The 72,089-nt window shown below is 45.4% G+C and overlaps 1 protein-coding gene across 2 annotated transcripts; it reads left to right on the top strand.

The window, feature by feature from the left end:
- Window positions 1-15,693: 15,693 nt before the first annotated feature.
- On the top strand, window positions 15,694-65,098 carry RASGEF1B (RasGEF domain family member 1B). 2 transcript variants are annotated; one of them, XM_044305016.1, is made up of 14 exons: window positions 15,696-15,894; window positions 29,115-29,297; window positions 30,320-30,442; window positions 41,756-41,893; window positions 45,704-45,916; window positions 45,998-46,072; window positions 46,249-46,344; window positions 46,428-46,530; window positions 48,447-48,526; window positions 58,319-58,414; window positions 60,172-60,267; window positions 60,486-60,609; window positions 61,516-61,588; window positions 62,038-65,098. In XM_044305016.1, the coding sequence occupies exons 2-14, from the start codon at window positions 29,121-29,123 to the stop codon at window positions 62,060-62,062; spliced, it is 1,419 nt and encodes a 472-aa protein (XP_044160951.1). In that variant the 5' UTR covers window positions 15,696-15,894; window positions 29,115-29,120; the 3' UTR covers window positions 62,063-65,098. The 2 variants fall into 2 exon arrangements, with proteins under 2 accessions (XP_044160941.1, XP_044160951.1); XM_044305006.1 differs by lacking the exon at window positions 62,038-65,098 and having other exon boundaries at window positions 15,694-15,894; window positions 61,516-61,941.
- The last annotated feature ends 6,991 nt before the right edge of the window (window positions 65,099-72,089 follow it).

Below are 72,089 nucleotides of genomic sequence, written 5' to 3'. Positions count from 1 at the left end.
TGTTTCTGTGAGAGAAGTGATCAGAGCTTGTTGTGGACAGCATAGGCAGCTTGACCGTTTGTGAAAAATAAAAAGGTGTACACTAAACGTCCCCCATCGTCATCTCATTTACCCTCATACATCCTCCATACTGAACTTTTCACTGATTGTCACTGATCTTGTCAACAGTGATAGTCACATTTCCCGTACTACTACTATCCTCCATCTGCGACCAGTCGTCATCACTGATTTTGTCAACAGTTACAGTCAAATTTGTTTTTGGAGCACATTTTACTATTTTCCTAATTTGAATTATAAAAAAAAAAAAAAAAAAAAAGTTAAGGATAACGCTCACTTAGCTTATTGGGAAGAAAGTTTGTTTGGGTCCTTAGCTTAGTGCTAGGGATTCATCAGGGTTAACATAATCTGGTTTAAGGGTAGGCTAGATAGACTAATGTTTATTATTTAAAAAAAATAGTTGTATAACTTGTTAAAGCTATAAAATATTAACGGCTGTACAGTGCCAAGGAGGCCTATGTCCTACTAGCCTCAGAGTCTGACTCTGTGGAGAAGAGGAAGCTTTTCTTATGTATACCTCTTCTTCCAAATTATGGAGCGTATGCTTGCTATACTACTAGATAAACACCTTAGGAGGTGTACTTTTTTAAATGGGGTGACTTCTGGGGGTGTTACATCATTATTTTGTCTTAAATACTCAACAGGTGTGGAATAAGGTCTATAATCAAGCTAAGATAGGATGGGACCAGCATGGCCACAACTATCTGTCATTGGTGGCATATGCCACCAATGTCTGAGGTGAGACAACCCCTTTAAAAACCCTTAAGGGGTTAAAATGTGATATTCAAAATCCAAGGCTAGAGCAGCAGTGTCCTATCCATCACTGTCAATATGGCAAGATTACTGTACATTGTTTTAATCATTTGATGTAGCAGCATCAATCAGGATATCAGGAATGAGAACGTGAAAGGAGTGGTTAAAGGGATTTCCCATTATGACAACTCCTGTGCATATGCCCTATTAGAACGGATGTCATTAGAATGGATGTCATAGAGCAGGGGGCACCGTTTGGGATCCAATGCTATGTGCCAGTAAAAACAAGGAAAACCAGTTTTGTGGCGGAATAATGCTGTGGGGTTAGTTCCAATAAAGAGAAGTCTTAATGCTTCCACATTTTGTACAACCATATACTTCCAACTTTGTGGGAACAGTTTGGGGAAGGTCATTTTCTGTTCAAGCATGACTGTCACGGACGTTCCTATGGCAGGTACCAGGAGATCAGAGAGACTGGCAACACGTGGGTTAAATTGAGAAGATCCTTGTGTATCTTATTGTGTCTGTGTTTTGGTGAATGCCACACCCCTTGCTTCAGGTGTTGCTTGTTGGTAATTTACCTTCCCCATAAGTAGCCGCTTCTCACTCTTGGAGGTGCAGTTTATAGATTATCTTCCTGTCTTCTTACTAGCTGGTCGGTTGTACTCTGTGGTGCTTCTGGAGTTGCCAGTTTTCTACTTTAGGCTAAGTCTTGTCTTTTCTTAATGTATTGTGTTTGTTATATTCCCTGTTTGTATCTGGGCCTGAGACAGATACTTCCATTCATCCATATGGGGAGGAATGGGTTGTCTCTGGTCCTAACCTTATTCCAGGGCCTTATAGGGAAATAAGGGCCTAGGTATTCTGCATATGAATATTCCTACCTTCAAGGTCTATTCATATTGATAGGCAGTTAGGGCCCGCATTAGGGTTGTTTAGGAGGTGACCTGTTCCTTCCCTAGTTTCCATGTCCAGTTACTGTTCCCCTACTGTGTTCAGTGTGGAGTTTTCCCCCACACTGACCGTGACAATGATGGTGCCCCAGTGCAGAAAGCAAGGTCCAAAAAGGCATAATTGGGTGTGTTTGATGTGGAACAGCTTGACTAGTTTGCAAAGAGCCTTGACCTCAATCCCATTGAACACCTTTGTGGTGAACTAGAATAGAGATTGTGAGCCAGACCCTCTCTTCCAACATCAGTGTATGATCTCATAAATGCTCTTCTGGTCAAAAAAAGTCACACGGACACATTCCAAAACTTGTGAAAAAGCCTTCAGAAGAGTGGAAGTTGCTTTATCTGCAGAGGGGGACCAACTCCATATTACCTATGTAATTAGAGTAGAATGTCATAAAAGCTCCTGCAGGTGTAATGTATAGAAGCCTTACTGGCAGACCTTATGGATAGCTAAAATAATGTGGCACCCAACCTCTATTAAAAGGATTTTCCAGGACTTTTTTTTATTCATAGCCAATTCTCAGGAAAGGACATCATAATCAGATTCCCAGCACCCCAGTCGATCAGCTGTTTTTATCACACATCTCCATTCACTGTGTAGTAATTCCTGCAGCATTGTTACCATTCACTAGTTCTGATTCTGGTGCTACAGCTAGTAAATGCAGCCGATCGGCAGGAGTGCCAGGAGTCAGACCCCCACTGAGCTGATATTGATGAGCTATCCTTAGGATAGGGCATTCATAATTAACTCCTGGAAAACCCCTTTAACGTACATATGGGGAATCCAGGGAACACACTGTAGCTGTCCACTGAATGAGCAGTTGACCAGAATCTCCTGTGTATGGCCAGTTCTGGACAAATGTTAGTCTTATGCAATGCAATTGATGTTTTCCATAGAAGCAGTTCTAGGACCATCTGGTCTGTTCTGCTGTAAATGGTGCAGTCTGGTAATTTAGAAGCCACGTGCAGAATTTCATATAAAATGCCTACACATAAAAATAGATAAAATATTAAATCCAACTGTCTGTTTTCTAAGTAAAATAAGGTATTGCTAGATAATACTATATTATAATAATCTGTGTATTTAAATTTCACCATATTGATGCTAATAATAATAATAATAAAGACACAACTGTGAAAGCAAACAAAAATATCAGTAATCCATGAGAAAGCCCGGCCCATAAAAGCTTACAGGAGAAGAATGTGGGGTACAGAGTAGAGCTAGGGGCATAGTAGTATGTATGTTGTATACAAGGCTAAAATAAGCTCCTATGTTATGCTGATTGACTAACACAGAGTTCATGTTAACCCTTTCATTACCAGGGATGTTTTGAGCCTGTACTCATTATTAGTGATGGCCAGTTCGCAGTGTTCGCCGACGAACACATGCGATCTGCCATCTTTATTCCCAAGCCCGGCGATGCAAAGGTAAGTCCTTACCTGTGCCTGTGCAGCGAGCCGATGAAGGCTGTTCTCGGAAACTGCCTGCTCCTGGTGACCGCATGTGTTTCAGAGCGGCTCGCGGCGCAGGCACAGATAAGGACTTACCTCTGCATCGCCTGGCTTGGGAATAAAGATGGCAGATCGCATGTGTTCGTCGGCGAACACTGCGAACTGGCCATCACTACTCATTATTTTCATATTCAAGAAAAAGGAAGCAGATTCAATCAATAATATGTATCCCAAAAATGAATTCCCTAAAGCTGCCGCACATAGGGTGCCATGATTGCCTGTCATAATCAAAAGCTCTCCACAGTGCTGTACCCCTTTTTTTGTTTCTGTTTACCACTGTACCCGTGTTCTACGTTCTGCCAATGATGCAAGATAATCTATAATGTCCCAAACCTGTCCTCAGGACTCTTCTCTGACTGCATCGGTTCTCTGGAATGCGCTTCCCAACCAGATTCAGGCTACTTTCACACTGGCGTTTTGAATTCCGTTTGTGAGATCCGTTCAGAAATCTCACAAACGGTTCAAAACTGATCAGTTCAGCCCCAATGCATTCTGAATGGATAAGGATCCGTTCAGAATGCATCAGTTTGGCTCCGTTCCGCCTCCATTCCGCTCTGGATGCGGACATCAAAACGCTGCTTGCAGCGTTTTAGTGTCCGCCTGGCGATGCAAAGCCAAACGGATCCGTCCTGACTTACAATGTAAGTCAACGGGGACGGATCCGTTTTCACTGACACAATATGGTGCAGTTGAAAATGGATCCGTCCCCCATTCATTGTCAATGTAAGTCAGGACAGATCCGTTTTTTTAAAGAATAATGCAAACGGATCTGTTCTGAATGGATACAAGAGTTTGCATTATAGGTGCGAATCCGTATGTGCAGATACCAGACGGATCTGCATCTAACGCAGGTGTGAAAGTAGCCTAATTCCCCAAATCATTTTGTTTGCACATGTACCATCTGAATTATAAAGTGCTGTGGCATGTGTTGTTGCTATAGAAATAGATTGTTATTTTTTTATTATTATTGAAAAAAATGGCACTGACCCCCAAAACACTATTAGGACAAAAATTGAAACTCTCCAGTACATTCCTAAAAAAAACATCAAGCCCCTATGATTTAGCCAGCAGCTAAAGAGCTGTGGAGAGCAGTATAAAAGGCTGCGTACATAGCTAATGAAGTATATAAGCCTGGAGCAAGCATCTAGTTGCCCAGACTGTATCAATATCCACACTTTCCTTTATCCCATTCGGCCACAATCAGTTAAAGGGATTGTCTCACCTCAGTTGTCAGTCACTGTTAGCTGTACACAGTAATGGATTGAAGGCTCCATTCAGACGTCCGCAAATGGGTCCGCATCCGTTCCGCAATATCGGGAACGGGTGCAGACCCATTCATTCTCAATGGGGCAAAACAGGATGCGGAGAGCACAAAAAAATAGAACATGTCCTATTCTTGTCCGCAATTGCGGACAAGAATAGGCAGTTCTATGGGGGGGTGCCGGCCGGGTGTATTGCGGATACACCACGGACGTGTGAATGGACCCTAAGTGTGTATACATAGATAGCTGTCAGTCTCTGATAGATGCACATGGGGAGCTGTTATCAGTGATTGATAGTATTCTATGTGTAAGTGTGTATACATAGATTACTGTCAGTCACTGATAGTTGTAAATGGGTAGATGTTATCAGTGATTGATAGTATTCCCTGTGTAAGTGTGTATACATAGCTGTCAGTCACTGATAGTTATATACGGGGAGCTGTTATCAGTGATTGGTAGTATTCTCTGTGTAAGTGTGTATACATAGATAGCTGTCAGTCTCTGCTAGATGTACATGGGGAGCTGTTATCAGTGATTGATAGTATTCTCTGTGTAAGTGTGTATGCAGAGATAGCTGTCAGTCATTGATAGTTGTACACAGGGGAGGTGTTATCAGTGATTGATAGCATTCCCTGTGTAAGTGTATACATAGATAATCTGTCAGTCACCGATAGCTGTACACAGGGAAGTATCAGTGATTGATAGCGATCTCTGTTTAAGTGTGTATACATAGATAGCTGTCAGTCACTGATAGTTGTACACAGGGGAGGTGTTATCAGTAATTCATAGCATTCTCCGTGTAAGTGTGTATACAGAGATAGCTGTCAGGCATTGATAGTTATACATGAGGAGGGGTTATCCGTGATTTTTAGCATTCTCTGTGTCAGTGTGTATAAATAGATAGCTGTCAGTCACTGATAACACCTCCCCCGTGCACAATGAAGTCAGAAATACCAGAGATATAAATTACAAGTTTTCTGACTCTTTTCCCACAAAATTAAATATCGATCTGCTCAGCTCCTCCTGCTCTATGACATGCTGCCTGCAGATTGCATTGGATTTCATGGTTGCAGGTATTCTTTAAAGGGGTTTTCCAGGAGTACAATATTGATGACCGATTCTCATGTTGGATCAGTATCTGATCTGTTTGTGTCATCACACATTATCAATATTTTACTTCTAGAAAACACCTTTAAGAATCCATGTGTCACGACCGTAGGCAGGGACACACACTTACACAGTGAGCCCTAACTTGAACCTAGCCCACTGACCCTGCCTACTTGCAGAACAAGTCCTAGGCGACGAGTCCACAACTAGACGACGTTCCCTATACTGGTAAGTGCAGAGATACAATCCAAGTGCCCGTGAAACCGTAGGCACCTGTTCACATACAGGACAGACAAATAAACGCCAAGGGAAGTCGTGCCAGAAACAGTCAAACCAGGAGATCAATACCAACAAGATCACAAAGCGGAAGGAGGAAGCAATAACAAGCCAAGGGTCAATAACGGATAGGAAGTAGGTAAAGAATCGCTAAGCAGAGAGAGAGGTCTAGGTATAGCTGAAGTAACGTCCAAAAGCAATAGTTCAAATAACACATAGGCAGAAGAGCACAGCAAGGAAAACATATAACTGGCAAAGGTGATTGCCAGTTGCAGCCTTAAATAGGGAGCTAATCACCTGACCGATGACATCACCGGGGGGCGTAGCTCAGGTGTGACCTAAGGGGGCGTGACCAAAGCGGGCGGACGAGAGGGAGCGTGACCTATATGGCACGAGAGGGGCCTGGCCTAAACGCAGAGTCACCAAGGGGCTTGGCATGACAGCCCGTCTGGCACCGCACTGCAGTGTCCGAGCCCCAGACTGCTGAGTAGTTGGAGCTCGGACAGGCAAGTTGGCGACACCATGATTCTACACTTTTTGTAATGATGTGGACATTTTGACAGGCAACGGATGTACATTGGAGTGATGCAGAGGGAATAGTGCCTTTTTGCAGAAATCAATAAATTTTTATGTTAATCAGCAAAATGATTTGTATTGGGATTACAGTGGGCCCAAACATTGTCTTCTTTATGAAAGACTGAAAATATTTAGTCAACATACTTACTGTAAGAAGTCTTTTCAGACCAAACAGAAATTACAGGAACGGCTGCAGGCCAAAGCAAACACAATTAGGTGGAAATCCTGGCCTAAGGGTATATTAGGTAAAAACAGTTTGTGTCTTCCAATCTGAAGCCTTTGTACAGATGACAATGAATATGGAGGGATTCTGCTTTATATACATTGTGCCCTACGGTCCGTTTACACTGATAGATTCAGCAGACGATTGTTGGGAAAGAAGCGTTCCCTGACACAGTGGCGGATCCAGAGCCTGTTCTCGGGAGGGGCATTTCCAGATTATTTTCTGTCCACCGCCACAAAACAATGGTGCTTATAGAACCGACTACACAGTGTAGAGGTATACTGTATATTGTGTGGCACAGTGTAGGCTATATGTGTATAACATAAACATATTTCACATGAAAACTTACAATTACTTGGCTTGACCTTTGGGGATCTCGGACACCACTTCAAGACTTTGCCGGGGGCTCGGTGGAGCTGATGTTGTGTTTTATCCTAATGAGAAAAAAAAATCATAATAAGTATTTGGAGAAGGGGCAGAGGGATAGCAGAGCAGGGAGAGGCTGGTGCTGCTACTAGGGGGTCATACCATGGGGGAGTAATAAAGCCCACCATAATGCCCCCCCCAGTAGTAATAATTCTCCTTATAATAGACAGTGCAAAAAATACCCCCTTGCAATGCCCCCAGTTGAGCTAATGTCCCCATAGTGCCCCCATAATGTGCCAGTATAAAATACCCCTATATAGTGCCCCCAGTAAATGCCTCCATAGTGCTCCTCTCCCCCTTCCTCCTAGTGCCCCCCATAATGTACCAGTATAAAATGCCCCCGGTAGATGCCCTCAGTGTCCCCCATAATTTGCAAGTATAAAATACCCCTTCTTAGTGCCCCAACGTAGATGGCCCCATAGTACTCCTCTCCCCCCTTCCCCATAGTACACACCATAATGTGTCCCAGTATAAAATTCTACTGTACAGAGAGCCCATATAAAATACCCCTTCTTTGTGGCCTCAGTAGATGCCCCTATAGTGCCCCCAATAATGTGCCAGTAATAAAAGCACCCCCATCATGTGCCAGTAATAACAGCCCCCATCATGTGCCAATAATAACAGCCCCCCATCATGTGCCAGTAATAACAGCCCCCCATCATGTGCCAGTAATAACAGCCCACATCATGTGCCAGTAATAACAGCCCCCATCATGTGCCAGTAATAACAGCCCCCATCATGTGACAGTAATAACAGCCCCCCCAATGTGTCAGTAATAACAGCCCCCCCAATGTGCCAGTAATAACAGTCCCCCATTATGTGCCAGTAATAACAGCCCCCCCAATGTGCCATTAATAACGGCCCTTCTATTGTGCCAGTAATACCAGCCCCCCCCCCCCACCCAATGTGCCAGTAAAAGTATTGCATATATAAAAAAAAACAAAAAAAAACACTTATACTTACCTCCTTGGCAGTGATGCGATGTAGGCCTCTTCCGGCCTGTGTCCTCCGCTGTACGGCTCAGGCGGTGCGATGACGTTCTTCGCGACGCCTGCGTCAGCCTCTGATAGGCTACCGGCCTAGTGCCTGCAGTCTATCAGAGGAAGGGAAAGCGACACGCCTCTCCCTCCCCTGCCTCAGCACAGGCATCTGCATCGTGTGTCCTGAGGACGGCGATATAGATGACTATGGAGATGAGCGCTTCCCTGTGCCCCGCCCCCCACTTCTGAGCAGCTCGGGGGGGGGGGGCAATTGCCTCGTTGCACCCCCCTCTGGATCCACCAGTGCCCTGACAGGAATTGCTTGCTCGTCAGTGAAGGACACCACTGCATTTGCGTGCAGCGATCTCCTCCTCAGCTAATGTCATCCCCATACAGAATCATTGTTTGTTGGCTGCAGAGTGCTGTTTAGGCCTCATGCACACAACCGTTGTTCGGGTCCGCAGCGGCTCTGGTGCGGACCCATTCACTTCAATGGGGCCGCAACTACGTGTGCTGTCCGCATCCGTTGCTCTGTTCCATGGCCCCGCAAAAAAAATATAACATGTCCTAGTCTTGTTGGTTTTGCGGACAAGAATAGGCATTTCTACAATGGGCCATCCGTCTTTTGCGGACCCGCGGTTTGCGGACCGCAAAAAACGGAACCGTCGTGTGCATGAGGCCTTAGACGGCACAATCTGCTGCCGGCAAACGGTGATTTAGGTGACTGCAGGAACGATCATATTACCCGATGAATGAGCGTTTTGCTTTTTCATCAGGTAATCGGCGGCGTCTTTACACCGGCAGATAATCGTATGAACACTTGTTAGCGATTATCTGGTCGATGCTTGGCCACTGTAAGGCAGCCTTTACATATTAATACTAGGTATCAGTGTAAATAGCTTAATTTCTATAATGCGGGGGCCACACAACGTTAATATAACTTCATTGAGGGGAAAAAAAATACATAAAATTTCATGTAACCCCCATAGGAGTATTTTAGAACTGTGATCTAATGCTAAGTCTGATGATCAGTTGCATTTATTCACCATGGATCCCTAGCGTTACAGTCATTCTTAGATGCAGCATCTTGTAATGTTAATACACATAGCTGTCATATATTTACATATTGTGTGTAATGTTGTCACTGTAAAATATGCTTGTTTCACGTACTGTAAATCATGACATAGTTATTTTTGTTCACTTTGTGCTCTTCATTATTCATCATCTTATCCCAAAGTAGTAAAATATGCTCCTGAATTCCTTTGTGTTTGCATCTACATCAAGGGCAAAAACATGACAGCTGAATTTAGATGTTAGCTGTAAGACTACTTTCACATTAGCGTTAGCAGGGTCCGGCAGGGGAACAGCCTGCCAGATGCATACTAACGCTAGCCCATGTGTGCCGCCAGAAGTCCGCTCCAGCCACATTCACTATAATGGGGACGGGCCAGAGGTCCGGCCACAGCAAGGCAAACATACCAAGAGGCGTTTTGCCCCATGTTTTCTATGACCACCTGAGATAATTTTGTATGTGTGTTTTTAAAATCATGTGATAATATTTATTCATTTGTATATCCCCGGCTGTTGCTATTTTTTGGTATTATATTTTGGGGCATGTACCGGAGCATGTTTTTTGGCCCTTATGTGCGATAGGTGTTAATATCTTGTATATGCCAGAGTAGGAGTGTAGTGTGCAGTTAGGCCCTACCTCCCCCCCACTAGGCAGCTCTGCAGGTGGTGCCAACCAGTCCTGCTCACATTCTAATCCGCTATTTTAAATCATTCCCAGAGAACCCCTTTAAGATTTTATTAAAAATGCTCGGTAAAACAACACCGGGTCCAATCTGGTCTACACCAGGTCCATCAACAGGGTGTGCACCTGGCTGATATGGTGCACTGGTCACTGTGCAGAGAAATGCAGCTGCCCAAGGACACTGATGTGTCAATTAAAGTTTAGAAGATGAAAGCGGAATTCTGGATGCTATGGTCATCAAGGTCACTTATGACACAAGGGGCCCTTTATCTGTTCATTTATCTCAGGAACATCTCCATACAGAACCCCTTTAATGGAAGGCTATCGTATTATCTGACTGTAGGAATGTCCAAAGGAAACTAAAAGATTTTCTTTTTCTTTTTTTATATCAGACATCTGAACAATTTCCTGATTAAATTTAGATCTGAGTTCTTTAGCTGACAAGACGATTAGCAGAACTAATTGTAAGTAAATTGTCCTGCTTCCTAGATGATTATCATAGTATTGTTAAAGGCCAACTGTGCAGGCAATTATCGGGAACTCCTGATCGTGTGTGAAGGGGAAAGCTGCACTTACCTGCTGATCATTACTGTCATTGTCCTTATGTAGATTCATTGGCACCAGATCCGCGTTAACTCAGCACGATCTTCTGTGCAGAAACAATGATTTTTGGTGTCCACATCATCAATGTTGCTTGGTCACCGGCTGATCGGTGGCATCTTTAGACAATGCAGTTTTTGGAAACGAGACGGCTGTTGGCTGCACAAGGCCCTTAGCCCACCCATACTGACTTCTGCCATCAAGGGAAAGTTGAGAGACCTCCATACACATTAGATGGATGGCCAGTCCTGCTGACATCAGAAAGTTTACCTGACATTACAGGTCCTTCTAAAAAAATTAGCATATTGTGATAAAGTTCATTATTTTCTGTAATGTACTGATAAACATTAGACTTTCATATATTTTACATTCATTACACACCAACTGAAGTAGTTCAAGCCTTTTATTGTTTTAATATTGATGATTTTGGCATACAGCTCATGAAAACCCAAATTTCCTATCTAAAAAAATTAGCATATCATGAAAATGTTCTCTAAATGAGCTATTAACCTAATCATCTGAATCAACTAATTAACTCTAAACACCTGCAAAAGATTCCTGAGGCTTTTAAAAACTCCCAGCCTGGTTCATTACTCAAAACCGCAATCATGGGTAAGACTGCCGACCTGACTGCTGTCCAGAAGGCCATCATTGACACCCTCAAGCAAGAGGGTAAGACACAGAAAGAAATTTCTGAACGAATAGGCTGTTCCCAGAGTGCTGTATCAAGGCACCTCAGTGGGAAGTCTGTGGGAAGGAAAAAGTGTGGCAGAAAACGCTGCACAACGAGAAGAGGTGACCGGACCCTGAGGAAGATTGTGGAGAAGGACCGATTCCAGACCTTGGGGGACCTGCGGAAGCAGTGGACTGAGTCTGGAGTAGAAACATCCAGAGCCACCGTGTACAGGCGTGTGCAGGAAATGGGCTACAGGTGCCGCATTCCCCAGGTCAAGACACTTTTGAACCAGAAACAGCGGCAGAAGCGCCTGACCTGGGCTACAGAGAAGCAACACTGGACTGTTGCTCAGTGGTCCAAAGTACTTTTTTCGGATGAAAGCAAATTTTGCATGTCATTCGGAAATCAAGGTGCCAGAGTCTGGAGGAAGACTGGGGAGAGGGAAATGCCAAAATGCCTGAAGTCCAGTGTCAAGTACCCACAGTCAGTGATGGTCTGTGGTGCCATGTCAGCTGCTGGTGTTGGTCCACTGTGTTTTATCAAGGGCAGGGTCAATGCAGCTAGCTATCAGGAGATTTTGGAGCACTTCATGCTTCCATCTGCTGAAAAGCTTTATGGTTTACTGACCATGGTATTACTGTGCTCAATTGGCCTGCCAACTCTCCTGACCTGAACCCCATAGAGAATCTGTGGGATATTGGGAAGAGAAAGTTGAGAGACGCAAGACCCAACACTCTGGATGAGCTTAAGGCCGCTATCGAAGCATCCTGGGCCTCCATAACACCTCAGCAGTGCCACAGGCTGATTGCCTCCATGCCACGCCGCAATGAAGCAGTCATTTCTGCAAAAGGATTCCCGACCAAGTATTGAGTGCAGAACTGAACATAATTATTTGAAGGTTGACTTTTTTTGTATTAAAAACGCTTTTCTTTTATTGGTCGGATGAAATATGCTAATTTTTTTAGATAGGAAATTTGGGTTTTCATGAGCTGTATGCCAAAATCATCAATATTAAAACAATAAAAGGCTTGAACTACTTCAGTTGGTGTGTAATGAATGTAAAATATATGAAAGTCTAATGTTTATCAGTACATTACAGAAAATAATGAACTTTATCACAATATGCTAATTTTTTTAGAAGGACCTGTATATTCATTTGTGTGGACCTGCAGAAGTAGCCCTGATGGTAGGTTTTAAGGCAGGTTTTCCAGAAGGATTCTCAGCCAAAGCCTGACGTGGGTCCAGCAGGAAGGAGAAGTAGAAGTCCATCCTTTATATTTCTGATTTCTTTTTTATCTATGTATTTGCTGAAACACTTGCTGAAAAATCTGACTCAAAACCTGCTCCCAAAAACTGTGGGAACCTACATTGCCATTGCTGAGGCTTGTCATATACATAAAGTAGCTGCCAGCTCTTTCCTTGGCGGAAAGGAAGTGGCCTCTGCCACTTACCACAGAAGTAGTTGACAGGCAAATGTCTTGGATGATGGCACATTATAATTACATATTGGCGCTCAGCTCGGCAGTATGCCAGCAGGTGCAAATGTTTCCCCATTTTCCGTATTAACTCACATGTATGCAACATTGGGAGAGATTTACTAAGCTAAATGTGCCAGAATTTGTACTTGCTTGCCACCACTTATTGGGGCACGTTTACTAAGACTGTCTTTTTATACCGGTCTTATTTTCCCCCTTTGTTTTGTCTAATTTATGATGAGGCATGCTCCTTGTCATAAATTACGCACATCTATGGCAGTCCTTTCACCTGGCGAAAAAAAATTACGCCACCTCCTGTACGGTATAATGGCTCATGCACACGAACGTATTTTCTTTCCGTTTTTTTGCGGATACATTTTACTCCCTGTGCATGCCGTTTCCGTATGTCCGTATTTCTGTTCCACAAAAAAATAGAACATGTCCTATTATTGTCCGCATTACGGACAAGAATATTACTGTTCTATTAGGGGCTAGCTGTTTCGTTCCACAAAATACGGAATGCACACGGATGTCATCTGTTTTTTTGGCGGATCTGTTTTTTTGTGGACCACAAATACGGTCGTGTGCATGAGCCCTAAGGCCTCTTGCACACGAACGTAGGCTGCCCCTGCTGCGGACCGCAAATTGTGGTTCGCAATGCACGGTCACCAACCGTGGACCAGCCGCATGCGGATCGCGGATCCATTCACTTGAATGGGGTCCGCAATCCGTCCCACAAAAAGATAGGACACGTTCTATCTTTTTCCGGAATAGGAGCACGGAACGGAACCCCACGAAAGCACTCCGTAGTGCTTTCGTTCTGTGGTTCTGTTCCGCACTGCATCTCCAGATTTGCGTACCCATTTAAGTGAATAGGTCTGCATCCATGATGCGGAATGCACACGGCCGGTGTCCCGTGTATTGCGGACCAGCCATATGCAGGCAGCAATATGGCCACGGGGGACACACGGTCGTGGGCAAGAGGCCTAATTGTTAGTAAATTTGCTGGGGCCAGAGAAAAGCTGAAGAATAACACTCAACATCTCCAAGCAACCATCAGCGAAAAACACATTACATCCGGATGCCAGGGTTGCCAACCGTCCTGAAATTTCTGGACAGTCTGTAAAAATAGGGGACTTTTTTCCAGTATCAGTGAAAAAAATTAGTTTTTTTGCTGTTGGTACTTGAGCAGGTTACTTTATAATTCTCAGTATTCTAGAGCTCAAAGTAAATGCTGGTGATGTGCTTAGTATTAGTACCTGATGGACATGTATTACTTCTATTCTTTATAGTTTAGTCTTTATAGTTCATGAAGCCTGCGCCTCATCATAAATGTGGCTAATCTAAGGCAGCCATGCACCTAGCGGGAAAACTAGGCCATCCCCAGGCTGGTGCCGTTTTTAGCTAACCTGTAGGCGTACATGTTAGGCCTCATTCACATTTCCGTGTCCGTATTACGTATGTGAAATAAGCATCCCTTATGTAATCCATTGAAATGTCCGTGTGTCCATTTTTACCCCCCCGTGTGTCATCCGTAATCCACAAACATTACTCAACTGAAAATCTATTTCAAGAGAAATTCCCGTCTTCCATGAAAAACGGACACACCACAGATACCAACTGTGTTGTGTCCGTGATTTTCACAGACCCATAGACATCAATGGGCATGTTTGGTCCACATGACGGACCAAAGTAGTGCATGTCTCCGTGATTTTATTATTGACCCACAGTCAGTAAAAAAAATACTGATGTGTGAAGAGACACATTTAAATCAATGGGTACGTGCGCTGTCCATGGAAAAAGCAGACAGCACACATCCGTGAAAAACTAAGTGTGGACTAGGCCTTAGGCCAAATTCAGTTATTTGGTCATTTATTTCCGTTAGTGTTGAGCGAAACCGTCCTCAAGATCATAAATCCGAAGTTGCTTCGGTCAAAATTTCCTTTGAATGCTCTCCCGTGAGACTTTGGAAATAACAAATTTCACCTCAGCGTAGCCCATACATTTGTATGCTGTATGGAGACGGATCTCTGTACAGCATTTAAACGAAGTCTTGACGGAAGTGACTTCGGATCTATGAACCTCGCTTCACTCAACACTAATTTCCATCAGTGATTGTGAGCCAAAACCAGTTCAAAAGTACAGAACAGAAGGAAATCTTTCCGTTATACTTTTTCTTGTGTAGGCTCTGGGTTTTGGCTCACAATAAGGGCTCATGAACACGACCATTGGTTGTTTTACAGTCCGCAAATTACGAATCTGCAAAACACGTATACCGGCCGTGTGCAATCCGCATTTTGTGGAACGGAAGTGCCAGCTCCTAATAGGACAATAATAGGACATGTTCTATTCTTTTGCGGAATGGCCATGCAGACCTACAGAGACACAGTCATTTCTGGGTTTTTTTGCGGCCCCACTGGAGTAAATAGTTCCGCATATGGGCTGCAAACAGAACGGACACAGAAGAAAATGAGCCCTAACTGATGAAAATAACTAACCAAATAACTAGTGTGAACTCAGCCTTAGTAAATTTGCCCCTTCTCTGCCCTTGTCCTGTCCCGAAAACATTTCGAAACTTAATATTGTCGAATGGTCGGTCAAAAAAGTGGACTTGAGACTATTTTGACACCAAAAGCTGGCGAAAAAATATGCGTAAATACCCCCAATGACTGCAGTAAAAATCTGCATTACTTACATGGGGTTTGTTGCATCTTTTGCTTTTTATTTTGTGCTCCACAGAAGGCTCCATATTATCCGCAGCGCACACTTTTTTGTGTTCATGTACTATTACAATAAACTGGAGTTCATCAGTTCTCTATGAAGGAATGCTCATTCCACCCCAGCGTCCCCAGTTCTCTGCAGTCATCAGCCTGTCTCCCCAGTGGCCCTCAGGCTACAACTGGAATGATGGAGGAGGGGGGCTTCGATGCAGCTGTCTGGGTGGCCGGCCAGTGAATCACAATGTCTGGGAAGCAGGGGGGGGGAGGCGTTTGTGATGGGAGGAGATGTGTGGAGTAGAAGGGAATATGGAGTCCTCAGCCCTGACGTGTGAGGGAGGAGAGGCAGGAGGAGTGAACTTTGAAAGCAAAGAAACAAGTGCACATTGCTAGGGACAGGCAGTCTGTACACAGCGCTCGGTGCATGGAGCTAGCCCGGCAGCTCTGAGGGAATTCCCGCGCTTTCACCTCAGGATTAGTAATCGGAGCCCCCTACATGGACGCCGCGTTACCACAGTGATTGTACTCCGCATCAGTCAGACTCCCAGGTATGGCGCGTGAGGGGTGTGCAGATAGGGGCTGTGTGGAGAGGCTATGGGGTTATAGTTGGGATGACATCATGTCATGGGGATGCTGCAGTGACTAGTGTAATCTGCTCTATTAATGGAGATGATGTGGAAGTATTACTGGTTTGTTTATGGTACACTGGGTCCTGAATGCCACCGCTCCTTCCTACTAGGACACTTTCTTCAGGTCTAGATTTATTCATGGGAAACAGAAGCGGATGACTGAGGTGTTAGTCTCCACGGCTATACAATACCACTTCCTCCACTGCCTTTACTATGTTAAAACCTGAGGTCCTCTTCATTCATATGTTAGGGTCTGGAGACACTTGCCAGTGTATTAGTGGAATCGTCCCCACCATGAGCAGGAGCAATCTCCCCCCTTCAGAAGACCAGTAGTAAATATGAGTACATGTACACGACCGTATCCATATGACGGATACCGGCCGTGTGTCCTCTGCATTTACCTGTTCTGCCCTATGTAAAAAATGCCTTTTCTTGTCCTCAAAAAGGACAAGAATAGGACATATTATATCCTTTTTGCGGGACAGCAGAACAGACATACGATGTGGAGAACATACGGTGTGTTGTCTAATTCTTTTTGTGGCCCCATTGATATGAAACGGTCCACATCCGATCTGCAAAAAATGGAGACCAAAATTACGGTTGTGTGCATGGTTCATTAGGGAATATGTACGGTATTCAGTTCCAAAATGTATAGCTATAAACTTACAGATTAATGGCATGTACCAGCCGAAAAAGTAAACTGTCTTGTGCCAGGTAGGTTCCATTCACATGTCCGCAAGTGTTGTCCGCACCTGTTCCGTAATTCTGTGGAACAGGTGCAGACCCATTTGTTCTGTGGGGACTGAATAGATGTGCTCTCCGCATTTCCGAAGCGCGGTCCCTATCTTCCGGTCCGCAGCTCCGGGGAAAAAAATAAAGCATGTCCTATTCGTGTCCACAATTGTGGGCAAGAATAGGTATTTCTATGGGGGGTGTCGGCTGGGTGCAATTTGCGGATGCGCAATGCACTACAGAAGTGTGAATGGACTCTTACAGTGTGTATTCTGAAGGGAACTCTCCAGTATCTGATCACCGAGGGGTTGTGGTGATAAGTAGAGCACAACAGATGCCTAAAGGATGTGGCAAAACATTTTTGGCTACAAAGGCAAAGGCACAGTGCGGGTTGCTGTGGATGGTTGGGGTAAGAATATTCCTTTAAACTGAGGTGGCGGAGAAGCATCTGCCAGACCACAAATGGTACCACGCATGTCTGGCGAGACGGTGATGACTTGGCTAAAGTTGAAGCATATTTTGGCGTGCAGAATGCTCGTATTAGGCACCAAAAAAAAGCTTCATATTGTTTTCAAAGGGCATACCTGGTGTCTTTCATACTGCACATATTTTTACTTGAAGGAAAATTCAAGAAGCAGCATGTCCCCCATCGAAGAGTTTTATTGTGGCAATATACCGGTAATCATTAAGAAGAAAAAAGTCATCAGCGATGCCAAAAATCAGATGTAATCTGCCTCCAAAATCAGCATGGAAACAAGTTGATTTTGGAGACCGATTTAGTGTCTCAAAATCCATCCAGAAGCCCACCACGAAGGATCTTCTGGGATTCAATGACCTCATAGTTAGCAGGTCCCATTGTTATTGGAGGGTGGTAGCCCTGACTTGTGACATCTGTGCCCAGCCTTACTCTTCACAGATCTTCTAAAAGCAATGTATGATCTCTGGCCAGTATTTATTCTTGCGTTCAATGAAAAATGAGGACAGACGGTGACTCAGTCTCCATCCTTTGGCTTCTTATTAGCTTTTGTATTTGCATTTATGTCATCAGCACAGATAAATGAATACATGGAAACCCCTGATTGATCTTTGTGGAGCTAATGAATGGCTTGTGTCATGGTGTGGGTGAGAGGACTTTACACAAGAAGGTCCGGGCTGGATTCTTTCAGACAGGAGAATGAGCTTTGGCAATTGTTTCTCCACAAACAAGAGTTGTCTTCCAAATCTCCATTAAAGCTTGGATCCCCTCAGGATGAGCACCGATTAGTTCTCCTGATAATTGCAGATAAATTAGCATTTGAGGACTTTTTAAAAGCCATCAAAATAGTAGAAGATGAAGGTGTTTTTCGAAGCTGGAGAATCTGATGTAGTAAAGCTGGGCTACTTTTACACTTGCGTTGTGAAGATCCGGCAGGCAGTTCAGTCACCGGAACTGCCTTCCGGATATCTGTGTTCAAATGGATAGAATTTGTAGACGGATCCGGATGCGGATCCGTCTAACAAATGCATTGAAACACAGGATCCGTCTCTCCGGTGTCATCTGAAAAAACATCCGATGTGTGTATATAATATTTTTTTGCATTTTTAATGGTCTGCGCATGCATACCGGACCGGAAAACTGGATCCGTTTTGCCAGAAAACTTGGTGCCGGATCCGGAATTAATGCATTTCAATGGAAAATAATGCTGGATCTGGCATTCCGGCAAGTGTTCCGGAATTTTGGACGGAGAAAATACTGCAGCATGCTGTGGTATTTTCTCCAGTCAAATATCGTAAGAGGGACTGAACTGAAGACATCCTGATGCATCCTGAACGGATTACTCTCCATTCAGAATGCATCAGGATAAGGCCTCATGCACAGGCCTCAATGGGGCCGCAAATGATGCGGACATCCCTCTGTGTGCTGTCCGCATCCATTGCTCTGTTCCGTGGCCCACCCCCAAAAAAATGTACTATTCTTGTTTGCGCTTTGCGGACAAGTAGGCAGTTATATTAAAGGCTGTCCGTGATTTGCGGACCGCAAAACACACAACAGTCGTGTGCATGCTGCCTAAAACTGCTCTTCTTTTTTTTTTTTCTCCCCCCAGTATTGAGCCCCTGTGACGGAACTCAATACCGGAAAACTACGCTAGTGTGGAGGTACCCTTAGATGTTTTTTGTGTCTTATCTTCAGTGTTAAAGAGAACCTGTCACCTCACAAAAACATACCAAGCCACGAGCAGCATGTTTGTAATGATCATTTTCTTCCTGCAGGCAGATGAAGCAGAAGCTGTTCTTTTATCCCCTGCCGATGCTCTTCTCTAGTCAGGCTTGAAGTCACGGAGGCAGCGGCCTTCTTGCTTCAAGTCATGGTAACCGCGTCCCCTTCACTGTGACTGACAGCCGGCTGTTCAGCAAAGCCAGCCTCCTGTCGGGCATAAGCGCTGTCGGTTACAGTGAAGGGGCAGTGAAGGGGACGCGGTTACCTTGACTTGAAGCGTGTGGGCAGGGGCTAAAATAACATTTTCAGAGCTTTTGCTTCATCTGCCTTCAGGAAGAAAACGATCGTCAGAAACACACTGCTCACTACTCTCAGGTACTGCTGGCGGCTTGAGATGGTTTTGGGAGGTGACAGGTTCCCTTTAAGTTGACCATAGACCTTGGATAGCTGTCATCTGGAGGACCTCGTACACTTTAGATGCTTGTCCAGTCCTGCTGCAGTTCGTTTGGCCAACGTTAATCTAATTTTCTGTCTACAAGTCTACAGACATCACGGCAGTCTCTGGATGTGTTCAGTGAAGACCAGAGGTGGATTCTAAACGTTTAAGGCTGGTTTCACATGGGCGTTACGGCAAAAGGTGCGGGTGCGTTGCGGGAACATGCACGTTTTGCACGTGAGAAATTGGCATGTTTGGTACCCAAACCCGAACTTCTTCACAGGGGTTGTGTAGATTGTATTATTTTCCCTTATAACATGGATATAAGGGAAAATAATAGCATTCTTAATACAGGATGCATAGTACAATAGCGCTGGAGGGGTTAAAAAATAAAATAATAATTTAACTCCCCTTAATCCACTTGTTCGCACAGCTGGCATCTCTTCTGTCTTCTTCTTTGCTGTGTACAGGAAAAGGACCTGTGGTGACGTCACTCCGGTCATCACATGGTCCGTCACATGATCCATCACCATGGTAAAAGATCATGTGATGACCGGAGTGATGTCACCACAGGTCCTTTTTCTGTACACAGTAAAGAAGAAGACAGAAGAGATGCCGGCTGCGCGAACAAGTGGATTAAGGTTATATATATCTCTATCTATCTCTATATATTTTATAAAAAAAAAAAAATTTAAACCCCTCCAGTGCTATTGTACTATGCATTCTGTATCCAGAATGCTACTATTTTCCCTTATACATGTTATAAGGGAAAATAATAAAGATTGGGACCCCATCCCGATCATCTCCTAGCAACCGTACGTGAAAATCGCGCTGCATTCGCACTTGCTTGCGGATGCTTGCGATTTTCACGCAGCCCCATTTACTTCTATGGGGCCTGCGTTGCGTGAAAAAACGCAGAATATAGAACATGCTGCGATATTCACGCAACGCACAAGTGATGCGTGAAAATCACCGCTCCTGTGCACAGCCCCATAGAAATGAATGGGTCCGGATTCGGTGCGGGTGCAATGCGTTCATGTCACGCATTGCACCCGCGTGGAAATCTCGCCTGTGTGAAAGAGGCCTAAGAGAACCTGTCAGGTTTACCATGGAATCTAAACTGAAGGCGGCATGTTATACAGCAGGAAGAGCTGAGCAGATTGATGTATAGCTTTATAGGAAAAGATTCAGTTTAGGGTCTATTCACACTTCCGCATCCGTTCCGCAATATCGGGAACGGGTGCGGACCCATTCATTCTCTATGGGGCCGGAAGAGATGCGGAGAGCACACTATGTGCTCTCCGCATTTCTGGAATGCAGCCCCGAGCTTCTGGGCTTCGGCCCTGCAAAAAATTAGAACATGTCCTATTTGCGGACAAGAATAGGCAGTTCTATGGGGGGTGCTGACTGGGTGTATTGCGGATCCACAATACACCACGGACATGTGAATGGACCCTAACCTGTAATTTATACACTTCAATTCCTGCTCATTCTGGGCTTTGAAGTCCAGGAGGAGGTTCTATCAGTGATTGACAGCCTTCCCTCTATGGCTGTGTATACAGAGATAGCTGTCAATCACTGATGGGACCGCCTTCAGTTCAAAGCCCAGAATAAGCATTATACTGAATCTTTCCCATAAGACTATATATCAATCTTCTGAGCTTCTCCTGCTGCTATGCTCAGGTTACTCCTCCAATGCTATTTTGTCTCGTTAGTCTGACCAGACAAGCTTCAAAACTCCCATTGTGGGTCAGTGGTAGAATGGAGATGGTTGGTGGGACAGTTTGGAAGGAGTACACTGGGACAGTGCCACCCAGTGTAGAGCGCTTTGATTCTTGTAATTACTCAATGCATGGTTTTGAATAAGGAAAATGGATAATTTACTAAAGGGCAAACCAGCATGAAGCTTTGTAAAGTAGGGCTCAGCTCTTCTGTTAGAGGCGAGGAGATGCACAGCATGCCGGGTCTATAATATACCAGACAATTACAGGGTATAGAACAATTGAATCCCTGTGGAGAAGAGAAACCATACAGTCGCTCTGTGGACTCTGGTGGGATCCCTGCTCACGCTTCTCCTGGAGAGGATTAATTCCCTGCCGGATAAACAGCGATGTTACAGAAGCCGCTCTTCTTGGATACATTGTGACCCCTGATACTAATCCAATGCAGACAAAATCGTGAGCAAATCCTGTAATATTCTACATCCCATAAGCTGCATATGGGCTGCTGGTGGAGTCTCATCCTGTGATGGGTGACTTCATGGAGATATAACAAAATGCTGATTTTGGAGGTTACAGATGATGGCTCTAATGCCTATAGCGCCCCCCATCTTTTGTTCTTGAGGAGATATGGACGCTGTCCATGTGCACTTTTTGCGGGCAACATGTCTATTCTTGTCTGTTTCGCAGACATGTTCAATCATTTGCAGCTCGGCCGCATATGGATGACATCCGTGTGCTGTCTACATTATATGCAGCCCCCTAGAAATTAATCTGTCCTCTTGCAATCCACCAAAAATGCAGATTGGATGAAGACCGAAAATACGGTCATGAGTGCACCCTTATGCTGTCTATTTCATATTGTGTAAGGGATGTATGTGGCCGTGTGCAGCCCATGGTGCGTATGATCAGAAGCTGTTCATCCCCTCTACTAACAGCTAGTGTAGAATAGGGACATGAATGTTTGATGACCCATCTGTGTGGCTGTGTCTGCACGCACTGGGCCCGGGCCAGTCTGCTTTGTATCTGCTCTGTGAAAAGCTTATGGTAGATGGCTTTGGTGCAGCTTTCTGGAGTGATCTAACTTCAGAGGTTTACGTTTGAAAGGCCCCAAGAGGACTCTTGGCCTTCGCAGCATGTTGGGAGAAGCTCCAACAGCACCTCCCTTCACCTTACTAGGAGTAGAAGCTCTAGCTTTCATTAGGTCCACATCCAGTCATCACAATGGAATCAGGATCTGGCTTTTTATAGCGAGCTTGCTTCTCCATAGTGCTGAGCGTAATGATACTGGCACACAGGCCATCACCTCTCCTGTAACCACTTGCATTCCCCTTGTAATTATAACTGGAGTATCTATTATGATGTGCCATTCCTTTATTATTCCTGCTAGAAGTCCAGAAGGGTGATGACAGTTGGGGGTGTGCACAGTCTGACACAGGCAAAACTGTTAGGATAGTGTCCGACTGTGCACACACCCCAACTGGAAACGCCCAGCTGGACCTTTTATTGTAGACTGTTAGTTATTAATTCATAACTTCTAGCAGGTATAATAAAGGAATAGCACATCATAGTGTTAGATGCTCAAGAATTGTTATTAAAAGGAGGAAGAAAGTAGTTGCTGAAATAGACATGTCAGTAGAGGGCAAGGGTCCTATTTAATCCCATTTCTAATGTTGTAGTTCCAGTCCCCACCTCCAGTTTCTGTCCACCAGCTGCATTGGTGACATAGCAGTTCATGGCATGTGACTGTTGCAGCCAGTCACTGGTCTCAGCAATATATGACACAAAACTGCTATGGCCAGTGATGGGCCAATTGATACTTTTGTACCGGTTTCGATACAATACCGGCATTTCCATTTTTTTCGATACTGGGCTGCGCAGTCCAGAATTACAGAACATGAGCGCGCAGTCTCTCCCTCCCTCTGTGCCGCGCTGCCAATAAACAGAGGGCCGGAGGAGGGGTGGGCACACTGTGCCACCAATGTAAGTTAACTTCTAATACAAATACAGGAGGCGGCAGAATCACATAGCCAGCACCCTGCCTCTATTAGTCACTTTGTCCCCTCTAAAAAATAGAATCGGACTGTTCGTTTATGAGCTGGATGTTCCATAAAATGCGGAATGCACGCAGCTTTTTTTGGTGTTTTATTTTTTTTCGCATTTTGGTATCGAAACGACCCTACTGCAGTGGTCACTTGTCATTTACAGCTTCTTCACTGATGCAGCCTGTAAAGCGGGAGAGACTGGAGGTGAAGACCGCAGCAGCGCTAGCCGAAGGATTAAAGGGGTTATCTAGGGATCTGACTCCAAGACCCCCATTGATCAGCTGTTTGAAGAGGCTATGGCGCTCCATGAGCGCTTAGGCCAGTGACGTCACGTTCCTCAGTCACATGACCTAGCTTGTTAAGAGACAGAAGCATTAGGTGAGTCAGCGGCCTCTTCTATCAGCTGATCTGGAGTCATACACCCACTGATCTGATATTGATGACCTATCCCCAGTTAACCCCTTCAAGTGGTAAGTATTTTTTTTTTATGCTATCCCATTTGAGGTAGCGGGAGAGTAGTCTTAGAACCTGGGAAACCCTTCAGATATGAAAAATATAAATAAAATAAAAAATCTTGGGATCTGACCATTCGCTGTAATCTGACCTGTATGAATCCTAGAAGTGAGTGATGTCAGTTCTAACCTTTTAGCTTCTTTCAATGCACTTTTCAAACCTGAACGGGACTCTTTATTTAGTACAGTGTATGACTTTTTGCGTCCAAGGAGGGGTGACGATGTATGTCCGGTAAGTGTGTCAGACACTAGAGTCATTCCCAGGTCCACATTATTGTGTCACATTTAACACGTCTGCTTTTTGTAGTTATTTTTGGATGTTATTTTTCCAGGCTGAGCAGAGTTTGGGTGTAAAATACCACAAGTATGCACATGCTGCTACCAGGTGTCACGGTGCAGTGGCCAACCCATGGCTTCTTCCAGTAGCTGGTGATATTTACACTGCCCTGAGACAGTGGCCCGGATTTATCAAGCTGGTCTTTGCTTTATCTTGGAGTAAATTGCAACTTAAGTAATTTTATATTTCTTAATAGTCTGCGAGAGACCAATGTTTTTTGCGACTACACAGGAGAAGATGAAAATTGAGGCCCTCACCACTTGCTCTCATTATTTCCCTGAACTTATGGCTCTAGTTGCTCACTTTTCTGTGCTTAAAGCTAAGGGTAGGTATTTTAGGAGAAGGTTTTTCAGAGCCATAAGTGAATCCAGCAGGAAGGAGAAGTCATTCCTTTATATTTATGGTTCATTTAGAATCCCCTTCTGGCTTTGGCTGGAAAATACCTGAAGAGAAATCTGCTCCAGAAGAACTGTGTTGATCAGGTTCCAGTGGGGGAACAGCCTGCCGGATCCGAGCTACCGCTAGTGCACCATGCTGCCGGATGTCCGCTCCGGCCCCGTTCACTATAATTGGGGCAGAGCGGAGCACGGCAAACATGCTGAGAGGCAGCTGAAATAAAACTACAGCATGTAGCGCAGATCCGGCAGGCTGTTCCCCTGTCGGAGAATGATGCTGCTAGTGTGAAAGTAGCCTTAGTTGTCTTAGGCCCCTTTCACATGGGCTAGAATTCTGCGCAGGTGCAATGCGTGAGGTGAACTCATTGCACTCGCACGGAATCCGGACCCATTCACTTCAATGGGGCTGTGCAGAAGAACAGTGATTTTCACGCATCACTTGTGCGTTGCGTGAAAATCGCAGCATGTTCTATATTCTGCTTTTTTCACACCACACAGGCCACTTGGAAATGAATGGGTCTGCGTGAAAATTACAAGCATCCGCAAGCAAGTGCAGATGCGGTGCGATATTTTTTTTTTTTTTTTTTTTTTTTAATCATGCATGGTTGCTAGGAGATGATGGGGATGAAAGCAACCTCAGACACCATTAAAGTGTATTCCCTGTATTATTTTCCCTTATAACATGATTATAAGGGAAAATAATAGCATTCTTAATACAGAATGCTAACTAAAATGTGGATTGAGGGGTTAAAAAAAAATAATAATAAACTCCCCTCATCCTCTTGTTCGCGCAGCCTGCATAGTCTTGTTTCTTCTTCTTTCAGGACCTGCAAAAGGATCTTTGATGACATAATCACGCTCACAACGTGGTGACGTCAGCGCAGGTCCTGCTGAATGAAGATAGAAGGATCAATCTTCGTTCAGCAGGACCTGCGCTGACGTCACCACGTGGTGAGCGTGATTACATCATCAAGGTCCTTTTGTAGGTCCTGAAAGACTAAGCCGGCAGCCCGAACAAGTGGATGAGATGAGTTAATTTTTATTTTTTTAACCCCCTCAAGGCACATTTTAGTAAGCATTCTCTATTAAGAATGGTATTATTTTCCTCTATAACCATGTTATAAGGAAAATAATAAAATGAATAGAACACCTAACCCGAACTTCAGTTAAGAAGTCTGGGTTCAGTTATGGGTACCACAGTCAGTTTTTTTTTTTTTTTCTCACGAGTGTGACAAAACTGACTGAAATTGCGTGCCTACCCGCGTGGGTTTCCCGCAATGCATCCGGAGCGAATCTGGGATGCCCGTCTCAAAGAGACCTAACTGTCTTTATGGCCACTTGAGATAAATGCAGGCATTTGGGCATGGATTTATTATGAAGTATAGCAATGAGTTCACTACTTGAATCCTGCCTTTGTAGTTGTCCTTTTAGTCAGTAGTGTGGCTTCTGTAAGGCTATGCTCACATCTGCAGCACTAGATCCAGCAGGCTGGATTCTCCAGTTCACCACCAGATCCCAATTGACTATAATAGGTTACGGCAGTGATCCAGCCACTTTTTGGCTTTCAGATGGATAAAACCATTGCATGCAAAAGGTTTTTGTCCCGCTGACAGCCAGCCTATGTGCCAGAACAGGCTCCCTGTATAGCCTGCTGGATATTCCACCGCAGCACAGAAGATATTGGGAGGGATTTATCAAAACCAGTGTGACGGAAAACTGGTTTAGTTGCTCATAGCAACCAATCAGATTTGATCCTTTCATTTCCCAAAATGAAAAGTAGGATCCGATTGGTTGCTTTGGGAAACTAAGCCAGTCCTTTATAAATGTCCCCAATAGTGTATAGTGTATTCTCATTGATGTGCGGTGGCACACGGCAGTTATGATCTTGATTCGCTCTCCAGGCTTTCTCTGCGTCTATTTCCGCCCATCCTCATATTTAGTTATACCGTTCTCAGTGTCTTGTCAGCCTGAGTCTAGTTCTGAGTGCTGTCACAATCTTTCTCGTCCTGTCTAGACATGGAGGTGGAGAGCAAACTTCAGCAGAAACAATCTCAGCGTTTTCCAGCGCTTACTTCAGCAGAAACAATCTCAGCGTTTCCTTGTACACCCTGTTCTCCCCACGTGAGCCTACAAGGAACTATCCAGTAGTGTCTATGGAGGTGTGCTCGCCTGTCTTGTGAAATCATCCACAATTTGGATCATACGTACTGTTCTGACTCCAACTTCCATAACTGGTAGAGCGTGTTCAGAAGCATTGGGAGCTGCCACCTCTCCTGACATCGCAGTGGAATAAGAGCATCTTTTCTCATAATTCCTCTGTTATTCCACCTGGTATTCATACATTTCTAGGAAGAATAATAGAGGTCTGGCACATCAGAGTTCCAAGAGAATATGCTCCAGGATTGTCATTGCTATGAAAGCTGATGGATTATTTCCTCTCCATAAATATGTGATCACTCACCATTACCAGAACAGTGGTCCAGAGCCCCCGTTTCAGGGAGTTTAAATGGAGCAGTAGTAAATTGTAATGCACATGCACTGCCTCTCTATGGGCTCGATGGAGGTAGTATAGCCGAGTCCAGCCATCTCCAAATGTGTGACCACTGATTCCCTGGAACAGAGGCTCAGGGTCACCCAGCCATGGATCCCCAGTCATCATATGGATATATGAGAAATGTGGTTTGTAAGATGAAAAGCTTCCAGGTACCTCGGACACAATCACTGGAAAAGAGTGCGAGATGGAAAACCTAACCTTACTCATGTATGACATCAGGGGGTCTAATAGCCCCCAGAAAATTGATATGACCAAATGATAGTAGTATGATGAGCACTGCTGTGGGTACTTCCTCATTGCTGGTTACTGTGGAGATGACCACCCCTGCCCTTCTTGTAGTGTAAGGCATTTCCATTCATTTCCTTGTTTGCCAGCGCTCCCCATGGTTCACACATATTTACATATTTCACAATGATCTAGTAATGGCTGATGTGTTCATTGACTTAGCTTGTGCACGTGCTGTGTGCTCCTCTGAAGGAAGTGTGTAGCAACCGCTCCTGTCTCTGCCGTCAGCTTGTGGAGAAGGAATGGATTTGGTTTTGTCAGGTTTCCTATGGAGGCCTTTATTACAATTTGGTTGGCAGCAATATTAGGGTAAGTCCACATCATGATCCACCAGAAGAACTGAAAACAAACCAGAAAAAGGTCCTTTGTGGAGGACTTTTCCTCCCTTCTAAAATAACAGATCTCAGATGGAAATGGCTAAAACGGCTGCTCAGAATAAAGGATCAGTTTTTTTTTTGTTTGTATTCTGATCTTCTGACGGGTCAGAACAGAAAACGTAATGGTGATGGGAACCTTTTGGATGTTGTTTTGTAGTTTTCAGCTTTTTAATGTACCTCATTCATTGCTAGTATTTCACTAGAAGGAGACAATGGGGGGTAGATGCTGCACTTAACCTGGACACTGTAGGTTGGTTTGATTTGAAAGCTACTAATCTGGAGAGGTTGCCAGTCTTCCTATAATACTATAATAGAGCGCCAACAAGAGGCTCCTATTCTATTACAGTGAACGAAGCTTTATGTAATTTCCCCTCGCAGGCAAATGCAGTCTTCATACATGGTCCATGAGATACTGCGCTGACTTCAAAGCGCTCTGAGCAGAGATGACATTTCTGTCTGCGCATGAGACGTATACTTACTGACACCAGAGCTTCATAGTCATGCAATTGTGGCTGGCTGAAGTCCATGGAAGAGCTGGCCAGCCCCGCAGCCATCACAATTTTATTTTATTTTTTTTTCTCTTAAGATGGTTTTTATTTTCTATTGTAATACAGGGCTCAGACATTTATGCTGAGGTTATTGGGTCTGATGTTTAGACCTGGCTCACCCAGGAGGATTATTCTGGCCAGAAGGATCTCACATAGGAAACATGTATTTGTCCCTTTGCTCTTCTGCACTTCTAATGACCAGTCAGACCGCCTTGTCCCCATACCCCAGCTGTCTAATCTCGGGAAGAATGTCTCATTTCATACTTGGCCCTGAATCTGTCTGGCTGTAAAACAGTTGGGCTTCTTATATCACAGTAAGCTGAGACACATGTCCTATTCAGGCCCCATCCCACAACTGAGCAGATGTGGAACACAACTTCACGTTTTTTTATAAATGACCATAAGCCTTCCCCTTACTTTAATGCAAATATTAGTTTGTAGGAGATGATAATAATACGGGTCACGAGTGGTGTGTCGCGGACTTTGGATCTTTCGGATTGTTTGCTCGCTGAGGCGTGTCGTTCTTGACTAGATCTGAATAAGTCTGTTTGTGGCCAGAAGCTTGAAGTGTGTGAGTGGTGCATTTTGTCCCCAGGAATCCGGCTAATAACTTAGTAGTCTTTCCCCCACCAAGCGCTCATTGTGACCTCCTTTGTTGAGAGATATGCCATACAGATGGAAGGAAAGTACTTAGCTGCAGGCTGTTACTTCGCTCAGATGTCTGCTTTGGGGTATTGTCCACCATCCAAACCGAGCTTCTTTTAGAGAACAGCCTCATAAAGGGGGTAGGAGGCTGCATCTGTTCCTTTAGAATTGAGAACAAGTAGATGCTAATGCACCTCTGTGAGTTATTTTTTATTTTTTTCCATTGCCTCAAGCTGTTGTCTCCTTTTGTGTTTCCTCAGAAATTCTGAGTAAACTTAGATGAACTCTTCAAATGAAGCAAATGTGAGAGGGCTTGTAGTTGCCATACATTTATGTATTTTTCTTCTTTGTGTTACAGGAACGAATGCCGCAAACTCCAGGTTTGGTAGCCATGTTTGACAGTGGTACTTTCAACCGGAACTTGTATCCATCCAAAGAAGAGAGTTGTTCGGACCTGTACTACCAAGATAACAACTTGCTGTCTGGATCCCTTGAAGCCCTCATCCAGCACTTGGTGCCCAGCGTTGATTACTATCCGGATGTAAGTTGAAGGAGGCCGAAAATAAATCTGTTGTCAAGCATGCAATTTCACACTTTGGATGCGGACATAGGAAACGTTCTCAGCACAGGAAACATGCAGATAGCTTATCTCTGTAACACTTGGGCTGGCAGACACAAGCAGTTATTGGCTTCGTATGGCTTTTTCTTTCAATAAATCGCATAAAGCTACAATTCAATAATTTTCCATTCAGTTGTGGAAGAACCCTGTACAAGGAATAACCAGCTCAACCAATACAAAGGGAGTCACAAGTAGAGAAGTTTCTTATAGTAGAGTCTAGGTGGCCATACGACTTAGGCTACTTTCACACTCTCGTTTTGGTTTTCCGTTTTTGAGATCCGTTCAGGGCTCTCACAAGCGGTCTAAAACGGATCAGTTTTGCCCTAATGCATTCTGAATAGAATAGGATCTGCTCAAAATGCATCAGTTTGGGTCCGTTCTGTCTCCATTTCGCTTTTGGAGGGGGATGCCAAAACGCTGCTTTTCTGATGAAACTGAACCAAACGGATCTGCCCTGACACACAATGTAAGTCAATGGGGGACGGATCTGTTTTCTATGACACAATCTGGCACAATAGAAAACAGATCCGTCCCCCATTGACTTTCAAAGGTGTTCAAGATGGATCCATCTTGGCTATAGAAGACCTAATACAAACGGATCCGTTCTGAACGGATGCAGACTGTTGTATTATCTGAATGGATCCATGTATGACAGATCGGCACAAAATGCAAGTGTGACAGTAGCCTAAGATTATCGGTTTGATTTCAACATGCCCAGTCCTTTGTTCTCACAGGAGATAAGCTGATGCCAGAGGTTTCTCTCCGAGGCTGACTTTCCCTTTCAGCAGAGCATTATGTGTATGGAGGGTTAGAAGGTATAGCATTCAGCCGACTGCTGTCTATGGCGTAGGGCCATTTTCCCAGTAGATATTTGCATGTACTGTACACACTGGCGTTTGCTAAGATTTCTGTATCTGTTAACATTCTGTTGTTTTCCCCCTCAGAGAACATACATCTTTACCTTCCTTCTCAGTTCTCGCCTTTTCATCCATCCTTTTGAATTAATGGCTAAAGTCTGTCATGTTTGTGTAGAGCAGCAGAGGCTAAATGAACCAGGAACTGATAAGGTAAGAGATGACTCCTAGGTCTCAGACTAGTTAAACAATAGCTAATTGTCTTTTGTTTTAGTATCTGGGATCCGTGAAGATTCGCATACATGGGTTTAATTGGGGTAACAATGCCACTTCACTTTCTATACAACATTGTGCAGTTTTATACATATGTTTTATTGTTTTCAGAAGAAAAAGAACAGGCAAGTGTTATATACAGAATACAAGTTGTATGTTTTGTCTATAGTATTAACCATCATTATAAATCTTATTATAAACTCTGCATGGTGCCATCATTATCAACCTAGCAATTAACAGAGCAGGTCATATGAACATTACTATAAGTAACATTGGGAGAATAAGGGGAAGTTACCGTATTTTTCGCCGTATAAGACGCACCGGCCTATAAGACGCACCTAGGTTTTTGAGGAGGAAAATAAGAAAAAATATATTTTGAACCAAAAGGTGCACTTTTGGTGGGTTTTGAACTAATTGTGGTCTGTGGGTGACGCACTGGTATGGGTGATCTGTGGGTGACACTTATGGGGGATCTGTGGGTGACACTTATGGGGGATCTGTGGGTGACACTTATGGGGGATCTGTGGGTGACACTTATGGGGGATCCTCTCTGGATGGCACTGTTATGAGGATGAGGATCTGTGAATGACAGTTATGGGGGGGATCTGTGGATGACACATATATAGCATCTTATGCTGTCATCCACAGATCCCCTCCATAAGTGTCCCTGTAGTGAATGACCCTCAATACAGGGGGTGGGGGTCGCATCTGCTTTAATGACAGCGGGGCCCGTGCAGTGACTATTCTACTACACGGGCCCCGCTTACTGTATAATCATATCTCTCTAATAGTTCATTGTTGTATGCATGTAATCGCATAATGAGCGCTGTGTATTACCGTACTTAAAACTAGCAGCGCTCGCCGTTCGGAGCAGAGAGGAGGCAGGAGGCAGGCCGGGAGGATGGGCGCTTGCAACGTGAGTCATACGTCACGCGCCTGCGCCGCCTGCTTCATTCATAAGTGGGCGGTGCAGGCGCGTGACGTATGACTCCCGGCCTGCCTCCTGCCTCCTCTCTGCTCCGAACGGCGAGCGCTGCTAGTTTTAAGTACGGTAATACACAGCGCTCATTAGCGCTCATTATGCGATTACATGCATACAACAATGAACTATTAGAGAGATATGATTATACAGTAAGCGGGGCCCGTGTAGTAGAATAGTCACTGCACGGGCCCCGCTGTCATTATTAATGCAGATGCCGCCCCCAGCCCCTCCTCCCTCACAGCTGATACACCCGCCGCACGGCATCGCGGCGGGTGTATCATTGAAAACTGGGCAAAATCAGCTACATTCGCCGTATAAGACGCACTGCTATTTTCCCCCCACTTTTGGGGGGAAAAAAGTGCGTCTTGTACGGCGAAAAATACGGTAATAGAAACAAAGGAGGGGTAAGTGACAAGTAGTGTTAAGTACATCTGTACTTCACTTATCTGTTAGGACTGTATTGAATTTGGAGTGAAGCCAATAATCCCATGCGAGTTTAAACTTGGCTTGTTTGTTGGATATGGAAGCATTGAACATTTCATACAGGCATTTGTTGACGGCGTAGATTAGACTCACCACTGACCCCTTTACAAAAAAAAATGGGACTCTACATTAAGTTTGAATATCTCCTTAGAACAATGGGAAACAGCATTCTCTATTATATGGGTTTCTTCTAAATGTATAAACCATCTTGAAAACTCCAGGAAAATCCTTTACAGATGGTACTATACACCCTACAGATTATCTAAGATGTACCCCCTATCATCCCACGTCTGCTGGAGATGCTCAGCAGCTAAAGCTGATATGGAGCACGTATGGTGGGAATGCAGAGACATCAAACCGATCTGGAACTCAATTAATCTAATTCTTACTCAAATATGTAATATCCCAATCTCACTATAGCTCAGGCCTTACTCTCCTTTGATTTAGGCTACTTTCACACTTGCGTTCGGGGTTCCGCTTGTGAAGGCTCTCAGAAGTGGCCCGAACGGATCCGTACAGCCCCAATGCATTCTGAGTGGATGCGGATCCGCTTAGAATGCATCAGTAGGGCACCGTTTGGCCTCCGTTCCGCTCAGCAGGCGGACACCTAAACGCAGCTTGCAGCGTTCTGGTGTCCGCCTGGCCGTGCGGAGCCAAATGGATCCATCCAGACTTACAATGTAAGTCAATGGGGACGGATCCGTTTGACATTGACACAATATGGTGCAATTTCAAACGGATCCGTCCCCCATTGACTGACTTTCAATGCAAAGTCTGGACGGATCCGTCTGACTGACTAACTTTCAGACTTAGATTTTTTTTTTCCTGAAATATAATGCAGACGGATCCATTCTGAACGGATGCCATCGTTTGCATTATAGGAGCGGATACGTCTGTGCAGACATCAGACGGATCCGCTCCAAACGCAAGTGTGAAAGTAGCCTTAGACTTATTTCCCCAAACTATTAGAGTAGTTGTCATTCATGTAATTGTGGCTACTAGAATGAAAATTGCCTACTATTGGAATAATCTAAACCCTCCTCCACTGATGGAAATTATAAACATCGTGCAGTTTTAAAGAAAATTGTCTCTGTGAAATGCAGTGCAGTCTGCAGGCAACATGTTATAGAGCAGGAGGAGCTTAGCAGATTGATATTGTGGGAAACTGGTCAGTAAAACTTGTGATTTATACATTTAAGTCTATATTTCTGAACGCAAGGCCACTTTCAGTGACTGACTTTGTAGAAACGCTTAGGGCTCATGCACACAAACGTGTCCCGCCCTTGCTGTGCATTGAACACAGTGAGCACGAGCACCGTCGAAGTGGCCTGCACTGACTGATGCGGACCCATTGGGTGAATGGGTCTGCGATCCGTACACACCACAAAAAAAATAAAGCATGTTCTATTTATTTTTTGCGGTGCAAAGGCACGGACCAAAATGCCACGGAAACGCTCCGTACTGCTTCCATGGCCTTCCACTCCATGCCTCCGCACAATATCTTCTAGATTGTGGACCCATTCAAGTGAATAGGTCCACATCCGCGATACGGTGAACACATGGCCGGTGCCATATATATTGTTTGTGTGCATAAACCTTTAAAGGGATTGTCCAGGATAAGGAAAAATATGGCTGCTTTCTTAAAGTGCACCACACCTGTCCACAGGTCATGTGCTGTATTGCAGCTGAGCTCCAATGAAGTTAATTAGCTGACTTACAATGCCACGTATAAAGCCTCATTCACTCGTCTGTCCGTGATTAAATCTGTGAGAAGGTTGTCAGTGATGCATCCGTGAAGGATCCATGTTGGGTCCGTGTGTCTGTTTTTTGCTGTCCGTGTTTCACTGACACTGAACAGCTGAAAAATAATTTTCTCGCCCATTTTCCTTGGGGGACACAGACCTTGGGTATAGCTCAGCTCCCTAGGAGGCGTGACACTAAGTAAAACTGTTAAGCCCCTCCTCCATCAGCTATACCCTCAGCCTGGAGATAGAGGCTACCAGTTTTAGCTTAGTGTCCAAGGAGGCAAGACACTCCCTGCTACTGCAGGGCTGTTTTCTCCTTGTTATTTTTACTTTTTCTTCTAATTTTGTTATTTTATTTTTTCCTAGGGATACCAGAGACGCATTAGACCTCTCTGCTCTCCCGGGGTTGAGCTGCGCCAGTGCCAACTTATCTGCACTGCTGCCTCCCCCACAGAAGCAATAGGAGGATCTGGGCAGCAATGGCTCCCCTACATCCCGCCAGCTAGGGGGTCGCCCGCACGACAAGCCCCTCTTCCAGCTTCCTGCCACTGCGGTGCCAGTGGCTGAAGGGGCGACCCTGCTGGAAAGGACTGAGGGTGAAGACGTCGGACGGTGAGATGGCTATTCCAGCCCATACCCCGTCCCTATCTGCAGCATCTACCCCTCTGGGTAAGGGGGGCACCCGTGGTCGCTCATTCTGAGCGCTCATCTGCAGGACAATGCAGCACAGCAGCATCCTCAGCACCCCCACGCCGTTCCCCCCCACGCTGCTATCTTTCTCTCCCCCCCCCCCTCCCCCTCATTCGGGGCTGACTCCATTTTTTCTCTTCTCTCTCTCCCCCTTCCCGCCGAGACCGGGGGGCGGGGCTTAGCGGTCCCGGCAGGGGGCGGGGCTTACGCGCGTGTCATTTTGGGAGCGGAGCTACGTTCTCCTTCACAGGAGACATTTCAAGCGCTGGAGGGGGCGGAGCTTGTTCCCCGCGCTTTCTGCTGAGGTTTCCCGCGCTTCCTCACTCCTGACGGGAAGCTGGGACACGGTGGGGGACTCTAACCTCCTGTGTACATCGCTCGGCTTCTGTGGGCGCTCTCTGCTGCTCTCTGCTGCTCACTGCTGTTCATTGCTTCTCTGCTGCTGCTGATCTGGGCCATCTCCTGACGTTCTTCTGAGGCACTGGTAGGACAGTTAACCCTCTCCTAACCCTCCTGGTCATAGCTGCTATAACCCTTTGTGGTCTCTATATTAGAGTACAACCACACTTCAGCATGTCAGATCCCACAGGTGCCCCCAAACCCTGGTACCATGCCTGTACCGCCTGTAAGGAACTTTTTCCGCGTGGGCAATCTGAGCCGCATTGCCTTGCATGTCAGGCCCCGGTGCAGGGCCCGCTTCCCGCTGCGCCCCCCGGTGCCTCTGAACCCCCTGACTGGGCTAGGTCTCTGTCTCAGGCGGTGGAAAGCCTTACACACGTAGTGGGCCGTCTCGTGGATAGACCGCCTCTCCCGCAGGCTGCCACAATCCCTGTCGCACCCGCTGGGACTACCGTTTCTGCCGCCCCCACTGGTTCCCTGCCTCCCAGCGAATCTTCCAGGGCCCGGCATACTCAGAAACGTTCAAGGGTTGAGCGCACATCTTCTCCAGATGCTTCGCTCTCTCCGCCATGCGTGCGAGCTCAGTCAAGTCTATCCTCTCAAAGGGATACGCTTTCTGAGGGAGAACTGGCGGATTCGGAGGTGGACATGGACTCAGAGCTTCCGTCCAAATTGGCGTCCGCGGTGGGGCATCTTGTCACTAGCATCTGTGATACCTTTCAGCTACACGATGACCCCCCCAGCTCTGAACAGGCCGGCGTGTCCTTTCTCCGCCCCAAACAGGCCTCCAAGGTTTTTCCCATACACGCTGATTTTTCTTCTGTGGTATCCAAGGCTTGGACTCGGCCTAACGTCCGTTTTATTACACCCAAAAAGCTGGACATTTGTTATCCCTTTCCAGCGGATTCTGTGACCACGTGGACATCCCCGCCTAAGGTTGATCCTCCCGTGGCTCGCCTGTCCAAAAGCACTACTATTCCTGTACAGGACGGATCTTCCCTCCAGTCTGTTGAGGACCGTCGTACGGAATCCCTCTCCAAGGCCATATTTACTGCCTCTGGTTCGGCCCTTAGACCGGTCTTTGCCTCCGCCTGGGTTGGCAAAGCGGTCTCTGAATGGGGTTTGCAACTGGAACGGGAGTTAGGGTCGGTCGTCCCTGTTCAGGACCTCCGTTCCTTAGCCCAACTAATTGTTCAGGCCGGAAAATTCGTCTGTGAGGCCTCCCTTGATGCGGGTGCCCTCATTGCCCGTTCCTCTGCCCTGGCAGTTTCTGTCAGGAGGGAACTCTGGCTGAAGGTTTGGGCGGCGGACGCCGCTTCCAAACGCTCTTTGGCCGGCCTACCATTCACGGGTTCCCGCCTGTTCGGAACCCGTCTGGACGAACTTATATCAGAGGCCACGGGTGGGAAGAGTACTCACCTCCCCCAGTCCAGGCCAATGGGCGCCCCCCGTGGTCGCGCTGGTTCGTCCCGTTTTCGGTCCTTTCGCAAGCCCACCGGGTCTAGACCCGCGGCCAGTTCTTCTTCCTCTGGCCCAGCCCAGGATAGACGCAAGAAGCCGTTTTTTCGGACGCAACCTACCTGGCGCAAGTCCCAGCCTGCACGGGCTCCCACAGGCCAGCAGCCCTCTGCCTGAAGGTGCGCCCCCACCCACCCGGGTGGGGGGCCGCCTTCTCCTATTCAGGAACGTATGGCGGGCCCACATCTCAGACGCATGGGCGCTCGAGATTGTATCTTGCGAATACAAAATCGAATTTGCGTCCATTCCGCCAGACCGTTTCTTCCGATCCCGTCCTCCGCGAGATCCCGTACGAGTGGCCGCCTTCTTCGCGGCCATTCACTCTCTAATGGACAAGGGTGTCGTCGCCCCCGTGCCTCCGACGGAAAGGTTCAGGGGGTTCTACTCGAACCTCTTTGTGGTTCCCAAGAAGGAAGGCTCAGTGCGTCCGATCTTGGACCTAAAACGCCTGAACCGTTTTCTCCGACTGCAGAGATTCCGGATGGAGTCTCTCAGGTCCGCAGTGGCCTCCCTGGAAAGAGGGGATTTCATGGCCTCAATCGACATTCAGGATGCATACCTCCACGTTCCGGTTGCTCCATGTCATCACCGCTTCCTGCGCTTCGCGGTGGGGGACGATCACTTCCAATTCGTCGCCCTTCCCTTTGGTCTGGCGACGGCTCCTCGAGTGTTCACCAAGGTCCTGGCCCCTGTCTTGGCCCTTCTACGTTCAAGAAGTGTTTTTCTTCTCCCATACTTGGACGACATCCTGGTCAAGGCACCCTCCTTCTCTCAGACATCCCGCAGTGTGGAACTCACTCTGGAGACCCTGACGCGGTTCGGTTGGATTATCAACCACCCCAAATCTTCCCTTACCCCCTCCAGACGGCTGATCTTCCTGGGGATGCTCCTGGATACAGAGTTGGCGGAGGTCCGCCTTCCGTCGGACAAGCGTCTGGCCCTTCGCGGGTCGGTTCGCAGTCTCCTCCGTCATCACCGCCCTTCCCTCAGATCCAGCATGCGGTTGTTGGGAAAGATGGTTGCCTGTTTCGAAGCGGTGCCGTTCGCACAATTCTGATCCCGCACCTTTTCAGAGGGCAATTCTGTCGGCCTGGGACAAATCACCGAGGAGTCTGGACAGGACCTTTCTTCTGCCTCCCCTGGCTCGGGCTTCCCTCGGCTGGTGGTTGCATATCCCTCTAAGGGGGAAGTCCTTCCTTCCACTGAACTGGCTGGTGATTACCACAGATGCCAGCTTACGGGGGTGGGGGGGGGGGGTTTTCCCTCCCCGGTCCGTCCAGGGCGTTTGGTCTCTATCGGAGTCCAGACTTCCAATCAATATTCTGGAACTGAGGGCGATTCTTCTGTCCCTCAGACACTGGACCCATCTGCTGAGGGGCCACCCTGTTCGGATCCAATCGGACAATGCCACGGCTGTGGCATACATAAACCATCAGGGAGGCAGCGATGCAAGAGGTGACCCTCATTCTCCTCTGGGCGGAGACGCACGTGCCGGCCTTATCTGCGATTTACATCCCGGGGGTGGACAACTGGGCGGCGGATTTCCTCAGCCGGTCCACCATCGACCCGGGAGAATGGTCCCTGCACCCAGAGGTGTTCGAAGCCCTTTGTCTTCGCTGGGGTCGCCCCGACGTGGACCTCATGGCCTCCAAATTCAACCACAAGGTCCCCCTATACCTGGCCAGGGCACGGGACCCGAAGGCATACGGCGCCGACGCGCTCGTCCTTCCGTGGCGCGAATTCTCCCTTCTGTACGTCTTTCCTCCTTTTCCCCTCCTGCCACGGGTTCTTCGGAGGATCGCGGCAGAGGGCGTCCCCGCGATTCTAATCGCCCCGGATTGGCCCCGCCGGTCTTGGTACGCCGACCTAATGTTGCTGTTGGCAGACGCACCGTGGCCACTGCCCTCCAGGGAAGACCTTCTCTCTCAGGGACCGATCTTCCACGAGCATTTAGGCTCGCTACGTTTGACGGCGTGGCTATTGAGACCGCCGTCTTAACGCGACGGGGTTTCTCCGCGGACGTAGTCCGCACCATGATCCGGGCTTGTAAGCCCGTATCCTCTAGGATCTACTATCTGGTTTGGAGGTCCTATCTGGGGTTCTGTGAGTCCCGGAGCATCCCACCTCTCCGGTTTTCTCTTCCCACAATCCTGTCCTTCCTCCAGTCGGGTCTGGACCTGGGGCTGTGCCTCAGTTCTCTGAAGGGTCAGATTTCGGCGCTGTCTATTCTTCTCCAGCGTCCCCTGGCCCCTCTAGGGCCAATTAAGACCTTCTTACAAGGGGTGGCTCACTCTGTTCCGCCGTACCGCCCTCCAGTTCCTTCCTGGGACCTGAATGTGGTGCTCTCGGCGCTCCAATCAGCCCCCTTCGAGCCTTTACGGGAGGTCTCCCTTCGCCTTCTGTCCTGCAAGGTCATCTTTCTTGTGGCCGTCACGTCTCTCCGACGGGTGTCGGAGTTAGCGGCTCTTTCTTGCTCCGAACCTTTCCTGATCTTCCACCAGGATAAGGTTGTGCTTCGGCCTGTCCCCCGACTTTCCTGCCAAAGGTGGTCTCCGCCTTTCACATCAATGAGGACATCGTCCTTCCGTCGCTCTGTCCCTCTCCTTCCCACCCCAGAGAACGGGAACTGCACCGTCTGGATGTGGTCAGGGCGTTGAGGATTTACTTGGAGGTCACCGGGTCCTTTCGGCGCACGGACTCCCTGTTTGTGGTTCCGGAGGGTTCGCGCAGAGGGTTGGCGGTCTCCAAGGTGGCTATTGCCCGTTTCATTAAACTGGCGGTGTCTGAGGCTTATCGAGCCAAGGGCAGACCTCCGCCTTTCGGCGTCACTGCTCATTCCACCAGAGCAGTCGGAGCTTCCTGGGCGCAGAGGCATCGGGCCTCGGCTGAACAGTTGTGCAAAGCAGCCACTTGGTCCTCTCTGCACACTTTCACAAAGTTCTATAGGGTGCATACGCATCCATCAGCGGATGCTGCTTTGGGCCGCCTGGTTTTGCAGGCAGCGGTTTCCTGATGCTCTGGTGGTGTTCCGCCTTGGGTTTGTGGTCCCTCCCTTCTTGGACTGCTCTTGAACGTCCCAAGGTCTGTGTCCCCCAAGGAAAATGGGCGAGAAAAGGAGATTTTTTGTATAACTTACCAGTTAAATCTCTTCTCGCTCTTCCTTGGGGGACACAGCACCCACCCTTCTGTGTTTGGTTACAGGGTTATGGTCTGGCGCCCCGTTGGGTTGCTGGCTGGTTGTTTCCGTTATTGGTTGTTATCCTTTCACTACTTGGACACGCAACTGGTAGCCTCTATCTCCAGGCTGAGGGTATAGCTGATGGAGGAGGGGCTTAACAGTTTTACTTAGTGTCACGCCTCCTAGGGAGCTGAGCTATACCCAAGGTCTGTGTCCCCCAAGGAAGAGCGAGAAAGAGATTTAACTGGTAAGTTATACAAAAAATCTCCTTTTCAAAGCATCTCTTCCTAATGATCCGTGAAACACTGGTGGATCCGTGTTGCATCTGTGGTTTTCACGGACCCATAGACTATAATGGACATGATGGATCCGTGAACACGGACAAAGTAGAGCATTTATCCATGCTAAAAACACAAACCCACGGACCGTGCTAAAACTCTGATGTGTGAATACACACATTAAAATGATTGGGGACGTGAGCTGTCCGTGGAGAACATGTACAGCACACTTCCGTGAAACACTGACGTGTGAATGGGGCTTAACCTGTGAACAGGTGTGGTGCTATTTTTGAAAGAAAGCAGCCACTTGTTCTTATCCTGGACAACCCCTTTAAATGTATATTAGACTGCCCGATATCTGAGCAGGACAAATACCGATGAATGATAAACGCGTCTACTGGCGCTCATTTTTACTGGCCTGTTGCAGGTTGGAGGAATGATTGCTACTGCAGTCATTCTTCCTCATGCAGTTCTGTTTGTCTTGACTGATTCTGTATCTTTCTTTCATCCTGATGAAAGTAGAAAATCAGCCGACAAATGAACATTTGCTAGTTTATTGGCTGATCTGCGGCACTATTATATGGACCAGTTATTGGGAATTAACATTCCTCTGGATGCTCGTTCCCTATAATTTCTCCCAAAATTGTTCGGTCTAATAAGACCCTTAGGCCTCATGCACACGACCGTTGTGTGTTTTGCAGTCCGCAAATTGCGGATCCGCAAAACACGGAAGCCGCCTATGTGCCTTGCGCAATTTGTGGAACGGAACTGGCAGCCTATTGTAGAAATGCTTACAGGACAGGTTTTATTTTTTTTGCGGGGCCACGGAACGGAGCAACGGACGCGGACAGCACACTGAGTGCTGTCCGTATCTTTTGTGGCCCCATTGAAAGGAATGGGTCCGCACCCAAGCCGCAAAAGTGACTGCTCTGATTCGGACCAGAACAACGGTCCTGTGCATGAGGCCTTACACAGAGAATGCTATCAATTGCTGATCATAGCTGAATGGGCTTCTCTAGGCAAGAGCAGAGGATTAAATGTATAAAATGACAAGTTTTATTGAATTCTTTCCCATAAAACAATAAGGCTCTGTGCATATCGGAGGCATACATCTATAGTATTGCCTTACGTGTCCATAGATCTGTATGCACCCAGTGTATGTGTCAGCATAATGATTTTTAAAATTATTGTATAGGAAAGTGTAGTCTACTGCGCTTCCCTATACACAAGGAAAAAAGTATAACATGCAGTATACGGATTTTACAATGGTAACCTAGTTTGTTAGGCTGGAAAAAGACCCATCCATCCATCCAGAGGAAGGCAAAAATAAAACTCGCAAGGTAGAAGCTGGTTTTGCTCATTTTAGGGCAAAAAAAATTCCTTGATGACCCGCAGCCCACACTCTGGCTATCAGAATAACTCCCTGTATTATTGACCCATCTCCAGAATTACTATAAATGGTAATATTATATTCAAGAATGGGAACTTATGGCCAACATGCCTACTCATTGGGATAGATGGAGGCGTACATGGAGAGCTCCTACGTAGGCTCAAATTGAAATATGAATATAGCCATACCTACTGGTTTGTCTTGTATAGTATATTACAGTCTTTCTTAGAAAGCTAGAACCGGCCCTGTAACTCACATGGGTCCAGAGATCTCTCCATTTGTCACTCCAGTTCCTCTGCTAGATTTTCTTTAGGCTTGCAACTTTCTTAGAGGATGTGTCCTCTTTACTTCAGCTCTCTTCCTGTGCCTATCACAGCTTGCAGAAGCAGATTGTTCTGTATCATTACCTTTGCCCAGCTGGTGGCCATTCATGGATGGAATTTAGCATGTGTGACCTGCTCGTTCAACTCGGTAGTAGGATGCCGTTATAATGAAGTAATGGGAAAATATATCAGCCGGAGTAAATTACAAAATTAATTCAATTATATTAAAGTAACATTTAATGTTGGGACAATCTGCTTAATCCACAGAGTTACATGAAGAAGACTGCTCCCAAAATCCTTCAGTTATTGACAGAGTGGACAGAGACCTTCCCTTATGATTTCCGAGATGAGAGGATGATGAGAAATCTCAAAGACACAGCACGCCGCATCACACATGGAGATGAGGTATGCACCCGGTATTGCTGCACAATTTTAATCATAACTGAGGACTCTTAATCTAAACTCCACTTTTACTGCTAAGCTTATATTAAGCTGCCAGACAAGCAAGCATTAGTTCTCAGAAATGCTTTCAGCTCCTTAAAGACAAGTCAGTAGCCATATGTCGCTGCACAGGGCTGAATGCTACATTGAGTTCACGGAGAACTCCATAACCTTGTTTCTCTCATATTGTATGCTTCATCACATGGGAGTGACTGCTCACATGAGCTTCTTGCCTGTTATTCTTTGCTTCATCGCATGAGAGTGACTCCTCACATGACTTCTGCCGTTAGGAAAATTGTACTGTACAGTTCCTTTTATTATATATATATATATATATATATATATTTTTTTTTTTTATGACTTTTTAAACACTAGAAAACAAAATACCAGAATGCAGCTGTTTATTTCAAACTGGCAAAGTCTTTAAGATGAAACATTCTTAATAAAGGCCCCTTAATGGCTGTTTCACACGAGCAAGTCCATTACAGGACTCATGCTCTGTGTGTAAGCGTGATACTCCGTTTTGGACTTGCAGGAGCACACTGCATTTTCGTGATTTATAATGCTGAGTGCCTCTGCATTACCTTACTGATACAGGATCATAGTGACATACAGCTGTCAGTATGATTTCTGTATCAGTGAGGTCCTTATAAATCACGATAACGTTGTGCGCTCCTGCAAGTCCAGAACGGAGTATCGCGCTAGCACACAGAGCATGATTCCTGTAATGAAGTCGCTTGTGTGAAACAGCCCTAACACTGCTAGAGCCGACGAAGGTCAGGAAGAAAGCGATCCTTCCTGGCAAGTGTCTGCTCGTTAGTGGAGGAGACCACTACATTTACGTGAAGCCATCTCCTCCACAGTATAGGGAGCAGTGATTTGCTTATGCCATCACTCGTCCACATACTGATTCATTGTTTTCTAGCAGCAGACCATGGTTAGACAGCATGATCTGCTGCCGGCAAACGATTATGTAGGTGACTGCACGAACGATCATATTACTTGATGAACGAGCATTTCACTCAGCCGCACCTTTACACTGGCAGATCAGAGCCAACTAGCGTTTATTGGCCAGTGTAAAAGGGCCTTTAGGGAACAGTTGAAAGTCCTCTATTCTATTTTATCCTGCAAAATTACTTCCTATAGATATTTTATTGATCACCTACTAGTCGTGTTCATTGACCAACTTCCCTGCGTTTCACAGCAGATGTGGCTTTAATTCCAAGGACATATCCAGATCCCGCAGAGAATGGCATGAACCACTGTCCTCAGTTGGGTGGCTTACTGGTGCCATGGATAAACCTATTCCAATCCGTGTGTTGTCTGTTTTATGGATACATTAAATATGTGTGGATGATGTAAGTGCACAACAGTAGGGGCTGATTAGGGAACTGGACAAAAGACAGAGTAGACCAGGAGAAGATTACTCGTAAGTGGCACATTATCTCAGCCGTACTCGGCAGGCACCAATCGCCCAGCACTGAACCTTTTCACAATGTGCTGTCAGCTCCGTGAATAGTTAAACATTAAAGCCAGCTTCCTGAAATGCTGTCATCTAATTCTTTGTATTCAGTGTGAATGGTCATGTTTTGCACACAAAAAACCCTTATCAAAACAGGCTTTGTTTTTGGCACACCCTTTGATCGCTGCATCATGCAGTCTGCCCTTGTGCCATCAAATAGCGTTAAAACTTCTTAAACAGTTCTCTTTTTCACGAATGCATGAATGTATTGGGCAAGCAGAGCAGCGACTAACCAGGTGGACGACATGCCGTGGTCCTGTACAGGGTTCAAAGAACTTGGGTTCTTTAAAGCTGGGACAAACAGTGCCAGGACTGTAATCAAATAACTTCTGCATGATTCATAAGTAGACAGCGGTGAAGCTGTTTATTTTAATAAGTTGAACTGGGCAAGCTTTCTGGCAAAGTGTCATTTCCTACGAACAGCGCTTTACGGAGAACTTGTCACAGGGCTGTCACTGACATTATTGTACATCTGAGGCTACTTTCACACTGGCGCTTTGGCTTTCTGTTTGTGAGGTACATTCAGGGATCTCGCAAGCGGTCCAAAACTGATCAGTTTTGCCCTAATGTATTCCGAAAGGAAAAGGATCTGCTCAGGATGCATCAGTTGGCCTCTGATCAGTCTCCATTCTGCTCTGAAGGCGGACACCAAAACGCTGCCTGCAGCACTTGCTGTCCGCTTGCCGAAACTGGCACAATAGAAAACTGATCGAGTTCATGACTGATCTGTCTTGGCCATGTTACAGATAATTCAAACAGATCCGTTCATGACGGATGCATGCGGTTGTATTATTGTAACGGATCCGTTTTTGCAGATCTATGGTGGATCCGCCCAAAACGCGAGTGTGAAAGTAGCCTAAGTCCACCACAGGATACAGCCACACATGCAGGTTTTTCATGCAGCTTTTAAAACCATAACCAAGGGTGGATTAAAAAAAAGAGAAATAATACCTGTCCTAAATCTGTCATCAGACACCTTTGATATAAATCCATCTGTCGTGAGAGATGTGCGCTGGTCATCACATTCTAAGTCTGAATGCACACGGCAGTGTTCACCCAGCGGCCGATCATACTCTTCCGGGCTGGGGCCAGGCAGTGTAGATGTACTCATGCATGGCCCTGAAGTCTTGCGGCAGATCACTGGACAGACGGGCCACGAGTTGGATTCCTGCTGAGAGCAGGAGCGAACGGCGTCATTGGTTGCTATGATGCCGTGTGCTTCCTGCTGCCGCCGCACTACAGTAATACACTGGTATGATCTATACCAGTGTATTGCTGTATTGCGGCAGCAGGAAGCGCACAGCGTCATAGCAACCAATGACGCCGTGCGCTCCTGCTCTCAGCAGGAATCCAACTCGTGGCCAGTCTGCCCAGTGATCTGCCGCAAGACTTCAGGGCCATGCATGAGTACATCTACACTGCCTGGCCCCAGCCCGGAAGAGTATGATCGGCCTCTGGGTGAACAAAATGCATAATGTGCATAAAAATGAAAGGCCAATTTCTCAAGGCATGGATTGTGTGAGACCAACATCATTAGAGTGACCAGCGTACATCTCCCATGGTAGATGGATTTGTATTAAGGTATCTGACAGGTTCCCTTTCTCTCCTTTTATGATCCACTCCTGACTTTGGCTTCAAAAGTTATAAAAAAAAAATCTACACGTGTGCCTATACCCTAAAAGCAAAGAAGACCTTTCTCATATTTATTTTTGACTTTGATTCCACTGCTTTTTGTAGAATTATCTGCATTTGAAATACTAAATAATGAATAGAGACAAGCCCTTTCCATATGAGGCTGTTGGAACAGTCAGCGGTTTGACCATGTTCCTCTCTCAGCTCTCTGGAAAAAGTAATTTCCCTAGCAGGAACCACTGCAGAGGAAATGTTGTGTTACGTAGCAGCCATTCACGTTAATAGCTGTCCATGTAATACGCGGATGACCAGAACGAGAGCTGCTTGTACAAGGTGGCTTTCCATTCCCATTCATGTGTGCTGTCCGCATCCGTTGCTCCGTTCCGCAAAAAAAAAAATATATAAACTGTCGTATTCTTGCCCGTTTTGCGGACAAGAATAGGCAGTTATATTAATGGCTGTCTGCGCCGTTCTGCAAATTGCGGAATGCACTCGGACCCCATCTGTGTTTTTGCTGATCCGCAAAACACACAACGGTCGTGTGCATGTAGCCTTATTATTTTCATAAGATGCCTGTTACCCCAGTTTACCCTGGTTACATTGTGTGTGTCTTTTCCCAGATTTACAGGAAAAATGTTCAACAGATCGTACAAAATCTCATTCGGAAGCTTGCAGCATTGAGCCAGTATGAAGAACTTATTGCAAAAATCAATGCCCAAAGTGCTGATCGTATGGCCATTTTGAAGAGCAAGCCACAGTCCATACAGAGGGACATCATCAGTATCTGTAGTGACCCCTATACGTTAGCCCAGCAGCTAACCCACATAGAGCTGGTAAGTAATGGGTACATGCAGTGGGTTGGTGAAGTGTGCCATTCCTCTGCTGTACATTTAGCATTGCTGCTTGTGTTACAGGAGAGGCTAAGTTATATTGGACCTGAAGAGTTTGTCCAGGCTTTTGTGCAGAAGGATCCATTGGATAACAATGAGGTATTCTTGCGCTCGCTCTCGCGCTCGCTCTCGTGCTCGCTCTCTTGCTCTCAGGCTTTTTCTAGCTCCCCCTTGCTCTAGCACCCTCGCTTCCTATATATTTAGGACATAGTATAATAATGCATAGCTTATAATAAAAACTTTCTATTATATATTATTATTTTTATTTTTTAAAGAACCGTTTCAGTGACCGAAAAAAGACTCGCAATCTCGAAGCGTACGTGGAGTGGTTCAACCGCCTTAGTTACCTTGTAGCAACAGAGATCTGCATGGTAGGAGCCAAATTGTGTTGCGTATTGAGCATCTTCTGTTTAGGTTGTGTGTTCAGGGCTAATTCTACCTACTTTCTCTGTAGCCTGTTAAGAAGAAACACAGAGCCAGGATTATTGAGTTCTTTATCGATGTAGCTCGGGAATGTTTCAACATTGGGAATTTTAACTCTTTAATGGCAATAATTTGTAAGTATATCAGCTACTGAATACATATTAAGCACCAACACTACATTTTCAGTTCAATGTATATCATATATTTGTGTACATGTCATAGAACCATAGACTGTAGCTAGTCAGACCCTGAAGAATTTGAGAATTTTGGTGGCCTGGTAATGATAACTTCCACAGACTAATATTAATAAATATTCTACCTGTACTAGCTACCTGACTCCTGGGTTCCTTCTTAACCCTGCAAAAAGGAATGCATGTCATATAGTAAATGGCAATGTAGGACATGTAAGTTGAGTAACAGCAAGGCGTCTATGAACATAGCCCAACACCGGGTCCATAAAGTGCACCAGTCGATTTTTAGTCCCCTATAAGGGTTCCCTTGGCTCATGAAAATGCTCATTACGATCCTTCATCCCTTGTACATTTTACATTATGTCAGCAGCACACTTATTCAATACTAGAGCTGATAACTTATGTTGATCAGGCTTAATTTGGCACAATCTTGTTAGTACGGTGCCAATCACTTTGGGAAACTTGTTAACTATTATACTCTTAATTGTAAATGATAACGCTCCCTGGTCAAAGCACAATTAAAAATAGGCCATTAGTATCTAAAGGCAACTATTCAGTTTGTATTAGACGAGGGTGAGAATAGTTTCAGGCATTTCCGTGACATTGGCAGTGTTTCAGGAGTAGGTGTTAAGTAAGCTTATCCATGAATATTTTTAGTTTGAACTTTACGTCTGAGAGCATGGTAAAAAGGGCCAAAGCTGTTTAAATCTACATATAAAAGTAAGAAAATCCACAAATACTTTGCTTAACTCTTTGCTGCTTTTAGAATCCTCCTGGTTGCCCTTGGAAACACTGTCTTATCACAACTCCGCTGTCAGTTCTGCTCCCACAATTCACTGCTGTTTAGGGTCCATTCACACGTCTGTTGTTTCTTTCCTGATCTGTTCCGCAAAAAACTGAACAGATTTGGACCACTTCTTTACCCATTCATTTTCAATGGGTCCTGAAGAATTTTATTTCAGGACCCATTGAAAATGAATGGGTACAGAACTGGTCCAGATCTGTTCCGCAAAAAACGGAACAGATCAGGAAAGAAACAACGGACGTGTGAATGGACCCTTATTTAGTAACAGGAAATTGTACAATTATGAACTTGGTTTAATATATTACTGAAGAAGTTGTACTTTAAAGGAAATGTTGGCAAAATGTTTACCTGTCAGTAAAAAGCAAGTAGTAACACATATATCCTTTTTTATTTTTTTATTTTCTGATTGTAGATTATTTTTTATTTTATTTTCTGAACATGATTATCGGGGAGGCCATCTTGCCTGAACTATTCTGAGCACCACAGCATTAAAAAATTGCTTTACGGTAGCCAAATACGCTATATACACAATGGTCAAGAAGGGACCCTATTGACTTCTATAGTTTTCTAGCCATGCTCTGTGATCTGTGCAGAGGTTATTGTAGTAGGAAAGAATAGATAAGCTCTGACAATCGCCCATTGTGAATGGTGGATTCTGTCTTATCTATACACAGAGGTGATATCATTACAGGCAGGATTAGAATGAGATAGCTGCAGTAAAGTGATCTGTACAGATGAAGAAGTGGCGCCTATTAAAATATATAGTGGCCAGTGCGAAAATTGCAGAATTTTTGGTTTTAGTTTAAATATAAAAAATGACATGGAAAATATAAAATAACATCATTAAAATTATTTAAAAAAAATTTAAACATGAAGAAAAGTGATTTGAACAGCAGGTAATTTCCTGATGACACATTTCCTTTAAAACTTAGTATATGACTGAAATCTTATGTAATCTCTGCTTGGTATATGACTATTCTGTAACTATAAAATGATCAATACATGTTGTACATACACTGTATACGATACATCACACATTTTCTGCTTGATACAGCTGGAATGAACATGAGTCCCGTTTCTCGGCTGAAGAAAACATGGGCAAAAGTCAAGACTGCAAAGTTTGATATTTTGGAGGTATGTCGTACTTCTGTGGCTGCTTACATGATAGCAAGATCATATAGAAGACTTGAATGCTATTTTTGTTATGTAGTCTAATCGCATTTTGCTCATCGGGACACTTGAGAGGAGACGAGAAAGCTGAATTTCCATTCTTTTGCCTAAGGCTACTTTCACACTAGCGTTCGTCGGTCCGCTCGTGAGCTCCGTTTGAAGGAGCTCACGAGCGGACCCGAACGCAGCCGTCCAGCCCTGATGCAGTCTGAATGGAGCGGATCCGCTCAGACTGCATCAGTCTGGCGGCGTTCAGCCTCCGCTCCGCTCGCCTCCGCACGGACAGGCGGACAGCTGCTTGCAGCGTTCAGCTGTCCGCCTGGCCGTGCGGAGGCGTGCGGATCCGTCCAGACTTACAATGTAAGTCAATGGGGACGGATCCGTTTGAAGATGCCACAATATGGCTCAATCTTCAGGCGGATCCGTCCCCCATTGACTTTACATTGAAAGTCTGGATGGATCCGTACGAGGCTATTTTCACACTTAGCTGTTATATGCTAAAAATAATGCAGACGGATCCGTTCTGAACGGAGCCTCCGTCTGCATTATTATGATCGGATCCGTTCAGAACGGATCCGATCGAACGCTAGTGTGAAAGTAGCCTAACAGAAAATTTTTTAAAAAACTCATCTGGGCTTTATATCAATTTGTTTTTGATGACACTATGACTGCATGCTTTTAAAGGGTACCTATATTTTTCAAAAACCTGACATGCCTGAAGTTTTGATTGGTGGGGATCCGTTTGCTGAAACCACACGGATCCCTAAAATAAGGGGCAGACATCTTCAGAAAGCAGAGCGTGCAGTGTACGGATTATTAAAAAGTCCACAGTGCGTTCAGAAAGTATTCATTTTTTTCACATTATGTACTCAATACCCCATAATGGGAAATTGAAAACAGACTTAGACATCTTTCCTTATTTATTGAAAGGGAAAAACTTAGGGAACCTGTCACCTCCTAAAAACATCCAGTGTGGCAGCAGTACCTGAGAGTAGCCGGCAGTGTGTTTCTGACGATCATTTTCTTCCTGCAGGCAGATGAAGCAAAAGCTGTAAAAAACGTTCTTTAATCCCCTGCCCGGCGCGCTTCTCTACTCTCTAGTCAGGCTTGAAGTCACGGAGGCAGCGTCCTCCTTTCTTCAAGTCTCTGTAACCGCGTCCCCTTCCCTGCCCCTTCGCTGTGACTGACAGCCGGCTGTTCGGCAAAGCCAGCCAAACTGTCGTGCATAAGCGCGGTCAATCACAGCGTAGGGGCAGGGAAGGGTGCGTGGTTACCGTGACTTGAAGTAAGGAGGTCGCTGCCTGTGTGACTTCAAGCCTGATTAGAGAAGCGTGCCGGCAGGGGACTAAAGAACGTTTTTACAGCTTCTGCTTCTCTGTCTGCAGAAAGAAAATGATCGTTACAAACATGCTGCAGCCTACTCTAAGGTACTGCTGCCGGCTTGGGAAGTTTGTTGGAGGTGACAGGTTCCCTTTTTAAATATTGCATTGACTTAAGTATTCAGACCCTTTACTCAGTACTTAGTTTAAGTACATTTGGCAGTAATTACAGCCTCAGTTTTCTTGGATATGATGCCACCAAGGTGCATCATCTGAATTTGGGGCATTTTTTGCCAATCCTCTCAAGCTTTGTCTATTTGGATAGGGACTGTCGGTGAGCAGACATTTTCAGGTCTCTCCAGAGATGTTCTGTTGGGTTCAAGTCATGACTCTGGCTGGGCCACTCAAGGACATTTGCAGAGTTGCCCCTAAGCCTCTCTTGTGGTGTCTTGACTGTATCGCTTTACTGAGGGCTGATCATGTCAAACTAATCTTATTGATTTCTTTGACTATGTCATAAGTGTTGGATATTGCCTACCTGGATTTTAGAAAAGCCTTTGATACAGTGGCACATAACAAGCTGATGGATAAATTGCTGAAGATTGGACTTAATACCTGGATAGTTCAGTGGATCTGCAGTTGGCTGTTGGATAGGTATTAGTTTTGTTGGTAATGGGGAACATTCTAAGGAGAGATGAGTCACAAGTGGTGTACCCCAAGGTTCCATCCATTTAATTTTTTTGTAGGCGACATAGGAGAGGGTTTGCTACGTAAGATTTGTCTGTTTGCTGATGACACAAAAATGTGTGATAAGTTTGATATTCCAGGAGGGTTTTTTAACATGGAAGAGATTTAGCTTCACTTCATAAAATGGTCCAAACAATGGAAACTGCAGTTCAATGTTTCCAAATATAAAATAACGCACTTGGGGAGAAGTGACCTTCAGTCTAAATATCATATTGGCAGCTCTGTGTTAGCGAGAACTTCAAAGGAAAAGGATTTAAGTGTCCCGATATCGGACAGCTACAAAGTGAGTGCACAGTGTAGACAGGCAGCAGAGAAAGCAAGTAGGATGCTTGGCTGTATAGCTAGAGGTATAACCAGTAGGAAGATAGAGATTGTGATCTCACTGTATAGACCGCTAGTGAGAACACATCTGGAATACTGGGTCCATTTCTAGAGACCCAATCTATAAAAAGGCATAGATAAAATGGATACCAGGATAGACTTAAAGGGGTTATCCAATAGTAGAAATACACCCTCCCCCACAATGCCCGGGCCCTTCATATAGACGATACTTACCCGGCACCCACGTCCCTCTGGATTCCTGCACAGTTAGTTTTAACCACCTAACTGTTCTAGCTGCCGATATCTCCTGAATGGTAGCAGCTAGAAGCAAGCAACTCTTGTTGTTTGAAAGCATTCCAGAGCTAAATTCCAAGCTACACACCTACAAAAAAAAACTACAACTAATAAAATATATATATTACATTTTTTTATTTTTTAGAACAGTGGAAAAATATTGGTCCTTAAAGCTAAAATTAATTATGTCACTAAGGGGTTGAAAATGCAATAGTGTCCCCTGAGTTGTGCGCCAACAAGATTTACTGCAGACACATATTAAAATTCTATAATAAAGTGACCATTTTTTGGGAGGGTTTTTCCATTTTTAACTCAACTGTTAGGAGGTTAAAGAACTTAATCTGTATAGCCTTGAGAAAAAGGTCACGTGCATGGAAGGGGGGAGGCGCGACTTTCTCTCTTCAATTAGGCTGCCGCTCCCGGGCTGTAGGGGGCGGGGCTTATTCTCCCGCCCTGCTAAAACTTCCTGTTTCTTCCCGGCGCAGCGTGGAGGACACAGGACCTGGGATTTCACTCCGTTCTGGTAGGCGATGGATGCCCCGTCCAGCAGGAGCTCTGACCATGTCTGACCCGGCCACTGACCCCCCTCAGGCAACTTGTAGACCCACTTACTATGCCTGCTCAGTGTGTTCAGCCAAATTCCCTCGTGGCCAGTCACTATCACTGTGCTCCGCTTGTCAGAAACCTGCGCAGAGCAATCCCCCTAGGGCACAGCAGCCCACAGAAGCCTTAGATCGCCCTGTGCAGGGGGAGCCAGACTGGGCAAGGTCCCTGTCACGGGCAGTGGAGGACCTCTCTAAGATCTCCCATTCCACCCTTTCATTGCTGGGTCGTTTAGTGGAGAAATCACCACCGGTGCAATCCGCGCAACCGCATTGCACGCAATCCAGAGGCAGGCCTCCTAGTAAGCGCCCCAGAGCAGGCACCCGTTCCTCCTCTGACACCTTAGCATCCCCCCCCCCCCCGCTCCTGGATCCCTGTCACAGGCGTCCTCCCTGTTAGGCGACGCACTGTCAGAGGGAGAGCTTGGGAGTTCGGATGCAGATGTGGATCTGGAGCATTCTTCTCAGATTGCTTCCATGGTGGATAGCCTGATTTCGGCGATAAGAGACACCTTCCGGGTTCAGGAGGACCTTCCCTCCACTAGCCAACAAGGGGTGTCGTTTTTGCGGGCAAAGCAGACCCCCAAGACATTCCCGTTACACGAAGATTTTTCTGTCGTGGTCACCAAGGCTTGGGACCAGCCAGGTTTGCGTTTTGTTGTCCCTAAACGCCTAGACCTCCTCCTACCCCTTTCCACGCGAGACCGTGGAACAATGGTCCTCCCCACCGAAGGTGGACCCGCCGGTGGCTCGCTTGGCTAAATCTACGACCATTCCAGTTGCGGATGGCTCTTCCCTCCAGGATCCGGTGGACCGTCGCGTGGAGTCACTCTCTAAGTCAATCTTTACGGCGAGCGGTTCGGCACTGCGTCCGATTTTCGCATCTGCCTGGGTAGCCAAGGTGGTTTCGGAGTGGTCCCTCCGGTTGAGCCAGGACATTGTGTCCAACCTCCCGCCCGCTGAGCTCGAGTTGTCGGCGCTCCAAATTTCTCATGCGGGAAAATATCTCTGTGACGCGGCTCTGGATGCTGGGTCGATGGTCGCCCGTGCCTCAGCTCTCGCCACTTCGATCCGCCGGGAGTTGTGGCTCAAGGCCTGGAAGGCTGATTCTTCCTCTAAACGCTCCCTCTTGAAGCTTCCGTTTTCTGGGGCTCGGCTTTTTGGGCCAAAACTGGATGTGATAATCTCAGAGGCTACGGGTGGGAAAAGCACCCATCTGCCCCAACCCAAAGCGAAGCGGCCTTTTCAGGCCAGATCATCGTCTTCACGCTTCCAGTCCTTTCGCCGTTTTTTGGGCACCCGTTCAGCGCCCTCCTCTGCGGTGGGACCGCCCAATCAGGATCGGCGGAAAGGCCCGTCCTTTAAGCCCCAGCAGGCCTGGCGTCCGCGTGCTCAGCAACCTCGCACAGCCCCAAATAAGCAGCCTTCGGCATGAAGGTTTGCCCCCGCCCTCTCAGGTGGGGGGGGGGCGTCTTCTCCGGTTCCAGGAGATTTGGCACGCGCACATTCCGGACGCATGGGCGCTCGAGGTAGTCTCATCGGGCTACAAAATAGAGTTCAGGTCCCTTCCCCCCAACCGTTTCTTCCTTTCCCAGCCTCCCAGGGATCCCACCCGGGCCGCGGCTTTTTTGCACGCCGTCCAGTCCCTGCTCGTGCGGGGGGTGATTTCTCCGGTTCCTCCGGAGGAGCGGTTTACAGGTTTTTATTCCAACCTGTTTGTGGTCCCCAAAAAGGAGGGCGATGTGAGACCGGTGCTGGACCTCAAACTTTTGAACCGTTATCTGCGGGTTCAGAGATTCAGAATGGAATCTCTCCGTTCCGTGGTGGCTTCACTGGTGCAGGGGGAACACATGGCGTCATTGGACGTGCAGGATGCGTATCTCCACATACCTATCGCTACCTCTCACCAACGTTTCCTCCGATTTGCCATCCAGTCGGATCACTTCCAGTTCGTCGCTCTGCCATTCGGTCTGGCGACAGCCCCGCAGGTGTTCACGAAGGTTCTGGCACCACTTCTGGGGATTCTGCGGTCCAGAGCCATTACCCTTCTCCCATACCTGGACGACATCTTAGTCAAAGCCCCGTCAGCATCGCAATGCGCAGACAGTCTTCGGATTACGATGAGCACGCTCACTCGCTTCGGGTGGATTCTCAATCGACGGAAACATGCCTGTCTCCTACCACTCGGATCAGGTTCTTGGGTATGACTCTGGATTCCGAGGCTGCCGTGGTGCGTCTGCCTCTGGACAAGAGATCGGGCATTCAGAATGCAGTGGATCTGCTCACCCGGCGTCGCAAGGTATCGATTCGCAACTGCATGCGAGTTCTGGGGCTGATGGTGGCCTCATTCGAGGCGGTACCGTTCGCCCAGTTCCACACCAGGGAGTTTCAGCGGCTCATCCTGTCCTCCTGGGACAAGTCCCGGGATTCACTGGACCTCAGGATCTCGCTGTCTCAGCCCGTTCGCGAGGCTCTCGCCTGGTGGATGGTTCCGGACCACCTGTCGTCGGGAAAGTCTTTCCTGCCGGTGTCATGGACGGTGATTACGACCGACGCCAGCCTCCGCGGTTGGGGAGGGGTCTTCGGTACCCGGACAGCCCAAGGAGTCTGGTCTCTGTCTGAGTCCAAACTACCCATCAATATCCTGGAGCTCTGGGCCATCTACCTCTCCCTCTCCCTCTGCCATTGGACCAACGACTTGCGGGGCCGTCCGGTCAGGATACAGTCGGACAACGCCACAGCGGTTGCCTATATCAATCACCAGGGGGGGACGCGCAGCGGAGCGGTGATGGACGAGGCCGCGAGGATTCTGCAGTGGGCGGAAGCCCATGTCCCAGTGATCTCGGCGATCTTCATCCCGGGCGTAGACAATTGGACGGCGGATTTCCTCAGCCGAACGACGGTGGACTCGGGGGAATGGGCTCTCCACCCGGAGGTGTTCGAGGACCTTTGTCTCCGGTGGGGTCGCCCGGAAGTGGATCTAATGGCATCTCGGTTGAACCACAAACTCCCGTGCTTCCTGTCTCGCGCAAGGGACCCGATGGCCTACGACGTAGACGCTCTCGTGGCGCCGTGGGACAACTTCAGTTTTCTGTACGTGTTCCCGCCGTTGCCGCTCCTACCGCGGATTCTTCGCAGAATCAGGATGGAGGGTGTTCAAACGCTCCTGATTGCCCCAGACTGGCCGCGCCGAGCTTGGTACTCGGAGCTCGTTTTTCTCCTGGGGGATGCGCCGTGGCCTCTTCCACTCAGGCCCGACCTGCTCTCACAGGGCCCAGTCTTCCACCAGGGTTTACATACGCTGCGTTTGACGGCGTGGCTATTGAAACCCTCCTGCTGAAGAAAAGGGGTTTCTCGGATGCGGTTGTTCGCACTATGATTAGGGCTCGGAAGCCCTCCTCCGCGAAAATCTACTATCGAACGTGGAGGTCGTTCTTAAAATTCTGTGAGGACAGAGGCCTCCCCTCTAGGAAGTTTTCCCTCCCTACGGTGTTGGCTTTTCTTCAGGCGGGTTTGGAGCTGGGTCTGGCCCTGAGTTCGTTGAAAGGTCAGGTTTCGGCCCTTTCCATATTTTTCCAGCGTACGCTGGCGGTTCTGGGCCCGGTCAAGACCTTCCTGCAGGGTGTTGCACACACCGCGGTCCCATATCGGCCACCGTTGCATTCCTGGGACCTGAATTTGGTGCTGGTGGCACTTCAGTCCGAGCCGTTTGAACCCCTGCGAGAAGTCTCCCTCCGCATGTTGTCATGGAAGGTCGCATTTCTAGTTGCCATTACTTCCATACGTCGGGTGTCAGAACTGGCGGCGCTGTCGTGCAAGGAGCCCTTCTTGGTGTTCCATCAGGATAAGGTGGTGCTCCGGACGGTGCCGTCGTTTCTGCCGAAGGTGGTGTCGGCGTTCCATGTCAATGAGGACATTGTCCTGCCATCGCTTTGCCCTAAACCTTCCCATCCTAGGGAAATGGCGCTTCACCGTTTGGATGTGGTGCGGGCCTTACGGATATACCTGGCCGTGGTGGCCTCCTTTAGGCGAGCGGACTCCCTGTTCGTGATTCCGGAGGGTCCTCGTAAAGGTTTGGCGGCATCCAAGGTGGCGATTGCTCGGTGGATTAGATTGGCCATTAACGAGGCCTACCGCTCCAAGGGCAGGGTTCCTCCACCTGGTATCACGGCTCACTCTACCAGGGCGGTCGGGGCTTCTTGGGCGCATTTTCACCACGCTTCGGCGTCTCAACTGTGTAAGGCAGCAACTTGGTCTTCATTGCACACCTTCACCAAGTTTTACAGGGTGCATTCGTTCGCATCGGCGGATGCTGCTCTTGGCCGTAGGATCTTACAGGCCGCAGTGTAGTGTCTCACCTGTGAGACGTGGAGTCAGTGGTTTTCCCGCCCCGGGGACTGCTTTAGGACCTCCCATGGTCCTGTGTCCCCCAATGATATGAGCGAGAAAACAAGATTTTTGTGAACTCGCCTTGTAAAATCTCTTTCTCGCTTTATTCATTGGGGGACACAGCACCCACCCATTGTTGTTGGTTTCTACTGAGACCTGTGGTCCAAGTTGCCGGTTGGGACTGGTGTCCGGTTCGGTTGTTTTGTTGGACTGTGGTCTTTCCTGGTTTTGTTTTGGTATGTTTTCTCCTACTGCTGAAGCACAAACTGATATGCTCTCTCCAGGCTGGAGGGGGTATAGCCTGCAGGGGAGGAGCAAACAGCTTTCAGCCTAGTGTCGCCTCCTAGTGGCAGCAGCAAGCTATACCCATGGTCCTGTGTCCCCCAATGAATAAAGCGAGAAAGATATTTTACAAGGTGAGTTCACAAAAATCTCGTTTTCTAACAGCCTGAGAGTCACTTAGGTACTTTTTTTGCAAAATGGCATGTGTGTTTTACTGAGTGAGGCTTCTTTCTGTCCACTTTGCCATAAAGCCCAGATTGGTGCAGTCTTGCAGGGATGGTTGACCTGGAAGTTTCTAGAGTTGCCATTCATCCCCGTTTACTTTTGGTGTGGCAGCCAGCTCTAAGGAGAGACCTGGTGGTTCTAAACGTCTTCCATTTAAGAACTATTGAAGTCACTGTGCTCTTGCAAACTTTCAGTGCAGCAGAAATATTTCTGTACCCTTCTCCAGATTTGTGGCTCTACACAATCATGTGTCTGATATCTTCAGGCAGTTCTTTCCTCCTCATGGCTTGGCTTTGCTCTGATATGCATTGCTAGCTGTGAGACCTTATATACACAGGGCCGTGTCTTTCCCAGTCATGTCCAATCAACTGAATTTACCTCAGGTGGACTCCAGTCAAGGTGTAGAAACATCCCAAAGATGATCAAGAGAAATGGGAGGCCCCCAGAGCTAAATTTCAAGCAGCATAGCAAAGGGTCTGAATACTTGTTACCATGTGAAAGTTTCCTTTTTAATGAAATAAATAAATTTCATTTCTAAAATTCCCTTTTCCTTTGTGGTATTGAGTGCAGATTGATGGGGAAGAGTTGATATAATATATTTTTTTTCTGCACAATGTCACGACACAATTAAATAAGAGTCTGAAGACTTTCCAAATGCACTGTACGGACTATGAGTCAAACTGCCAAACAGCAGTGAAGGGGCACAGTGCTTTAGCTGCATGCTTCTGCCCTTATTCTTAGTAATTAGTGGGGGTCCGGGTGCTTTAATTGTAATTTTAATTGGAAATCAAAAATCAATAGTATGTCATACTTGGATAAATCTGCATGAAATCTTCTGTATTATATCCCAAAATGAAAGTGTTTAGGGGGGATGTTATACGCTTACTCTTCGCAGATTAAAGGGACACTGACAGGCCCAATAACCATAATTAGCTGTACATATGCATGTACAGGTCTTCTAATGTGAATTAAAAACATTAAAAAAAGTATCCCCCCTGTCCACATTATGAATACAGTAAACTCATGTTTTATAACCTGAAGTAATCGCTTTTCTTTCTGCCCAAGGGGCGGGGTTTCAGCTCCACTTGCGCCCAGCCAGCATCAGCCCAACCGCCTCTTTGAAGCACCGCCCAGCTCATCAATATTCACTTCGCTGGGCGGCTTCTGCTGTCCCCGACCTTCCGAGATCCGGCGCATGCCCAATAGAAAGCTATGGGTGCCGGGCGCATGCGCAGAAGCTGAAAGAGAGTCCGATACCCATAGCTTTCTATTGGGCATGCCCCGGATCTCGGAAGGTCGGGGACAGCAGAAGCCGCCCAGCTAAGTGAATATTGATGCTGGCTGGGCTCAAGTGGAGCTGAAACCCCGCCCCTTGGGCAGAAAGAACAGCGATTACTTCAGGTTATAAAACGTGAGTTTACTGTATTCATAATGTGGACAGGGGGGATACTTATGTTTTTAATGCACATTAGAAGACCTGTGCATGGATATGTACAGCTAATTATGGTTATTGGGCTTGTCAGTGTCCCTTTTAATCTTTATTTTATTTTTAATTTTATTTATTTTTTGTTCTACAGCATCAAATGGATCCTTCAAGCAACTTTTACAATTACAGAACAGCTCTGCGAGGAGCAGCTCAAAGGTCCCTAACTGCTCACAGCACCAGAGAAAAGGTATGTTGACTAAACTTCTCAGTAGACAAGTACTGCGAGGACATGCAGAAGGCACTATGGCTTGTTTGGATATAGTTTTGACATAGGGGAAGGTGATACATGTGGACAGTATATTTTTCAGTTGTTTGAAGTAATCCTTATATCTGTTAGCCACCCTTTAAGAGCTTGGGAAAGATCCCTGATGCCCATTTGCTATTCTGGAAAATATAATTAAAAATGTGACTGACCGAACCGTCATTGATTGTCGCATCCCAGTAACAGACTAGCACATCTCAATAACAGGCAGACAAATCCACTGCAAATGAAAACACTTGATCTGACTACCAACATGTACAAAATCATTTGCCAAGCTTCGACATCCTTAAATCATCTGTTTTATAGCCTGCATTATTCAGTAGCTGTAAGGAAGCATACTAATCCTGCTGTGATGTCACGGCATCTTGTTGTAGTTCAGGCACCACAATTGTGGAAAGCTAATTAGAAATTTCACAGTATCTGTAAACTTTACAGTATAGATCCTCCAGTGCTGGAATTGGGGTGAACTGCACTATGTAAGAACAGGGGTCACCCAGATTTATAGAAGTACTTAGCTTGCCAGAATGATTTACCTTTTTATTCCCATCTAGTAGCGTGCTTGTTTAGATTAGTGCTATGCAAAGTAGTTCCCGTCATTGAAGGTTATGTGCACCACTTTAGATGTTGGGAACTTGCATGGGTGGTTGAGCTAGGTGCCCCCCTACTTCCCAGTTATAGCCTCTTGTTATAGGCTGGCGGTACACCATTATGAGCATTATCCTTCTACTTGAATCCCCAAAACCATCCCTTCCAGTTCACTGCTGATTGGAAGCTGGCGTTAAGACCTTGCCTCACATAAGTTACCAGACATGAAGTTGGCTTCTACTTTCTTATGGTATAGTAATGTTGTAAAACATCTTAGAACCTTCTAATACAATACATCACAGGACCCCAGAGGCTATGATGATGCAATGTGCAGCTCCATGTGAGCGCATGGCAAATACACCCTCAGCTGAGAACCTAGATTGTCGAACAGCTGAATACCAGTAGTTCATAGATATCGTAATGCATTTTATTTTATTTTTTCAGGTATGCATATAAAATGCCACTGCAGGGTTAAAAAAACAACTCCCAGCATTTATTTCTGCTGACAAACACTCTGTGTAAAGCATAGACCTATTTATATTCACAGCTTATAAATTAACAAGCCTGTCGGGCTGGAAACTCTGCTTTTTACTTATAAATAAAGTATCCACCTTTAGCAAATGGGTTTTATAATCACAAAAATGCTGTGCCCATCCATTTCTTTGCTAGAGTTTGGCGGGCAGCCAAGTTCCTAAATGGATGCAGGATGGCAAGGAAGGGCTGCTCAGTGATGTAGCATGTTACTGTCTTGCTGACCTTCTTTGTAGACTGAATGTTATCACAGAGGATATCCCTTGTTTGTTTGATTTGTTCATTTCGATCTGATCTTTCAGTCTAAGTTCTATGGGATTTATTGTCTTTAATTGGAGCTTAAAAATGATCCAGCAGGTTTTAATGTCAGGAAATTGCTTATCCCTGCCCCCATTGCATTAAATGAGGTGATTTTTCGAGTCCACATGAAATCTAGATATAACTGTAGAGTTATGACGTCAGTGCCACTGAAATACTGTATGAGGTTTGCTTAGGAGGGAGAATTGCTTTAAATGAAAGCCGTCTCTCATTATTGTCTAGAATAATGGATATATTTTTCGCTCTAGATTGTGATCCCATTCTGCAGTTTGCTGATCAAAGACATCTACTTTCTAAATGAGGGCTGTACCAGTCGCCTTCCTAACGGTCACGTCAATTTTGAGGTATTTACTTAACAATATACTTTGTGTGTGGCCCTCATTCAGTTGTTTCATAGGAAGTGATTGTGATATGCAGGAATTATATTTTTTTATGAATGGTTCTTGGGTGGTTTCCTTTTAACAAGCCAGTCTTGTGTGTGTTTGTGTTTTTTGTTTTTGTTTTTTTTTGTTTTATGATCATAAATAGATTCTGATGTTTGTCATGTTTTCTTACCCTTCAGAAATTCTGGGAGCTCGCAAAGCAAGTCAGTGAATTTATGGCTTGGAAGCAAGTTGAGTGCCCCTTTGAAAAAGATCGAAAGATTCTGCATTATGTCCTGACTGCTCCTATATTCAGTGAAGATGGTATGAGCTTTGGGCACCATTAAGTAAATCAGTCTAGAAAGTTTATTTTACTGATAAAGGGGTTGTCCAAGCTAAAAGAAGAAGCACTTAACTGATGAATCCCTGCCACTCCAGGACCACCACTCTGGTGGTCTTTGGTTACTGGGCTGCAGCAGTGAAGTCACTTTGACAACATGTGACCACTGCAGCCAAGCACTGTAGCCAGTGTTGTTGACCTGTTTGCGTCAACAGGGATTTAACAGGTATGTAATACTCTCTCTTGTATAGTGCTGACATATTCTGCAGCGCTTTACAGACATCATCACTCACTGTCCCCAGTGGAGCTCACAATCTAAATTCCCTATCAGTATGTCTTTGGCGTGTGGGAGGAAACCGGAGTACCCGGAGGAAACCCACGCAAACATGGGGAGAACCTAAAAACTCCATGCAGATGTTGTCCTTGGTGAAACTAACCGAAGACCCCTGCGCTGCAAGGCACCAGTGCTAAATGTATACAATTTTCTCCCTTTGCGTTAATTTTTATGATCTTGGACAACTGTCTTTTAAACAAATTAATTTTAGTGATTCTCCTATACCAAAGGTGTATCCATGTATGGGAGTAGTAGGTAGTTATCAATGTGCTACAGCATCAGTCATGAGTCTTAATGGGGGTCTACCCACAGTTGACATATCACACCTATCCATAGAATGGAGTAGTGATTGAGCATATTCCTTTAGTGCAAGATAAGGATGCTTACAGCAAATGTGCTGTGTGAATAGCTAGATTTCAACGTGCACCTTCTATTACATGGTTATTCCTTCAAGTTTCATCCAATACGCTACTATGGTTGTTATGACAATGGGCAAAATGTGTTTTGCAAATGAGACGTATGGAATTAATTGCTCCACTCTCCCTTTTGCCTGCAGGTCTTTATCTGGCTTCCTATGAGAACGAGGGTCCTGAGAATCACATTGAAAAAGACAGATGGAAAACTATGAGGTGCGTGTCAAAGGCCATGCCATCTATCAATCAAGGGTGCATTTCTTTTTACTCTGGATGCTCACAATCGTAAAAATATTTGCAAACTTTAGTGATTGAAATACTGACTAAGGCTTTGTTCACATCTGCGTCAGATTCCTCCACCGCAGATTTATTTAAAATCTTACAGACCCTGTAAAAGTCAATAAGGTCACTGTCATTTTCCATCACTGGCAACGTTTTCTAGGCCAAAACAGAAAACTAAGGGATAAAACGACGCAGGCGTGAACCTAGATGAAAATTGTGTATTTATTTGTTATTTATCTTTTAACTTATTGTGTGTGTATATAATAAAATTTTCTATTTTCATGGTTCATTGTGTGGAGTCTTCAGTTGCGTATTATAATGTGGGAATCCTACTTGCACAGATTTTTCCCTTACACTTACCATCTTTTGTTAATTTCTTCCAGGTCAGCACTTTTGGGCAGAGTCTAATGTATGAAGTCAGTGCCATGAATTGACCATTATTTATGGACACAGTGGGATTTGAATGATGGGTGCATTGGAAGCAGCTGAGGCTTTCTAGCAGAGCAGACATGAATCAAGACCGCTCGAGGGCAGGCACATTAAATGAATCACAACTGGCTTGTCTGCCCAGCCTGCTTAGGACAGACAATGACTTGATGTTTCAGTCGCCCCTATGCTGACTTTGATTTCTTCGGTCGCGTATAGATTCTTTACCTGGTTTCACATCCTGCTTATCAACCCTACCCAGCTATCTTACCATGTACAGTGCTGGTCAAGACAAGGAGTACTTAAAGCGGAAGATGGAAATTAATATTAAAAGAAAAAAAAACACTGGCTGGCCGGGTCTGTTAACGTGTTGATTTAAGGTCTAAAGCTTTTAGTTTACCGCTGGATGGTAAACTGAACAGTGGGACTCAATGGACATTTAATAATATTCCTGTATGTTATTGTCCAGAGCTAAAGTCTATTTCTGGGATCTAGGCTGCAGCAGGACACAGTATGTGTGTGTATATAGACACAAGCCGGTTTACAGTATTTTTCCTTGTTTTTTTTGATTTGCTTGTATATTCTTTATTTTTGGATTTTCTTATTTATTGCAGCAAGGGCCTGTACAGAACATTTTGGTACAGAGCAAGTTGTGCACTGACTGTATATTGGGAAGAAGTTATTCCCCCCCCCCCCCCCCCCTTCCTTCCACTTTGTATGAATGCATTTTTATATGTAACCTTTCTACCACTTTTCCATTTTGTTCTACAAGCAACCTCATAGCTGCAAACATCAGCTTTGTCCTCCAAGATGCTGCATTTAGGCACTGAGATTTCAGGAAATACATACGCATGTTTTCTCAAATAACTGGGCAGCAATGAATCGCAACAGGTTCAATGCTTAACTGCTGTGAAGAGACGTTTGTAGTTTCTCGTAAAGAAAGTCTATTTTGCTATGAACTGAAAAGTTTCAAGTAAGAGCATTGCTGTAGTATTAGAAATGCTAATAATGCAGATTTCTACGACATGATCACGTCTGTTTACTAGTCTTCCTCTATTGATGTGACGGTCCTGTGACGAGGACTAATGGACCATTATACCTCATGTATTTCTCTTTGCAATGTGCAGACTCCTCCTGACATTGGAGTTCCCTGTTGTGTGTGTGTGTGTGTGTGTGTGTGTGTGTGTGTGTGTGTGTATATATTTTATTTTTTTGTGTGTGTAATTTTCCACTTCACTGATGGATAGGTTACTTTGTGCATGTGCCGTATAGGAATGCTAAAAACTGTGAACTAGACAGCGATAATAAATGTGATAATATACAAGTTTTGTTGCAAGCGTGTAAAACTGATGGATGTGTTTTGGGATACTAAAAAGGCCAGGGGTTAATGCATTAGACTCCATATATATCTTTTCATCCGTCTTAGTTGAAGCAGGAGGCTTTACAGCGCGGCGTGAGACAAGACATGGCAAGATGGGAATCCTTAATGAATTCAGTGATGTGACTATAAATCGTGACCTCATTCCTTTATAAAAGGGAAATAATTTATCATTGCATTTTCACATTTATGGCATAAAGTCAATGAAGGACGATGAAAAAGCAAAATGTGGATAGAATTTGTAAATACGCTGATATTACTAGCGGATTTGTTTTACTTTTTCCAGTAGAGCTCTAGAGTTCCCATTGCTAGGGAATGACTTGCTTCATGATATTTCAAAGACATTTGTTAGAATTTGCATAATCAATTTTAAAGACCTTTCCTACTACTGGGAAATGAATATTCTGACAAACAGCTGCTGAGACCAGACATTAGGCACCTTCTCACTACTACGCATGAATACATTCCATGATCTCTAGAGAAGGGCACGTCTGTGTCCTGGATTGAAACTGCACCAGGCATACAGGCTCTGTATCTCGGATGTGTGTGATCTGTCAATTTCAGTGCCCATCATTAATGAATGATATACTCCTTATTGCTGAGGGGTCTTTCTATGCATGTAAGTACTTTTTTTATTTTTTATTTTTTTTCTCTCTCTTTTCTGTCCTCTGGACAGAAAAAATTGATTTGTAGAGAAGATGCAGATGAACCTGACCTCAATGTGAAATGTATGCAATATAGTGTAGCTTAGAGCAATATCTATCTGCATCCTTTGTGACATTATGACTTGGGCATAATTATCACATGGACAGTAAAATCAATACCTACATTCATGCTAAGATCTTACACGCCTGAGTTGTTGGACTAATTTTTAATTATGTAAAATTCTAACTGATATATCAGTACAATATTTTTTTTTTTTCTTTTCGTGTGGTATGATTTGTGCCCTCTGGCTCCACATACAGGACATCTGTAGGAAAACCTTTATATTAGAGCCCAAGTCATATTACTTGCCTTTAACGGATTGACTTCACTTTAAGGACTCCATTCTAAAGGTAGGTGCTATCAGACACTGGGGGCATATCTTGGCGATATTCCAACAATGCCTGAGGTGAGACAACCCTTTTTTAGGTCTTTGGACAATGGGAGCTTCTGACCAACTTGTAGAAAGGTTGAAAACCACACAAAGATGTACAGCTTAGCATAAAATCACATGTGGCAGATAGTCTGCCACTGAATTTCAGGCAGAAAATCTGCAATATAATACATAACCAGCAAAGTGGATGATATTTTTCCAAAGTCTCATCCATGCTATAAGGGGAAATACACACCAGAAATGAATCTACAACAAAATGGGTAAAATCTTCTGCAAAATACACAGCAAATCTGCTTGCAAGCAGATCGGATACAGAATTTTATTTTTGTCCAGTTTTCTCTGCTCAAATACTACCCGACTGCAGGTACTATTGTGAAGAAGCATTCCATAATTCTGGAAACGGGTCTCTAGTTAAGAGAGTGAATCAGTGTGTGTATATATCATTGTAATGTATTTTGACCTGCTTATAAAATACATTTATAATTTATGTAGTTGAAGCAAAAACTGTAAATAAAAGTGTACCACATTGTGTATAATTTAGATTGTATTTCTGTGTGTAATTGATTTGAATCTGCTCTGGTTTAGCCACCTGTTTGTAGACCACTTCCATGCATTGGTACTTTATGATAATTTTGAGAATGAGCTTATTCACACTAGATCTCAAATATAAATGTGGAGATTCTTTATATTTAAGGAAATTTTCATTGCTCCTTCTGGTGGGAGCCATCCCTCTTCTTCTGGTCAAACACATTATGGGGTAGGGATATTAGGAGTCTAGTGTGCTCGTTTGAATAAGCACTGGGAGGATAGATGTTAGTTGAAGCTACTGTGCCTTTATGAAGGTCTGTCTTAATTTCATGAAAATGCTGTTCTCTAAAAAAGTGAGTACACAACCTCCATAAACCCCTCCTCTATATAAATAATGATCTAAAACAGTTTGATTTAGTCGTAACTATGGAACATAGGTGGTTGTCAAAAAAGTAATGACGTGTCTCGCAAGCCTCAATTATGAGGCTCAAGATTTGCAAACCTTATGACAAGTGAGTGTCAGGGACTCAGTGGGTCAGATCTGAATTTACAGCACAGTCCTGAAGACCTTTCTTCTGCACTCGTGGAAAAGATCACTCATTGATCAGGTATGCCTGGCAGAATTCTCCAGTGCTAATCCCTGACAGTTTCTAAGGGTGTTGGTCCTTACAGAAAAGATTTTTTGGCACTGAGTGGCTTGTGTGACTCCCTACTGGTGGCGGATGGAAACACAGGCATTTTACAGATATATATATAATTTTTTTATTTATTTTTTTCCCTTGGGGCAACAAGCTTGTTGGTTACAAGAGTAACCAGTGGCCATCAATGTACATGTATGTGATTTTTTTTTTTTTTTTTCAGCAAGGTGGTTGAGGCAACAACTCTCTCCCTCATTAGCATTGCACTCAACTGCCTGGGTGACACTGACACTAGTCTCCTTTCTAATATTCACAACATGATGACCACTGACACCACAGCACCAGAAGGTGGCATGAGCCAGCAGTCTAACAGCATCCCTGCTGCCAGACCAAGTTCCCCTGGCACTGGTTCCAACCAACCAATTAGTAGCAGGTTTGCTATTGGCCTGCTGGGTCATGCCATCTACTGGTGCTGTGGCGTGGCGTTGATCACCACGTGGTGCAGCACCAAATTGGAGTAGTAGGTAGAGGCAACCTTGACGTAATGAGTGGGCTTATGCATTTTGATCAAAGCGTATACAAATAAATATCTCAGGAGATGCGTTGTCACATAATGGTTTCTCTTCAGGTCTACAAGTAATCTTATATCAACCATCAGTAGCTTAAAGTATAACTGTCATTTTTATTTTATTTTTTTGGAGTATTGGATTGTGATTATTAATATCTCCTTGGTGGCCCTATTTCAACTTTTCACTGTGTATTCAATTACCTCTTAATTCCACAGTTTTGTTCCCTGTACTGCCTACTTTTTTTCTTTTTAAACATACTTTTTTATTAAGTTTCCATGCAATTATCAGTAATACATAGCTTGCATAAGATTACATATAATCATGTGATCAAGACAAATGTGTAGTATAGCTCGTTTAGGTATACAACATAAACCCCCCCCTCCCTAACTGTTGGAGCTTACAGTATACAGTGGTAACCCAGTTGGGTCAGTAGAATAGACTGCTCAAAACCTACACTCACTCATGCTTCATGCTATTCCCATCTTCTCCAGCTATTTTTTTTTTTTGCGAACATAACCATTGTACGACCTTAGCCTCTATGTCTTATCATATCAAGTCCCTAGAGTCATCTCCGGAAAAGAATGTGAGTATGAACGTAAGCCATTTTGCCTGGTATCTTTTCGTGGCCTTTTGTCCCTCCCTGTCCGCCGCCCATTTATCTGCCAGTATACAGTTCTTTGTATGCTTTTTTTTATCTCATCAATTGATGGAATCGTTGGTTGCAGCCAATGTGCTAGAATACCTCTTTTTGTGCTAGCAGAACTACCTGCACTGCCAAGGGAACCCGAGGGCCTGTAGCTTGAAACAGCAACTCTTTCGGAGCCATAGATATGTTTGTTTTTAACTTACTATTTAGTTCACTGGTTACCCTTTGCCACAATTCCGCAATTTACCTACATTCCCAAATGCAATGGTACATGTTTGCTTCCAGAAGCAAGCATTTTGGGCAAGCTTTCAGCCTTTTTATTAGCTGTTCTAGTATTGTTACCTTTTGATATCGAAGCCATATATTGCTCTATGTGTCAATTTAAAGTGTGTCTCCCTCCATATTTCACTAGAAACTGCTTTACGTACATTTTCCCATCCCCTCAATATATCTTCGGCTTCTACTTTAATGTTCAGTCCCCTTGTCCACTTCTTAAAGAGAGTATCTACTATGTCAGAGGAGAGTGTTTTCCTCACCCTCTGATATAGGGAGGCTATGGAGGGTTTGCCATAGTTTGGAGATAGTATACCATTAGTCATTTAGTGAAAATTCAGACACCGTGTTTTTGAGTCTCTCTCTCTCTCTCTCTCTGTCTCTGTCTCTCTGTCTCTCATCTGATGGTATGCCAAAAAGTGCTTTGAGGGTATACCATATATTGATTGCAAATCAATGAATGAGTAGTATTGCGCTTTCTGTTTATCCCATAAATCCGAAACCTTGTTTATCCCTCTCTACTTTCCCATTCTATAAATTGCTTGTTCAATGACCCTGGTTGAAATTCCAGATGCCTTCACGGAGACAAGTACTTCGACATCAAGAAAGGGAGTTTATACAGTTTCCTGACTACCTTCCATGCCGCTACTGTATCTTTAATTAGTACACTGTGTTTAATCCGTGGCGGGAAAGCCGCATACCTAGTGTGTAATAAAGCATTAAGGCTCCATGGCTTTGCCAATTGCGATTCTAGAGAGAAGTTAGAGAAATATGAGGATTCTCTAATCCAGTCTACTCCGTATCTCAGTAGACTTGTTACGTTATAGTGCCTTATATAAGGGAAGCCTAAGCCCCCTTCTTCCCTAGGTAGCATAAGAGTTTTCAGTGCTATTCTAGGTTTTTTTCCCCGCCCATATGAACTTACTAAAAGCACTATGCAGGGCATTGACATCTGAGTGTTTTAACAGGACAGGTATTGTCTGCAGCTGGTATAATAGTTGTGGGAAGCGCATCATTTTTATCAGGTGACACCTGCCCATCAGCGACAGTGGAAGGTGCGACTATCTTTCCAAATCTGTTTTAATGCGTCTGATTAAATTTGGGTAGTTTAGCATATATAAGGATTCTGGCGTCTTTCCAAAGTGAATTCCCAAGTATTTGATCGAAGTTTGCACAATTTTAACTGGGACATCTTTTTTAATTTCCGAGTAGTGCCTATTATTTGTAAGGTACAGCATTTCACACTTCGACACATTGACTTTGAAGCCGGACACTGAGCCAAAGCTGTTTAGCAGCTCGAATAGTTTGGGCAGATCATTATGAGGGTGGGCCAAAAAGACTAACAGGTCATCTGCAAACAAAGCATGTTTAACCGTTTCATTACCCACTCTAATCCCTCTTATATCCTCATTTTCGACTATGGTTCTGGATAGCGGTTCAATGGCTAAATTGAATAATAAAGGGGATAACGGGCACCCCTGACGTGTCCCTTTTTGCAAGGCAATTTTGAATGACAAATAACCTGGCGTATATATTTGCGCAATTGGTGCATCATTCAATGCTGTGAGGTATTGTCTAAAAGGGCCCTCTAGTTTTATTGAATCCAGAACCTGGTTTAGCCAGTCCCAGACCACATTTATCAAACGCTTTCTCAGCATCTATTGCCACAATGGCCGGGGACAGGCCCAACCTAGGTCTCATCTTCAACTCATCTAGTATCGCTAACACCTTACGAATATTAGTCACCGCTGCTCTATTTTGCGTGAATCCTGCCTGTGCAGTAGACAGAAGGCCTGGCATTAGACTCGCCAGCCTATTGGCCATAATTTTGAATATTACTTTTATGTCCACGTTTATCAAGGAGATTGGTCTGTACGAAGATGGGGAAAGTAAGTCTTTCCCTGGTTTGGGGAGTACTTTAATGTACGCAGTTTTGGCCGATTCTGACATCTGCTTTCCTGACATATAATCATTTGATAATTTTGCTAGAAGTGGTGCTATCTTTCCTTTCATCACTTTGTAAAACTCAGCAATATAACCATCTGGTCCAGGAGCTTTATTTGCTGCTAGTTGACTTATGGTCTCTATTACTTCTTTCGTGATTGGTTTATTCAGGATCTCTAAATCCTCCTTTTTAATCCTTAGCAAGGGTACGCTCTGTAGACATTTCTCTGATAATGACGTGCATCTTGGGCTGTCAGAGTATAATTCTTTATAATAATCCCTTAAAATCTCGCTAATTTTCGAAGGTAATGTATGGGTGACCCCTTTGTTGTCTTTTAGTGCTAATATTGGGTTACTTTTTATATGGGCCTTTTGCTAATCTCGCCATCAACTTCCCTGCCTTATTCCCATACTTAAAGCGTTGGGCTTCAAACTTCGTCTGGAACACTGCCTCTTTTTTGTTTATCCACTAGTCATAATCTAGTTTCGCCTGCATCCATGCCTTTTTATGCTGGTCATTTGGGAGGGTTTGGAATAACGTATATGCCTCTTTTAGTTTGTGACTACATTTATCTAACTTTCCCAACATCCTTTTCTTTAGAGATGCCGTTAATGCTATTATTTTCCCCCGCAGAACAGCTTTGCCTGCTTCCCATAGTGTTTGCGTATTTTCAGTTGCGGCATTGAAATGCATATATTCTTCCCACCAGTCAAACAAAGCAGCTTCAAACTCTTCATTTCCTATCAAATTTGAGGGGAACCTCCCATATATAATCTGATCCTCTTGGGATCGTGTTGGCCATATTGAGGAGTACAGGCGAATGGTCCGAGACTACCATTTCCTCTATTGATATTGACTTCGCTCTAACTTGCAATGCAGAGGACAGAAGTATGTAATCCAACCTGAACCAAGACTCATGAGAGTGAGAGTAATGGGTATACTCCCTGCCCTCTGGATTTTTTCGCCCACCATATATCACACAATTTGTGTGTAGTACACAGTTGTTTCAGTGCAGTGCATTTATCTTTTAGTGAGGTCTTTTTATCTCGTACCCTTTGCCTGTCCTCAAAAACATTAAATACGTCATTCATATCTCCAGCTACTATCTGATTTGTGCATTCATCCGCCTGTATTCTATTCCCTAAATCTTTATAGAACGCTGTATTGGTCTCATTTGGTCCATATATGTTATATACACTAAGTGCATTGGAGGGTGATTCCAAGTATACCTGACGCAGCCTTCCCTCGCTATCTTTGTACCCCTCTCGTATCGTATAAGGGAGGTTTTTCCAAAGTAGTGACCACTCCTGCTTTCGCATGGACCGATGGAGAGCAGAATACCTCTCCCACCCACAATGTACGCAATCTCGTGCACTCTGCTAGGCTTAGGTGTGTCTCCTGTAATAAAACTATATCGGTTTTCAACCGCTTCAAGTGGCGCAACACTTTCATTCTCTTTTGAGGGGATTTCAATCCCTTCACGTTCCAAGTTATTATTCGCATATACTCTAACTGAACTAGATTCTCTACAAACCAGTCCAGGAAAGATAGTACGGCTTCCTCTAGCCCCACTTTCCCTTGACTGTCAAAGACTTCCATTTTTTCCAACATGGTGAAAAATTTGTGTTTCACTGCCCTCTAGTCTGCTCTGCTATGCATCGCTTCTCCCACATTGAAAACCAAAGGGTTTGTTTTCATAATTCAACAAAACATTAACAGTACGCCATTTAGCGCTAAGCTTACAAATCATACGACCTGAGCATATGGGTTTAACGCAGTATAAGGTGTATCTTCACGTGCCAGCCAAATAGTCCTAATCACGCAGGTAAGTCTCTGGCAAAAAGGTTTCTCAACAGGAGCGTTGTCGTGTGGGAACAAAGTCTTCTTTATCTCGCTGGAGTCAGGAAAACGATCAGTCCCCCATCTTGATCCCAGGGTGCTTGAGACCTCCCTGGTCTAGATGCTCCTCTTGAGGTTTGCTGCTGGATCTGTAATCCTAAGGTGTCTTTAGCGTCCTGTGCTTTTGTGAAGGTGAGTGTTAGACCATCTTCCTGAAACACCTTCAAGACAGCTGGGTATAGTAATGCAAATCTCGTGCAAATTTTTTATTTTTTTAATTAATATTTCTTCATACAACGCTGTGCATACCGCCGAGAACTCTCTCCTCTTCCGCTGTACCTCCATAGAGTAATCTCCGAATATTAGCAGTCTCTGGCCATCTATTTCTAACGCTGTCTTGTGTCTCTTATATGCTCTCAAGATTGCCACTTTATTAGTAAAGTCCAGATACTTCACAATCACTGCCCTAGGGCGTCGGTTCACAGCACCTAAGAGTTTGGTGTTGTTTTCATCTTTACCAGACCTTAAGTCCGGGCCCAATCTGTGCGCTCTTTCCGCTTTACATTTTGTCAGGGTCTTCATCCGCCATTTCAGTTTCCCGCGCTGCTAGCTTTTGCGGCTTACTTTGGCTTTTGGTTTTGTTTCTGCTCCCCATGTTCCATATATAGCGCTCCATACAGAGACGCTTGATCGCTGGTAACGGTTGTCCCGAAATTAGCTCCGGTATGCAGGGGATTTAGGTTGTGCAGAGTATCTCTTCACAGAGGAGCGATCAGGCGCATCTCACCATGCTGGCGCCGGAACCGGAAGTCCACTGCCTACTTTTACCTGTGCTTAAAATCAGGTTGCTATGCAGGGTCCATCTATGTGTTGAAGGACGGAGGATGCAGAAGCACTCAGCGTGCAAGGTCAGATTACTGACAGCCAGGGTCTGTAAGTAAATAATTAAAGCCAGGTCCTCCCCAGCAGCTGGTAACAGTGCCTGGGCTGTGTGCACTTCTCCCTGTCCCTGCGCTTGGCAGACGCTCCCTCACTCAGCAGACTGGGACAATACAGAGTCGAAGCAGAGCAGGGAAGGGAGATCTGCCGTCTTCTCA

The sequence above is a fragment of the Bufo gargarizans genome, chromosome 1, assembly GCF_014858855.1.
Source record: "Bufo gargarizans isolate SCDJY-AF-19 chromosome 1, ASM1485885v1, whole genome shotgun sequence".
Lineage (NCBI taxonomy): Eukaryota > Metazoa > Chordata > Amphibia > Anura > Bufonidae > Bufo > Bufo gargarizans.
The sequence above is the reverse complement of the archived record's forward strand: the minus strand, read 5'-3'. Positions and strand labels throughout refer to the sequence as shown.

Excerpts from the sequence above, each read along its gene's own strand:
- RASGEF1B (XM_044305006.1), top strand. The coding sequence starts at position 29,121 with ATGCCGCAAACTCCAGGTTTGGTAGCCATGTTTGACAGTGGTACTTTC. Across the intron at positions 41,894-45,703 it reads GCATCACACATGGAGATGAG|ATTTACAGGAAAAATGTTCA; the intron begins GTATGCACCCGG and ends GTCTTTTCCCAG. Across the intron at positions 46,073-46,248 it reads ATCCATTGGATAACAATGAG|AACCGTTTCAGTGACCGAAA; the intron begins GTATTCTTGCGC and ends TATTTTTTAAAG.